Here is a 72,089-nt window from a genome sequence, read left to right as displayed (position 1 = left end):
ATCCATATAATATCTAATGCCATACACTACAACGGACATTAATTAGATGTGCTATAGACTGGCACACAATTACAAATTACAATAATATATTACATACATGGTACGAGACTTGCCATATAGATTTATACATAACAATACAATGCAGTAATGGCGTTCCATAATTAACAAAATGTTTGACATAAGTTTTTGAAACAGTGCTTTACAATTATCACGATACAAATTTCAGTATAAATCTAACATCTTATATAAACGAAACGTTTAGACTCCTCTTTCTAAATAATTCACAAAAGTCTGAAAAATTTAATAAATCATCCTGACATACCGAAACTAGCCAAAATCATGTGCCAAAAAGTAAATGTTACAGAATTCTGTAGAATGCACAAAAATTTACCAAATAAAAATCGTAATGCAAAAATCATACAAAAATCTAACAAGTAAATTTCTTACCTCGATCGAGCATAAATTTCTAGCAAGAAAATAATTCAGACATAGATTCGTCTATAAAGTCGTAAGGTGGTGTGCGCAAGGCATATCTAGTCCAGTCTATTTAAAGGATAATGTCCCGCCAAATACTAAATTTCATGGGATTCACGGCTAAGCCGTGGACTCCGACTATTTGTGTTTCCACGGGATTCACGATATAGCCGGGGAATCTAACTACTTTGGCGCGGATTGAAATTGACAATTTGAGGCCCATTATAGTGGTTTTGGGGATAAAAACATAAATTACTGAAGTTTATAAAATATCAACTTTCTTATTACCGAACAGAATTTAATGAAATTTACATGGAAATTTAAGTTATGAAATACAGAAAAACATGAGAGGTATTTCATGCGTGAAATCTGACATTTACCTCAATAACTCAAAAATTTACAAAAAGATGATGCAATACCTGCATTTACACTACAGATAAAATAAGGCCCGTATGTCAATTTGTGACAACATGACACCTGACTGGTGAACAAATGTCTTGAGAGATTCCTACAGTCATTTCTTATAATGTATACCTATGGAAAAATCAATAGCAGAGTCTAATCTAGATGGTACAATGAGGTAATTAATTAATCCGTTTATATTAATTCTAAAGTGTTTGTCTGGCCGGGTTATTGAAGTAATTCATCCGGCCAATGAAACTGACGTTAAAACTATGGTTATCAATAAAAGTTTCAAGCTTTCTAAAAACAGCATGGGATAGCTTGCGCTTTAGGATGTCGTGGTTCAGAATACAGTAAAAGTACATGGGATTACGAAATATAGGTCAGATTAATCAATTTAGATATACCAAAGACCTAATGCATTAGTGGTACATATAGTTCTGCACGTTTTGATCATTTTTTTTCCACCGTGTAGATTTTGGTAATGATGCGGACCGCTGTGTTTTGTACACATTGAAGTTTTTGTAGTGTGTCTTTGGAAATTCCATGCAGCAGCAAGTAACAGTAGTCTACTTTTGATGTAACCAGAGAGTTCACAAGAGACTTGGTAGCATCATCTGCGATGTACTGCCTGATGTGGCCTATTTGCCGAAGTTGTGCATAACTAGCTCTACAAAGAGAGTTAACATGCTGTGTTATGACCATGTTTGAATATAATCAAGCACCGAGATTTATCACACAAATTGATTGTTTAGTCTGAGAGGGTCCTACGTTCACGTAGATATCTTCGGGCAGTTTTGTGTGATTTGTGTGAAACAAAATGACCTCAGTTTTGTTTGTATTAAGGTATTAAGGTTCAGCATGTTCTAATGCATCCAAGAGACTGTGTTGCTGAGACAAATTTTAATCCGAGATAGGGCTTTATGTTGGCAGGAAATATTTTTTGGCTTAAACGATAAGTATACTTGTGAGTCATTGCTAGACATGAAAGCATAAAAGTGATGATTCAGTCCATGTCTTTTGCAGGTTGAACCAACGGGCTTTGTGTTCATGATGTAGTTTTTCGGTCCAAGGACACATCCTTGAGGTACACTGTATTTCATGTAGGCTGGAGTAGACAGTTGCAATTTACTGAGACTGTTTAGAAGCGGTCATTCAGATTAGAAGTCATCCACTGTAGTGGTTTGCCAATGATCCCGAAGTCCTTTTCCAAGCATTTTAGCAGTTTTCATGGTCGATAGTATCACATTCAGCTGATGAGTCAATCATTACCAAGATTAGTTTATACATAATTTATTTTAGGTCGATTGCGAAGGAAGTTCTACAACTTACATTAATCATTCTCGACACCTCATTCCTGATGGAATCAATCGCCACGATGGTATGAGAGAAGACGCCAGTTTCTGTCCTTTTAATGCTGAGCGCCAAGCAAGGGAGCCACTACTGGTACCATTTTTACGTCTTTGGTATGACGCGGCCGGGGATCGAACCGACGACCTCCCGCACTCGAAGCGGACGCTCTACCACTAGGCTATCGAGGCGGTTGAAATTACCAAGATTGTTATTTCGTTTTAATCCAGGGATTGAAGAATGCCATTTTGAACTTTGAGAAGTGCAGTTTCTGTCGAGTGATGCTTTTTGTATGCAGACCGGTACTGTTCATGTAGGTTGTTCGAAGTCAGATGGCACTCAATGCGTTTATCTACTACTTTTATCCCAGTACTTTTGAGACAAAATGCAGGTTTGAAACAGGCCTGTAGTTCTTTAGTTCATTGGAATCAAGGTCTTCTTTTTCAAAAGAGGTCTAACGTGAGACTTTGTGAATTCTTTTGGAACATACGTGGTTTCCAGGGATGTGTTGATAACTTTTGTCAAAGCTGGAAGGAGCTTTTCTTTGATATTGAGTCTTATTCACAGGACTTACTTACTTCTTCTGGTGTGGCTGGAGTAAATTGTTTTAGCAGTCCTCCATTTGTGGCTGTGTTTCAGTGTCGTCAAAAATGTCAGATACAAAACAGGATGCTATGTCTGTCCGTATTTTATCTATTTTGTTTATGAAAATAAATCACTAAAGTCTTGTGCGAGTTGTTTGGAGGATGCAACTTTTGGTAAAGTGATGTCATTTGTAGCACCTATCAGATGCTTTGTGATTTTGAAAAGAAAGTTGGCAAGCTTCTACCTTATCCGAGTAGAAATGTATTTTTGCCTTTTTAGTAACCTATTTACTGTTGCACACTGTTCTCTCTAAAGCTGGTGGTCTATTGTCAGTCTCGATTTGCGCCATTTCTGTCCCAACTTGCGCCTTAAATGTTTTGCATCCTGAAGTTATTGTGGTCTCTGAATAAAGTTCTTTGTGCGCAGGGGTGCATGCTTATCAGTAATTGATGTAAGTTATTGTGTGTATGTTTTAACCAACTCATTAACATCTGTCTTTTGCATGATTGCATTCAAGGACTCTGAGTTCAGAAGATCCCCATTGAATGAGTCAACATCAGTTGCCCTAAGGTTTCGAAAGGAAACAGTTTTTCGAACTGGTGGAGGTCTGGCGATCTTTGCTTTGAAAGTCACTAAAAACTGATCGAGACCTTACCGCTGTTGTCAGACAGACCTGGATCAATAACTTCAATGTTTGACACGATGTCATCGTTATCTCTTGTAATGACAACATCCAGGATGTGTCCAACGGCGTTAGTGGCTTCATGAACATCCTGTCTCATTCCATGTGCATCCAAAGTACTTACAATGATGGCTGTGTTTCTGTCAGCCGAAATGTCAAAATGAAAGTTTAAATCTCAAACAATGGTAATTTGTTTGTCAGTTGTTGCAAATCTGGATAGAAAATTGGATCATTTATTCTCAAGAAAGTCTCCTATTTTAAGTCCTTTTCTCTGATCTATAAACGACAGCTAGACGCAAAATGAATTTCTTTATACTCAAATTGCAGTTCATGTATTCGAAAGTTGAGAAATTTTTGTCTCGTGTTGATGCCAGAATGCGGACATCTATAGAGGTTCTATGTAGGATTGCTACGTCACCGCCATGGCTGCCGATAAAGCGAGGGACGTGCCTGATTTCTACCAAGCCAAGTTTTTGTAACAGCAACTACATCGAATGCATTTAAATTGATATAGTCACAAAAAGGTGTAGTGACAAAAAGAGAGACCTTTATTTTTAACAGATCTTGTGTTAATACTACATACTTTGATTGAGGTCTGGCTTTAACTAGAAAGGGAGGTTCGCGTTGTATTTGTACAATATTTTCAATTTATATCCTATATTTATTACAATATGCATGCGAAAACGACAATTCTAAATCTTTTCTACTGAACAACATTGCTTATGTCAGTTCGTGACCTAAAAACAATAAGATATTATTGATAATTGTCGTAAAACCATGAATTTAAACTTATAACTAAAAATGTAAGTATCGACTGCAAAGAATTGAACAAACGTATTACCTCCTGTGTTTTCTTAATTGGCATACTAAGACCATGTATAAATCCATTTCGCTATGTTTAGTGTGATAAACTTAATCGTTTGTACCATTTTACGTTTCTCGATTGATAAATTTTGATTTTTCCATCACAAAAGGCCAAACTGTAGAGATAGTACCTAAAATTTTAAATTATGAAAAACAATTAAAATGATATCGTTGATTGTTAACGTATAACATTTAAGACCGAATATAATACTAAAGTCTTGATATGATCATTTTTTAAGCGTGTTTCTTTTTTTTCTAACTTTTCTGAAATCTTTCATTCGATTTCTGTGTAGCCACTCTTGCATAAAAATCTACCTACCAAGTCATTGATCAATATCTAATCCCAGATTTACCTGGATTATTGCGGGAAGAACTGAACTCAAAACAAGCAAAATGTCAAATATATGCATGCATTGATATCAGAAAATGTTTTAAGTCTCATTAAATAAATTCACAAGCATTATTTAAGCTGAAGTTTATTGTTATTTGTACCATATCACACATCATATATGAAAACAAGACAAAACTCTTCAGTATGCATATTTACAATGAAATTTGACATTACAATGAAATGACTCTTCACTAAGTTTACCAATGCAGTTACTTTATTGTACTTATTAACTTGTGTCATTTAGGTGTACAGGTAAATGTAGGGTAGGTTTATCTCTACTATGTCTAGTTTCAAACCGGTATAAATATTGGCAAACTCCTACCAAATGTCAAACAAAAATACAAAAATTAGATACTTTACATGTTGATTATTTTATCTAAGAAATCTTGTAATGGAAAAAAGATACACACAATTTACTCTATATATGAAAAGTAAGTGCAAATCAACTCCAAATATAAGTAGTAAGAACAAATTAACTTTAGATACAAATAACGAGAACAAAATAACTTCAAATATAAACTAGATATATAAATAGCGAGAACGAATTAACTGTACATATAAACAGTAAGAGGAAATAAACTTTAGATATAAGATGTAAGAAAAGTAAAGAAAAATAATTCTAGATTAAATAACATGACAAATTAACTCTACATATTTTCGAAACCAGCCGATATTTCATTGATTCTTACGGGTTTCCCCACTGGCGCCAGACCAGAAATAAAATGCAACTGTACATGTTATACCATACCCCTAGGTATACTATAATTAGACTGTTGCATGATGGAAGATAAATGATCACGTGTTCAGTATGCCATAGTATCCATTTTTCGAACTGCGTTTTTAGGTGAGAAATGTATGACTGAATTTGTTAGAACATTTTGCATGACCATGGCGGTTCGTGTAGTATATGTAGTGTATTTTTTCCTTTCTGGTCTTATGCCAACGGGTTCCCATACACATTTTCCGACCAATCCAACGCAAGTAATCAGTAACAACATTTGCCCTCAAGCTCCATCACAATGCTAATTTCTCATATCTGCGCGGAGTTTTAATCACCAACAGTCGAATTGGGAGATCGGATATCACAAAAGGTGAGACAGTTATCTATATATGTCTACAACAAGTGTCAGACTGTGTGTGCTACTATTTCGCTTAATTGCAATTTATGATTCCAGATAAGATTCATAAATCTTACAACTGAAGACAAAGCATCTGTCTTTGACTGTCTGCTTCAGTCAGTGATTAGGTTTTGTCATTGACAGATATTCTATGCTTGAATTTCGTATTTGAAACGGATATGAACAGCTACACTAGGGTACTAGTATCTCTGTAAACATATGTTAAACATATTCCTGTGGACATTTTACGAGTATGTAATACCACTTAAAAAATTGGAAGTTTTTAACAGATGAATCCTACTATGAGTATTTTCCATAGCACAGCAAAATGTTACATTAAATTTGTGTCAGTAAATCAGTAATGAGGAATATTAGTTGGTTACTTCCCTTGAAAAGTTGTATGATAAAGCACAAGGATAACCAAATGCAAAATTTGTTCCTTTCACTTGGATTCCTCTGACTTTTTCCTTATTACCTTTGTCCAAAATGTTGCTGTTGGTCAAAATAAATATGTTTTCATGTGTATGTTCCTAAACAGAAATAATTCATCAAACCTAAATTTTGCACAGAGCCACTAAAAGAAAACATATGCTTAATTATTTTCTAATCCAACGAAATTTAGCACAGATATTTCTTTTGAAAATGATAAAGAAGTCAACGATAAAAAACAGAGGAAGAACCAAATTACTTCTTTGACATAATCAAGGGAAGTAACTGACTATATTCCTCTAAACATAAAGCTAAACATCATTGCAAATTCAGTGTGAAACAGTACAATAACGCATATCTGACTGTGTATACCTGTGACAGGAAAGGCCGTACCGGCGACAGTAACCATCAGAACAAATCAACACCCTTTACAATATTTACAAATTTATTTACATAAGATGATTATTAACAATGAATAGATGATATGGAAAAAAATCTGATTATAAGAAAAAAAAATAAAAGTTCAGTATCACCAGATACAAAGTTCGTATAGTTCCATTCTAATGTGACGTGGTACAGTTCTTTAATTTAATTGCGAACTTTAAGTAGCACAAACAATATATGACGTATCTTTAAAACAAGTCCCTTTAAACCGTGAATACGTTGATTCCGTATTGGATCCCTATGGTGGTAGGTGATTGCATCCCTGAGCTGACTTCAGAGGATCAAAAAATCAGCGTCTTTGCGGTTTACGGCACAACCATGGGACGAAAGCTCTGCGCTGGGAACATCCAGGCGAGTGAAGACAAGTGAACCTCAGGCATTGTACTTCGGGTTATGACGTCACCAGGAAAATCGTCTGGCGGAAGAAGCTAAAATATATAACATATGGTAAGCACCATAGCAAAACAAATAAGTCAGGACATAAAACTGCTCCTTTGGGCACACCATACCTCCGTAGGCTCCCATAAATAACACGTGCTACTTATACAAAATATATGTGCTACTAAGCTCATACGTCACGTGATAAAAATACGTCACTTATTACTTCCATTATTACAAAACTTACTTACTTAAAAGACTAAAGTTAAAGTATGAAAAAGGTATGAAAAGTTTAAGATGAAAAAATATAGTAATGGAAATGATACACTGCAGCCATTATTTACAACTACAAATTAACAAAATTCAATGTAAATCAAACGTTATATCATAGTTGGCATCCATATAATACCTAATGCCATACAACAAAACGAACATTGTATGTATATGCAACAGACTGGCACACAATTTCATATTACAATAATATATTACATACATGGTACTAGACTTGCCACATAGATTTATACATAAAAATACAATGCAGTAATGGCGTTCCATAACAACGAAATGTTTGACATATGTTTTTGAAACAGAGTACTTTATAAATATCATGTTACGAATTTCAGTACAAATTTTACATCTTATATAAACGAAACATTTTAGATTCCTCTTTCGAAATAATTTTAAAAAGTCTGAAAAATTTAATAAATTATCCTGACATACCGAAACTAGCTAAAATCATATGCCGAAAAGTAAATGTTACAGAATTCTGAAGAATGCACAAAAATTTACCAAATAAAAATCGTAATGCAAAAATCATACAAAAATCTAACAAATAAATTTCTTACCTCGATCGAGCATAAATTTCTAGCAAGAAAAATTAATCAGACATAGATTCGTCTATAATGTCGGAAAGTGGTGTGCGCAAGGCATATCTAGTCCAGTCTATTTAAAGGGTAATGTCCCGCCAAATACTAAATTTCATGGGATTCACGGCTTATGCGTGAACTCTTGACTAATTTTATTTTCACGGGAACTTTACGATATAGCCGGGAAATCTGACTACTTTGGCGCGGATTGAAATTGACAATTTGAGGCCCATTATAGTGGTTTTGGGGATAAAAACATGAATTACTGAAGTTTATAAAATATCAACTTTCTTATTACTGAACCGAATTTAATGAAATTTACATGAAAATATAAGTTATGAAATACAGTAAAACATGAGAGGTATTTCATGCGTGAAATCTGACATTTACCTCAATAACTCAAAAATTTACAAAAAGATGATGCAATACTTGCATTTTCACTACAGATAAAATAAGGTCCGTATGTCAATTTGTGACAATACCTAACAGCACCAAACCTAACGGTCTGTTCACACGAAACTGGTGTTTACTGTCGATGTGGTTTACTCTCGGATCAATCGTCTCATTTTTGAACAAAGTATGCTATTAAAGGCCAAAAATATGATAGATATGCAAATCGTTCGAAAACCCCGGAGGCAAAAACAGCTAAGTGTCGGTTTCGTCCATGTTTCATGTTCGGCGAAGTGTCGTATTGGAAGAAGTGCCGTGAACCAAAAACAGTCGGTTTAAATGTAAATGTAAAAATGGTAAAAAAAAAATGATTTTATAAAATTGTTTTCGAATGGTTTATGAACAAAGCGCTGTTTTGCCTTCCATATTGCTTCTCCTAGTGATTCCGTGTTGCCATAAGTGGCGAAGTTAGCTAAAGTCACACACTATATATGTACGTAGTTTTCTAAAAATGCATTGCAGCTTAAATGAGATTAAATACTTTGACATAAACTACTTCTAGTTTGTATCCATTTTAGCATAGAACTTGTTCAAGTAGTATAGTAATGTTATGTCTAAGCAGCAGCGCCAGCACATAGCTTTCAAGTTAAAGCCCTGCTCTGCGGCTATTCAAATTCTATTGTGTGTATGCAACCCGTGATTACAATAGGTAACAACTTAACGGCCACATGCCACACGTTAGCTCGCAAAACCACAGGTTTAATATAAAATAGACTCTATTTTGACAGGCGTCACTGTTCATAGTCAGGAATTTCATGCTTTTTCAGAGACAATTTAAGGTTAAAAGGTAGGAACTGGAGCAGGTCTTTAAAGGCTCGTAATGCCTTTGTTTAAAATGTGGATGCCACATTTTCCGCTATGAACTTAAAATGCATTGATTTCTTGTTAAATCATATTTTTTTGATAAATACTTTCTTGAACATTTGTCAAAGGTTTGAGTATTGCTGAATATACTAGAATGTATTTATTGAATCTATTGTTTCTATTACTTCCCTTTATGGCTCTAACCATAACTGTTCATATGCAATATCAAAAGTAACGTTTTTCAAACCTTGTAAGAACACATACTATCTATTTGGAAAGCTATTTCACCTGTTTTTATCAAAAAAATATAAAGCAATATGGACTTCTAACATATCTATGGGTGTCCTTCAGCCTGATACATATAATTACGTATAAGTTTATATCCCTCTATTAACGAAGTAATAAAGGTAGTTGCGACTAATCTGTGTGTTTGTGAGCCGTGTTTTCCAACAGTACACCTTTTCAGTTTTCATGGACTCTATACCAGTACTAACCTGTACACCGCAAGTAACTGCCAACGAGAGGCAGATGCTGGACGATTTCAGACACAATATCTTTTATAAATCGTCATGGAGAATATCAATATTGTCCTCCCTCGTGAGCTATGTGTGCGGACAATATATACAGCCAAAATATGCATTAAATATAAACAATCAAATCATTAGACCTCATTTTGACATAAATTAAACTAAAGTTTTTTCTGGCAGCTTGTGACAGCAAAGTATTTTAAAAGTAAATAGTGTACATTGTAATGTCTTTCCAATGAAATGCCAGAAAGAGAAAATTATGAGCCAATTACCAGACATATACATATGCATATACCGCTTGAGTATAATGTTTAGCCGGTATCAACCTTGTCCGTTACACATGTACAAAAAAAAAATCAAACGATGCTTACGCCATACAATACAATAAATATCAAGTTATGTGATATTCACGAGGAATATACATTTTTGGTTATATCAAATTGTCGAGGCAAAATAGCTAAATATCTAAATTTGATATTGGTCCTGACTTAACGTCTGTTTTCTAACTCGTGGGGACACCATCTGAATCACAAGCTGCCGTCATTAACTATACATCAATGACAGCTCCAATAACCTACATACGGACATCAAAGGAAAATGTGTGGAAAAGATATATAATGAAATAATTCATTAATTGTCACAGATTCTTTTCAAGCTGGCTTTTAAAACGAAATGAAATTTCTAGAGGCTAGAGTGTTGAGCCATTATATGTCATCAGATTCTAGCTCTAAAATTATTTCCACGGTTGTCTAAACTATCGTCGCGTTAACCAACAGAAATGACTTATAAGTATTTAAGGCGGAGCTTGGATGTTAACTTATATCGACCCGGCAAAAGCGCCTAACTATAAGGGAGTTGAACATACATCGACTGGCTATAAGTCTGACCACTTCCAAACTGCGTAACCGTGTGGTATCGCATCTTCTATTCCACAAGACACTGAAAAATTATTCAAATGGAGAATAAATTTTTGCTTTTTGTTGCAATTGGCGCATTGATTGTCGCAAGTGCGAGGGGACAAGAAGAAGAAAATGGTAGGTTAATCATTTTAATTCCAATCTCGTTTTCTGTTGTTTTTTTTTTTTTTTTTCCATGATCATATTCACTTATATTCACTTTGAATGCTTTTTTTCTAAATATATTTTACCTTTCTCTTTTCTATGTCTATGCGTTTTATGTACCTTATAGTATAGTCTTTTCTATAACTTAACCCTTTTTTATACATTATCTTATTTATTCTATATATTTCATATATATTTATTTTTATATTGAATAGGACTGTGTTTCTGACATAGCTAAATTTGTTTACATCCTTTGAATACATATTTCAATTTCGTTGATATTAATATTATCATTTATTTACATATTATTTATTTATTTGTTTATCTTTCTTTATTTATCATTATAATATGTCTGAGATCAACTGAAATAAACGGTGTAGTAATATCTATTTCCTATCAAAAACTCTAAAATTCTGATGTAAGATGAGTAAAATGGAACTGTTATGTTTCTTTCCGAAAATCTATTAACTTAATAATCACGATCGGTAATCTCCGTTAGATTACGGGTTTTATTTTCTGTGTGCGATTTCGACGTTCTCGGGTTGTTATGGAAACCACTACCCGTATGAGCTACACTTACGGTCGAAGAAGGCTGAAATAGCAGTTCGGAACACGACGTCGCACGGAAAATATCGATTGTCATTACGGACCCACTGACTAGAAAAAAGATAGACATTCTGCTATTTACACTTTGTAATAGACAAGAAATAGGAGATGAATAACACTATTTGTATTTTTTTTAAGTGTGACTATTTTGTTAATGACGGACAAGCTTATTTCCCGCAAAATACTTATCAGAATCTTTCTATGGTGAATTATCAAATGCTAATGTGTAGCACTGATGTAAACAACTTTAGTGTCTCAAAAGTGCTATAATAATATTGAAACTTGCACTAAACTTCTATATAATTGGATACGTTTCGGATGTAAGTCATTTCTTTAAATCGTTTTGTCATTTTATTAGTAGATTAAAATGCTTCAGAGGAGGTATGTCTTTGTTCCAGTGTACTATCAAACATTTGAGCCGTGCCATGGGAAAACCAACATAGTGGGTTTGCGGCCAGCATGGCTCCAGACCAGCCTGCGCATCCACGCAGTCTGTTCAGGATCCATGCTGTTCGCTAACAGTTTCTCTAATTCCAATAGGCTTTAAAAGCGAACAGCATGGATCCAACTATTTTTTTTAGTGTGAGAATCAATACCGTTAATCTTGCATTCTGATATTTCAATGATTTACCGAAAAAAATGTAATAATGTAAAATTCACCATTTTGACTATATGGCAAAAATTGAACAATGGACCAGATGCCATAATTTTCCGTGAAATACGTTAAATTCTGAATAGTATGTTAGCACAAACATGAGATATACCATGCAAGTATCTCTAAATACGGTCTACTGTTTTTGTCGATCCCGTTTTGTAATTGAGCGATATGCATGTTCTCCACTTGAGTTGTTGTTAACGTCTTTTCTAAGATCATTATTAGCACAAATTGTTCATGTTGTGCTGGCATGATAGAAAACAATCGTGACAAATTTCAACCTGCCAGCAAAATAAATCTTTGCTCTTGATTTAATTTCGACACAATTTGTTAACAAGTACGTTGATTGTCTCACCCGTCCAATCTGGCAGAGTGTTACATAAATCTTTTATATCGATAATTTGTCTATAATGCGTTATCAAGTAGTCTTATTTGCAAACTTTAGTCACGTGGCATGGGTCATTCGTTCTTAGCTGTCTAGATGTTAAAAATGTAAGTAACCAACACAACTTTATTTATCTTTCTTCCTGTTAAATTGAATGGATCCCACGATCCTCACCAGAAGTCAAAGTCAGACTATTATTACACGTATCATTATAAACAAGGAATCCTCTAATGAAAAGTTAACTACCTGATACAGACTACCAGAATAATAACAACACTGGGTACAAGTACGGGTACGACTTTTAGATGGCAACAAACCTGCTGCTGTTTTGATAGCAAAATAAACGTATAATAATAATCGCAACCCACTGGCACCAGACCAGAAAGAAAATGCCTCTGTACAAGTTACACCCTACTAGGTATTCTATTAGAACCATGGTCGTGAACGGGAAAATATACTTACCCATGTCAATCGCGCGTTTCGTACCTAAAACGTGCAGTTCGGTAAATGTTTACTATGGATATTAAACAAGTGGTAATTTATCTTCCGTTACGTACCGGTCACATTTCTTCAATACTTCTTATCTTAGAAAAACAACGCGTAGTTTATAGTTTTTTTCTACGTTACACAAAAAAAAAACTTGCTTGAACTTCCCTTGTGAAGTTCCGGTCTAGATTACAAAACCATCCTGATTGGCTAATGTGAAAATGTATGTCAGTCGTCATTTTAATACACGTGTGTACGATAAAATGTGTATATGAAGCATAAATGTGCAAAATGAATTAAATAAACAGAACAGATGTATACCAATGTATGGTTTCAAATTCAAAATCATATCAAAGATGAATTTCATTCATCATTTCGAAGTTTATTGTAAAACTGTGAATATTTAGCATTCTGTTTTTGTTTGTTTACATCTCGCCTAACATGTACACACTGCTGTGACCTCTAGACCGGAAGTTCATTAGGGAAGTTCACGCAAGTTTTTTTCTGTAACGTTGAAGAAAGCATAAAATATGTTGAGCATCTCTGCAATATGGAACATTGAGGCAATGTGACTAGTGAACGATGAAAGATAAATTATTGCTTGTTCAATATACTAGGTACCCACTCAACGGACTGCGCGTTTTAGGTGAGAAATACACGATTGAATTGGGTTAGTGCACTTTCCCGTTCATGACCATGGTTCTTATAGAATACCTAGGGGTGGGGTATAAAATGTACAGAGGCATTTTCATTCTGGTCTGGTGCCAGTGTCGCAACCAAGCAAAACTGTAGCACACTCGGTTTGACTGAGTCTGTTTTAGAAAGGACGGAAAATATGCAACACGCACATGCCCCTGCCACTGGTTAAGGAGTCATTACTTTGTGCTTCTTTGATGGTAATTATACTCGACTTGGATGGAAATAAATAGAAATATTAGTATCTTCGCTGACCTTTAGGAAACTAAGATGCTAAACGTTTCACTGAATTAACGTAACAGTTTAGACCACACTTTTTACGGTGCTAATGTAGTTTCTAGTATATTTTTTTTCAAAACTATAAGATATACTAAAAAGACTGCCTGAATAATAATTGTTAAGAAATAGACAGTAAGTTTTGAAAATACAATAACTCGTGCATTACCTTTACTCGTCAACCTTACATTGTCAAAATGAATTTAGTTTGTTTATGTGTTAAAATTCCCCCAATTAATTTAAGGAGAGGTGATGCATATCGTTATCCATTTAGTAAAACTGAGTCTGCTACTATTTTGCTGGTCCAAGTTCTGTGTTTTCAGGGAATATTCTGATAGAACTATCAAATATTTCAGATTCTGATCGCAGTGGAAAAGTGTTCTTGTACAAACGTGCAGGTAAATACCTAGTTGTTACGATTAAACCAGGGGCGATTACAAGTAGCGATGTTTTTTGTTGTTTTTTTTTTCACCCAGAACAAGCCCGATAAAGTATGTATGAGAGCGTAGCAAGTGAGAAAAAAATGCATATTTTACACTTTTTTTTCTCCCAGACCAAAAGACAAATTACCTATGATCCGGCGATTCTGGAAGAGGTTGGGGGCCCATGTGCATATTGATGTCATAATTTGATGTCATATTACGACCTCATGGTGTATGAGCAATTTTTAATTTACAGTATTTTTTTGAAAATGATGCAGTAATATAAAAAGTAGTCAATAACACCTTGGGACAACGTGGATAAAAATCCTCGCTAGCTCTTGGTTTTCCTTTTCACGTTGTTCCTCGGGTATGGGAACCCTGCCTTACACAGGCACACAGATCCTTAGATCTATATGCTAAATACTGTGAAATCATTTTTATTCGCGTAGGACGAATTTTCGCGTATTTCGCGCTAGGACCGATGCGCGAATTTAAGACCGCGCTATTATTAATTTTTAATTTTATTTTTCATTTTTAAATTGAAAATGCGCGAATTAAACCCCGCGCGAAACAGTCCTTTTTCACGTTTGCGCGAAATTTCATGCCAGCGAATTTAAATGATTTCACAGTAGTACGCAATCGACAAATGATGCAAACATTTTAGTAAATCTAAATTTACAGCATGTAATTCTTTTCCGATTGCTTTTCTTGATTCTTCAATAGCTGCGGTCGTTGTCAGGGTTTAATGACACAATCCTAAAATGATAAATTTTGTTTCATTTCAGATTTTGATGATTCCAGTAATCAGCAGGATGTGTTTATAAATAAACGTACAGGTATCTTCAGCTTTTTAGAAGTTGTTTGTGATTTTTTTATGTTTAGTTCCGTTTTTCAACACTGTTTTGGCTATGACATAGTGGGCGTTTAACTTAACTGTGTGTTTGGGTTCGTTACCAGTACTAACTACTAACTTCGATGTGGAAGACGAGTGTATTAAGACAACTTGAATGTTTTCTTCAAAACGCCACGGAGCAGATATGCTTCGAAATCAAACTCGGGACTACATTATCTTTAAGTGAGCGCTGTGTCACTATAGATCTTTATTAAGATTTTGTGATAATTAATTCGTTATGGCCAATTACTATTGACTGTGCTAAATAGCTCCTGGACTTTTATATTCTTCAACACTTTAGACGTTATCTGGATTTTTATGTGAAGCTATTTTTAACATGGTTGCAGTTTTCTTTTCTAATTTACGTAAATAAATTACGTTATGGGAATATATATTTTTAATACACGTGTAAACCATCCCAGAAAAAGTACACATGATATAAAGCTTCGAACGGACTTCATGATGAACGTGTGCGTCAAACGCGGCGGGGTTACATGTGCATGACCAGGCAAAAAATCCTTAAAATTTCAACAGAACATTTTCTGTTCCGACATTCCATGCTCTAAACATCAAAAATTTCGAAAACAACTATTTATCAGGTTTTGAATCGATATCTTGATCATCGAAGAGAAATTGGTCTAACTAAGAAAATGAGTACATACATTTACATATTTCGTTTAGAATTAAGAAAGTTATCGCTGTCATTTGAATATTGCTGAACCCGTTTCGCGATTGACGTAACGCTGAAATGCGCACATGAAAACAAAAAGAAAACAACGAAATTTCTCATTACAGATCTGGGGCAGTCGTTCTGCGCATGTCACAAAATCTTAATCATCGGAGGCACGGGAAAAATACACAATTTTTTGCATGTCCACACGCATTTAGTGTATAATATGTATAATATACTGACTAATGGTTAGTGTTAGTACTACCTACCATAGTTGCAGAATATATATATTAAAGGTCTCTTTGTTTCAGTTGCTTCACAGGCGCACCAGATCAGTTTTAAGTCACAGCTCCCCCTCCCCCCACCCACCACCAAAAAAATGGTTCAATGGTGTATGAACGCTTCAGCTAAACCAATCAAATTGTTTTAATTCATGGATATTCATTTTATTGGGCGATTGACATACATGTATATATGGTTTAACCACTAACATTTTGACTTGACTTGTAATTTATTTTTCAGCGGACGAAATCAATAAAGAAGCAGTAAAAGAAAGAGGGCAATAAATACCAGACGAGTTTCATTCTGAACAACATCCTCATTGATGGACTACAGGGTTGTTTTCCGGTTGTTTCAAGGATCTGAAAAATAACATATATAAAAAGCTTACTCTTTAAATAATCAGACTATATTTATCTACAATAAACAGACCCACATTTTACAATCGAGTTCTGGTTTCTTTGTGTTTCACATAAAAGGCAGTTGTATCCTAAAACTGTATAACCAGGTCTGTTTTGAACATATGATGCCTTAATACAAACACATGGTACTTGAATAAAGAGGTACATATCGCGGGTACTTGGTGGAACTGAAACGTTTCTATAGATATATGACATGTGTTGCAAATATTTGCTGGCTTATTCAGGCCTTTCATGATGGGTCGGCATTACAACAGGGTTTCTGTTTAAAAACAAACGAAAATTCTCATCGAGACATATTATTTGCTTTCTTTACGAGCAATTTCAAATGCATTGGCAAGCTGAAAACTAGCTATTGCAATATATTAACCAAAAGGAACTGATCTAAATGAATGTTTATGCGTAAGTGATCAGCTGTTGAACATTTGCAAAATAAAAGGGACTCTGACTAGCTTTGACAAAAAGCTTACCTTAAACACGGACCAAAACTCCAGCGGTTCTTCTTTGATATTATTCTGTCACAACTGTGCATTTTATTTTACTTTTTAATTTTATTTATTTTTGTTTGCATACAGAAAATAAGATATTTTTGAATGCGAATGCTACAGTCTACTCTACAATATTTTTAGCGTGTAATAAATACAGTTCTGATCAATTAAAGATGAAGACAAAATCGTTCCGAAACAAAAGCCATTGAACTCTAGATAATTGATTTTCCCTTATATTCTGATGCTGTTTAAAGACGTACAAGCGTTGTTTTTTTTGTTTGTTTTTTTTTGTGTTTTTTTTTTTTGTTGCTGTTATTGTTTTCTGGATATCCGCCATTTTAAAACAGGTTTCTTCGAATACTGCTTTCTAACAAAAGTTTTGCCACAAATTAATGCTAAATAATTAAAATATGGCTAATAATATACCATTTAACCAAAAAGATTTTACTTTTTACGAAACAAAAATCACCCCGATTTTCGGCTGGCATTTGCCTAAAATTGACGTAAGTTTCACAATGTTGTAGGGGTAGATAATTTAAAACATCACTTAAATATCTATTAAGTAGACAAGGTTTGGTTTTGATATTTTCCTGCCTGACAGATATGTATAATGTAAAGCTATAATTGAAATAAAACTTTTCAAGATATCACTTTATAGTATTGTTGTGCTATGATTTCTACACAACAACTGTTATAATGGGGAATCTACAATATAGAATAAGAAGTTCATAAGATCCTTTTTCCAGTTTATTTTACACTTTAACTTTAAGCTGTCAGCGAATGTTGTGCTGACCCTCTGGAAAAAGTATCTTATAAAGGCTCAAACTCTGTTTCTGGGTTGGTGGTGTTGTCCAATGAAAAGCTCGAACTTTAGAAGGCGGGGCCGTGAAAATATGACTGTAGGGACGGAAGACCGTAATTTCATATATCCTCCCGGGCCAATTTTATATCTTAAAAAGGTAATTAAAAATACTTATCTTATCGCCTTAAAGAATGAGACTTCCTTTATTTAGCGATAAGACTCAAAAATGACAGAGGTGATAAATTATAATACTGCCTTAAGAAAAACATTTATGCGGCAGGAAAAAAAATGACTTTGTAAGCTAAAACTAATAAAAAGGTTATTGATTGGACCGCTGATAATTATGAATTATACTTTCTAAAAATTGAAATATATTTCTAAAAATGATTTTAGAAATATTTACTAAACCTTAATGAAGCAAATATACTGAAAATATAGGGCATAACACCACCTCCCCCCTTTAAAATAACTTTATTCCTATAAAGTGGAGTTCATTTGTATAAACATATATATACATAAGAATGTATCAATGTAGATCGACAAAGCATTTCATATCACAGCATGCATAAGGAATTTGGAATATACCGAAGACTCCATTTGGATGTAAAAGTATATTGTTCACAAAAGCCCGATTTGAAAATGCTGCATCTGAAACTAACAATCATGTGAACGACAACATACATGTAATACAATACAAAAATGTTAATATACAAATAATACAATTCTTTTTGTAGGTGCCTTGTTTCTCTTGCAATGCAATGGGTTCAGTTACTTATTGCAAAGGTGTCAGAAAGTTCTCATGCTGAACGTAAAAGTGAATTGTGTAAGTCGTGCTTAGAATAGCTCGTAAACGTCTTGCTACTAACCAAGAAACCGTAAATTGAGATTTTATTTGCAGACTTTGTTCAGTGAGTAGGTTTACTAGTAGACATTTGTCCCAATCAAATGAAAGAAGAGGCGACCACAGACCCTGTATTGAAATGCAATTTATGTGCTCTGGAAGAATGACTTTCCAGTAGTTTGGACATAATGACAATGTTTTCAAGGGAATTTGCACACATGTATTACCATTAGTGAGTTCCAATATAAGTCTGTTCTTTTGCTTATAACATTTACAAAAGTACACTAGAAATAGAATTAAAGTAATGAAAGTACATATACTCAATAACAGGATATAGTGGTCCATAGTTAGATCTAACTCTGCATAGAAGGATTGATAAGATTCTTCTGGGATTTTGTTACTCTTATAAACAAGAGTAGGAACTGAAGCAGCAGACACTTGTTTTCTATGTGCATTTTGAAGCACAGTTAATACGATAAGAACTTTTCTTAGTTTAAGACAAACTGCTAAAAGTGCAAATAAACAAATAGCTGCTACAGAAGCGGTAACATATAAAATGATGTCATCTGTTTTTGGCCATGTGCTATCTACCAAAATTCTGCCTGCTAATAAAGGTTCAGTCAGAGATTTAAATGCTACGGCATTATTCTGCGCTGCTACAGCCATTTTCTGTAAACTTAGATGTGCGTTATTATCATTTGCTAGAATGTTAGACATAGAATGATTATACAATTGAAATTTTGGTATATCTATGTCCAGTGGGTCTTCAAAAATAGAGTTACTTTCAATAGATTGAAGTGCTGAATCATTGAAAAATTGTTGCAACACTGCTAAATTTACTGGGTGTAGCTTACTTTCAGATTTTTCCTGGCAAGATGACAATCTCTGTGGTAAATACTTATTTGGAGTAGACACCGCGCATTGGCAAGGGACATTAACTATGCAGAACTTACAACCCTGTACATTTCTATTTCTAGCATTACAAGACAACTGTAGGACATCAACCCTATATACAATTATTCTAGTATCTGATAATGTTGAGATTCCAGGACTTATATGGTTTACCAAAAACCGAAAATCGCATAACGCCTTTACAGCTGTTTTATCATTTGAGAACAAAGCAAAAATGCAACTATTTGACGTAACTGGTGTCAATACCTTATTAAATTTGCATACAATCGAGCTAGGCTTTGAACAGCTAGCCATCTCGTCTTTTTCGAACACAGTATAATATTGCAAGTCCCTAGTTATTGCAAAAAGGTCAGGCATATTTAGTAATTGTGTAGCATGATCGGCGGTATCATTTACTGGAACTGGAAATGTGAGTACTTTAAAAAGAGATAGTGGTTTTTGGAATGGGACGATTGGGAACTTAACAGCTATATACATCTTAGAACCTTTTCGAGCGTACAAACTTTCAACATTTTTATAAATATCAGTTGGATTTGTAAATACAAAGTTGAACCCATTGTATTTTCTGAACATAATATCATGAATATCAGACATAGTTTTGATCAATGTTTTTGGAGGTATCAAATGAGGGGAAATTTTGCCTTCAACTAATTCGTAAATGCCTTGCAAAAATTCATCAAGCATATGTTCCAGCTTTCTAGATTTTTCAATTTGTTTAGAAATTGTGACGCTCGTAATTGCAAAGAGTTCCTCTAAGTTGTCAATAGTTGTATGTAGTTCTTTTTCTAACTTATTTAGAGCTAAATGATTTTCCTCTATACCTTTCATTAGGTTTGACATCCTTTCATCAGAAGTTCTCATAAATGAGGCTAAATTTTCTTCATGTTGTTCTACCTGAGAAACTACTTTACTAGTTATTCTATTTAAAGAATTAATATGACGAGCAAGCATTTCTACATCCCCTGTTGTAGCAGTTCCAAACAATGTTTTAGATAGTCCGCCAATGAACGAAAGAATTGCACGACGTGACCGACTCTTTACATTAAGTTCCTGTTCAGGTACTAGACGATATATGGAAGCAAGTGTGTTGCTGATTACAGTATCAGTTTCTTTTCTAATGTTACTAACTTCTAACAGAACACGATTTACAACAGAACAAGTTCTAGGGCGTTTGCTACACTTTGGCAACTCCGTTAAATTCATCCCTTTTGGCAATTCTACTTCAAATGTATGTATCCATGTCTATGTAGCTAGATGAGCTTTACCTCTTGGTTCGAATACAACACCATAGTTAAGTCTCTGCAACTCAGTCGATGGATTACCCGAAACCACGGTAGAACAAAGGATCACAAGGACTATGGCTGGTAATAGGTCACCCAACTTAACTAAAATACAACAAAAGGAATGCCGTTCAGTCGGTGATGTAAACTCAGCGCGCATGAGTTATACATTCTAGCACATAAACAAGGAAACAGGATCGATGATAATTAAGTACATAAAACAAGATAAAATAGAATAGCTCTCAGACAATCTTACACTACAAACACACCACACTCAAGACGACACCTGTTCCTTACAAAATTTGACCTATTGACATAAAATGTCTGAGTACACATAACTCAGGTGTACTGGAAGTAAGATGCCATTACCACCGTAAGAACCCTTATACTTTGGAACCAAGTAACAAATCCCTAGTCTACCAAGTTCAATACTTAGAAAGTCCAATTTACTATGAAAGTATTTATAAGGACGACGTACTAAACACTACAAGTATCGGAGAGAACATAACCGTAACTTAACCAGATATTGATTCTTACTTGACTGCTCTAAATCCCTCGATTTGATTAAGCGTAACAATGCCTAGCCTTATCTGTTTAATTATTTTCACTTTTATCAAAGTATTTGTAAGGACGTTTACGCCTTTTCCCTGTATAGGTATGTTTAACATAGAACTGCCTTTTCAGTTCGTCACTTACATTATCTGCCGTTTCCCAAGACGGCTTACTGTTATCTTTCCATTCAATGAGGTACTCTTTATTTCTGCCCTTATTTCGTTGCCTTATAATTTTGACAGCATCATACCAAGTTTCATCCCTAGGATTATTTTCTGACTGTTCGTCATGGGGTTTAGATCTTATATCAGTGTCTTTTTGAACCTGACTTTTTGTACTGTTCGTTGCCTGTTCTGGCTCGTCTTCAAGATCAGAATCATCAACTGTTGGCTCAGTATACATATGTCTATAGTTTTGGGGATCGTAATACCTTTTCAGATGTTTAGCATTAACCATTGGCTTGTGTAACTTGTTTGTTTTACAATCTGCTATCTTGTATGTATCAAATGGTCCCTTTTGTCTGATGTAATATGGTCCTTTCCATTTATCTTCTAATTTGTGCGATAACCCTTTTGTATGTTTATTGACCTTGAGAAGTACCATTTCGCTTACTAAGAAATCAGATTTTTTAGCTTTCATATCATGCCTTTGCTTACTTTCATTCTGAGTAATTTCTGTATTTTTAGCTGCTTGACCATGAATTTTCCTTAACCTATCCATTAGCTGTTCTACATGGGCTTTAGCTTCTGGACCTAGTGTTTCCCTGGGTACTAAAGTTGTATCAAATGGTAACCTCATTTCGCTTCCAAATAACATTTTAAATCGTGTGTAACCAGAAGTTTCTGTATTTGGTGATGATCTCATGGCCATAAGAGCAGTAGGTAAGATAGAATGCCAATTGTTCTGTTCTTTATTTACGTACATTCTTAAAGTCTGACTGATAATACCATTTTGTTTCTCTACGCAGCCATTTGCTTGCGGGTTATAGCTAGCCGTTTTATGTCTTGTAACTTGATAAATTTCACAAATGGCGTTAACTAATTTTGACAAAAAGTTCCTACCCCTATCGGTAACCAATGACACGCAAGCTCCATAACGACAAAAGATTTCGTCGTGAAGTACTCTAGCTATTTCTACTGCAGACTGCGTGAACAAAGGGAATGCTTCGACCCAGCGTGAAAAACTATCTACACAAACTAGAATGTACTCATGTCCTAATGAAGTTTTGGGCAAAGGACCTAAGATGTCTATGTGTAACCTTTCGAAAACTTTTGCAACGGGGAGTGGATTTAGAGGAGTGGCAAGAGGATTAGAGTCTCTTTTTGCTCTCTGACATCTGTCACAAGACCTAACAAAGTTTGTTATTTCTTGACACATTTTTGGCCAGTAATATTTAGACCTAATAGCTGCATAAGTTTTCTTGAACCCAAAGTGACCATTGAAATCATGGAAAGCTTGCATTGCTTTTAACCTTAGCTTTTTAGGTAATGCAGTTTGAAAAATCAGTTTTTCATCAGTTGATTTTTTCTTACTCCTAGGTTGGTATCTATGTAACAGAATGCCATCAACAATATCATAGTGTTCTTTTTCAGCAACAAGTTTACTAATTCTATCTTTAGATGCCTTATCTGGTAATTTGCCATTCTCCAAACATAAATAGATATCTTTAAAATCTGGACATTCTTTCTGTAATTCTGTTAGGTTTTCATTCTCAAGACTTAGTTTTTCAGATGTTTCAGCTATTACCGACAGTACTGATTCACTATGAACAAATTCAAAAGTGGCTTCTAACATTCCTGGTTTTGTGTGTTCACAATCTGAATTTAAGTTTGACACACCCATATCTTCAGACACCTCAGAATAAATTTGATCATGATCACAGGAATTTTGAATTTCATTGTCAGTGTTTTCGATAGCGGATATAGAATTTATTTGAAGAGCGCCTAAATGTTTATTGCTTTCATCAACTGATTGATTTGTAGCTTCTAATGTAAGACGTGAAAGTGCGTCTGCGTGATTATCTTTGCCTTTTTTATAGACTACTTTATATTTGAAACCCTGTAGAAATAATTGCCAGCGGGCTAATCTACCATTTGGAGAATTTGTCGTAGAATTTAGACAAGTAAGAGCTTTATGATCTGTAACTATTGTGAACGGATGACCCGTTGAAAGATACGACTTAAAAGTTTTTACGCCAGAAACTATTGCCAAACATTCTAATTCGGACACGGAATAATTTTTTTCAGATCCATGAAGTGCTCTCCCGCCAAATTCTATGACCCTTTCTTTATTGTTTTCATCTAACTGTCCTAAAATATAACCAAGACCTGATCTTGAAGCATCGCATGTTAGAATGAATGGTTTGTTCATATCTGGGAAGGCTAAAATAGGTGCAGTTGAAAGGCATTCTTTTAAAGTATGTAAAGCTTTATCACAGTCTTCTGTCCATTCAAATTTTATGTTCTTTTTCAAAAGATTAACAATTGGTGCACATATTTTACTATACCCATCTATGAACTTTTTATAATAATTTGTAAGTCCAAGTAGGCTTTTCACCCCTTTCTGGTCTTTTGGTGGTTTTAAATTAAGAATTTTCTCGACTTTCTTTTCATCAGTTTCTACTCCAGATTTACTTATAACGTGTCCTAAGTAATACAATTTCTTCTGAGCAAAGTAACACTTTTTAGGTGATAATTTTAAGCCTGCTTCTCTGAAGCGATTAAATACTTCTGCCAAATGATCAAGATGATTTTCAAATGTTGACGAGAAAATAACTACATCATCGACATAACAAAGCACATATTTCCAAGAAATCCCCTGAAGTACTTTCATCATAAGATTTTGAAAGGTGGCAGGTGCCCCTGAAAGTCCAAAAGGCATGGAACGGAACTCGTATATCCCGTCATATGTAATAAATGCACACTTAGATTTACTTTCTTCGTCTAAAGGTACCTGCCAAAATGCTTTACCAAGATCTAAAGATGAAAAATACTGAGCATTTGCTTCACCAATTGCGTCAAAAATGTCTGCTAATCTAGGAAGTGGGTATGCCTTCTGTTTACTTATTTTACGCGAACCTGTATTCGTCAGAGTTACCCTTTTTAACCATTACTACAGGAGAATGCCAGTTAGAAAAACTTTCATGTATCATATCCGCTTTCAAAAGTTCGTCTACTTTTTCTTTAGTCTTGCGTCTTATTTCAGGATTTTGCCTATGAAATGGTAAACTAACAGGAGGTGCATCACCCGTATCTACTTTATGAGTGATTAAATGAGTTCTTCCAATATCATGGAGACCTTCAGAGAACAAATCTGAGTTAGCATTTAAGAAATCTAACAGTTTTTCCTTTTGAGAAGAAGTTAAATCAGAATCATCTAAATTGAATTCGAATGTTGGTGGTTTTGATTGTTTATTTTCCTGAGTATTTTGCTCAGATTGTGTTAATGTAAAAACATTTTCATGCTTAATTTCTGAAGCGACCGCCAAAATTTTATTGCCTTTTAATCTGACATCTTTATTTGTGGGATTTATAAGACGAATAAATGCTCTGCCCTTTTTGACGTTAACTAAACATTTTGCTCCCATAACATTTTGGTGTGTTAAACTAGTCAAAGGTTCTAAAAGTACTTGCTTGTTTGTTTTGTGTCTTGCAATTTTAACTTGGATATCCATTTCAGAACTGGCAGGAACCACAACTGATTTCATTGTCCTAGCATAGCCTGAGTTTGTTGTAAGCTGACATACCGCCAAACTGTCCTTAATGATAATTTGTTTTGATTCATAATCAATTTTAACTTTGTGCTTATCCATGAAATCATGCCCTAAAATAACTGAATGGTGAAGGTCATTTACTACATAAAAAGGAATGTTTAACGTTAATCCTCCAAAGTTAACATCTATTTCAACTACTCCAGAAACCTCGTGACGTGTATTTCCTACACCTATTATGGATTTTATGTGACATGGGTTGATTTTTGGTTTAACAACTGGAAAAGCTTTTTCGAAATAAGTATTACCTAAACAAGAAACAGCAGCTCCAGTATCAATCAAAGCACTAGTTTTCTTATTGTTTACTGACACATTGATTGTATTTCTCGTCATGTAAGATGTAAAATTAGCACATATAGATGGCTCTTCAGACTTTTTAGAATCACTTTTAGAGTTATCATTTGAATCCGAAAAAGATACTCTCTTTGTGTGTTTAGCACTATTAGATTTTTCAGTATGAATTGCTGTAGAAGCGTACGGCTTAATAATGCCATTATCATTATGCCCATCTACTGGTTTGATCTGCTCATCCCGGCAGACAGGCGCGAATTCCTATTGTGTACGGTCCCGAGAACGATCTCTTCTACCATTTGATTGGTTACGCCTGCCAGACCTATCTCTCCTACCGCGTGATTGGTCACGTACCCTAAAATTTTCCTTATTTCTATTATTTTGATCTCTATTTTGATTATTTCTCCTAGAAGTTAGACATTTATTTCCAAAATGATTAAGTCTACCACATTTATAACATTTTTGACCCATTGCTTTACAAGAAGAACTATTTAAGCACCTACCTCCACATTCGGATGTCCTCGGGTATTGTTCTTGTTCTGACCTGTCGACGGCTGTAGTGAGTTTTGCTACCGTGGCAACCAAAATGTCTAATGTAGTGTCCAGTTTAGATGGCATAGCGGCGTTCACTTCCGGTTGTCGAAACTGTCCCATTCGGTTAACGAGTTTTCGTACCTCATCTAGTGTAGAAGGTGCGTGTGTACTAATGGCAGCACCGATCGACCTGTCCATTCCGTTTAAAGCGATTTGTACTAAAATTTCTTGAGAAACTGGGCATCTATATGATTCATTTTCAAGCCTAGTTAGAAAACACTCAACTGTCTCATGTGGAGCTTGTTTCATGTTATATATGTGTAGACTGACCTGTTTGTTCTTTTTGTATTTCGCAAGAAGTAACGCACGTAAAGCTGTAAGGTCGGTAGGTGGCGGCGACAGAGACTCAAACCACAGTCTCGCATTACCCTCTAGATGTAAAGCAAGCGTCGGAAATGCTTGTTCGTCCCGAAGACCAATACACGTTGTATACTGATCGAATCGTTTAAGATATGAGTTGATGTCTTCGGTCTCCTCACCTCGGAAATTATCTAATTTAAACAAACCAGCCATGATGTGACGTTGAATCTGTTGCGGTTGTAGTTGTTCTGGCTGTTGTAGTAGTAGTTGTTGTTGTTGTTGTTGTGCCTCTTGCACTTCTTCCGGTTGTTGTTGTAGCTGTTGTACTTCTTCCGGTTGTTGTTGTAACTGTTGTACTTCTTCCGGTTGTTCTTGTAGTACCTGTTGTACTTGTTCCGGTTGTTGTTGTTGTTGTACCTGTTGTACTTCTTCCGGTTGTTCTTGTAGTACCTGTTGTACTTGTTCCGGTTGTTGTTGTTGTACCTGTTGTACTTGTTCCGGTTGTTGTTGTTGCTGCACCAAAGGCACCGATCTCAGATTGTAATTCGATGGTTTTGAATTTAGAACCATGTCACCATACTCTTCTCGCTTGGTCTATGTGAATTCTCGCTTTTTCTATGTGAATTCTCGCTTGGTCAATGTGAATTCTCGCTTGGTCTATGTGAAAGGTTTGGATCGACTTCCTACCCCACCACGTGTTGTGCTATGATTTCTACACAACAACTGTTATAATGGGGAATCTACAATATAGAATAAGAAGTTCATAAGATCCTTTTTCCAGTTTATTTTACACTTTAACTTTAAGCTGTCAGCGAATGTTGTGCTGACCCTCTGGAAAAAGTATCTTATAAAGGCTCAAACTCTGTTTCTGGGTTGGTGGTGTTGTCCAATGAAAAGCTCGAACTTTAGAAGGCGGGGCCGTGAAAATATGACTGTAGGAACGGAAGACCGTAATTTCATATATCCTCCCGGGCCAATTTTATATCTTAAAAAGGTAATTAAAAATACTTATCTTATCGCCTTAAAGAATGAGACTTCCTTTATTTAGCGATAAGACTCAAAAATGACAGAGGTGATAAATTATAATACTGCCTTAAGAAAAACATTTATGCGGCAGGAAAAAAAAATGACTTTGTAAGCTAAAACTAATAAAAAGGTTATTGATTGGACCGCTGATAATTATGAATTATACTTTCTAAAAATTGAAATATATTTCTAAAAATGATTTTAGAAATATTTACTAAACCTTAATGAAGCAAATATACTGAAAATATAGGGCATAACAGTATCTAGAAAATATCATTTAAAACAAAAAGAACAAAAACATATCAAAATTCATAAGTTTTTAACAGTGTCTTAATAAATCGCTTAGATGCACGGTGACCCCAGCGTTTTTTCTTTCCATTTTGAAGCATTGTAGTGTGTCATTTAAGGTGCAAAATATTTTTGAAATCTTAAGGTCGGTGATGCTCGGTATCTATTATGATAATATTTTAAACTTTCCAGCAAAGTTGTGCATTTTTCTGAAAACATTATTGCAGTATTTTTTTCTCGACATGCTTTTCAAGTTATTTCCAGGAAACTTGGGCTATTGCAGTTAACTTTTCAGAAAAGTTCGAAATAACAAGATAATTTCTGAAAGTATGGAGAAAGCTTATCTAGCCTATAAATGGCAGTTGTGGGCACTTACACAAAATGTATTAAGGAAATAATGTAAATATCGCAATAATATTTCCAGGAAACCTTCCAAATCTTTTCAGAAAACTCCGCTTTAACAAGATAATTTTTTGAAGTATCACGATAGTTACCTAGCTATCTCGTTGCAGAAATATGCCACCATTACACGACATTGCGAGGCCCATAAACGTTTCCGTACACCACCACGAGATGCTCGGTAACTATCACGATAATATTTTAAACTTTCCAGCAACGTTGTGCATTTTTCTGAGAACATTATCGCAATAAATTATTTTTTTCTGGATATGATTTTATTTCCAGGAAACTTTAGGCTATTAAGATAACCTTTCCAGAAAAGTTCGCGAAAGCTTATCTAGCTAATAAATGGCAGTTGTGGGCACTAACACAAAAGGTTTCGAGAAAATAATGTAAATTATCGCAATAATATTTCCAGGAAACCTTCCACTATTGAGAAAATCTTTTCAGAAAACTTCGCTTTATCAAAATAATTTGATGAAGTATCGCGATAGCAACCTAGCTATCTCGTGGCAGAAATATGCCACCATAATTATTGACATTAAAATTTATTTATGATATTTAGAATTGGTTTGTCAACTTGCGGCATTAAGAATGAAACAATACCATGGCATCATTTGCTTTTTATTGAAAGTTTAATATGTTATTCACAAGATATTTTATCTAAATGCGTGAAGATGTTCAAAAACTTGCCTTTAGCAATATGAAATACATTGTTAAAACTAAATAAAAAGCGCACTAAGTGGTTTCATTACTATTATCAGATAAACGGTACTGATTTCTTTGATATTGCGTATAAGTGACGCAAGCTGATTATATTCATGAGTGATATACCTAAGGTAAAACAGTTTGTTGTTTAAATTGTAAATAGTCTCGCATTTTTCACAACAAATACACAACACTGGAATAACCGTTAAGCAATGGAGAATACAGTTTCGATCCTTGTATTTTGCGCACTACTTATTGCAAGTCACGCGCAGCCAGACGAACAGGAAGACGACGAAGGCGGTAAGTGATACGTATTAATATTCTTGATCTTTAAGGACGATGCTGTAGTTTTGGGTAAACAAAAATCCCAATAGACCTTTTCACAAAAGCTATCGGTTGCTATGCTCTTTCACAGATGTTTTGATTTTAACGCGCACGCGCTCTTTACGAGTTGCTTAACCTGATCTTTGTCGAGATCAAAATTGCTCAAAAAAATAGTTTATTAATCCAAAATCGTCAATGGTAATGTGCATTAGGTAAAGTATATCAGCTGTGGGTTTGCAAAGATCTACATATATTTTTCTTTGTCTTGCGGTGGATATTTACTATAAAACAAACTAATTATTGATCGAACAGATTGAAATACAATATAATTCTAACGTAATTTATATTGTGTGGTCATGTTTTTGCCCTACGTAGAGTGCGCATGCGCAAAAATTGTCTTCCGTTGCTAAGGAAATAGCTCTCTGTAAAAGAATTTGTTTAAACTTTATAGACCTTTTCACAAAAGCTATCAGTTGCTATGCTTTTTCACAGATGTTTTGGTTTTAACGCGCACGCGCTCTTTACGAGTGGCTTAGCCTAAACTTTGACGAGATCAAAATTGCTGAAAAAAATAGTTTATTAATCCGAAATCATCAATGGTAATGCGCATTAGGTAAAGTATATCAGCTGTGGGTTTGCAAAGATCTACATATATTTATTTTTTTTTGTCTTGCGGTTGATATTTTCTATAAAACAAACTAATTATTGATCGAATAGATTGAAATACAATATAATTCTAACGTAATTTATAGTGTGTGGTCATGTCGTTTTGCCCTATGTAGAGTGCGCATGCGCGAAAATTTTCTCTCGTTGCTAAGGAAAAAACTCTCTGTAAAAAGGTCTATAATAGAATTTGTTCAAACTTTGTATATGAACAAAGTGTCATGTAAGAATTAGAATTATGAAAAAAATCGAAGATCATCATGATTGTTCAGGAGTTATAAGCCTTGAATATGCAAATTTAAAGAAAATTCCAGTTTTAAGGGCAGATAATCCCTTAACAAGCAGGGTGACCTATGATTGTTTTGGCATGTTTGTTTTTTTTTTTATTTGTTTGTTCCTAACATGATACTGTGTTCATATACAAAATTTAAACAAATTCTCAAATCTATCGTTGGGAAAAGTGTTGCCCCATTTCTCATACAAGAAACTGCAGCGCAAGTGTCTTTAAGATAATAATGTACGTTTACAACAAACAGTAGTCTAAAATGTAGAATCTTATCGTAACAACGCATCTTTCTAGTGAAAGGAAATTCGGCCGACAAGAGAGACAGGGTCGTGTGCTTGATTTTTGTAAGATTGATTAAAGATGGTCCTCCGGTCAATTTCAATTTTCACATGTCTCCTATGGGAAAATCGCATTGCACATTTTATGAAGTTTTTGCATATCTAAAAAGTTCCGCAAAGTAGATTCCGAAAAAAATGATGCCTCTTTCGAACCATTATATAGCCAAATAAAATCTGAAGTTCAGTGTGCTAAATTGTTTACAGTTCCACAAATATCGAGTTTTGGCATTGCTGGTAATTCTATGGTATTATTTTGAATTATTGAAAATTATTAAATCCATCTGTTGTCAATATTAACCTTAATATAGACAGAAACGCTGACTGTTTAACACCCATTGCATGTTATACAATAGATTCCTAGAAACATTTTTTGCGAGCCGTATAACGGCTACCAGACATTATCCAGGTTTTCCACTCAAGCGGCGTTGGATAACCGAACGTTATATTCGACTATTAATTGTTCTCATTTATTTTGTAAACTTAATTTATGGTTTTTTAACTGTTTGTTCTACGCATAAATTTCCTTCCCTTTCCAGTACTATTTGTACCTTTAATTTCAATATCTGTTTATTTTACGTAACTATTTTCTTACTGTTTCACTAGTGTGTGTTTCATGTACATATCTACTTATCTTCGTAAGACTGTTGTATTTGTGTATATATCTTTTTCTTTTACATGACTGCTTAAATAAGCATGTAGTCTGTCACTATTTAAATATTTTAATCTAGGAGACGTATTGATCTAGTGATATCCTAAAGTTTTCCCTCGCAACTCCCCCGACAACACCAGTCGGATTTACACCAAAACTTCATAAAAGTACAATGTACTTGCAAAGTCTTGTGATACAAATTTTCGACATATTACAGGTTCGTTGATTTTTCATAGGAATTATGTCGAACTTTAGAAAACGGTACCAGCAAAATGATAACAGACTTAACGACTTTTAATTAAAGTGGAATTATGCGCATTTTTCAAGTTTGTATAAAAAAGTTGGAGGAAATTAAAACTTTTAACCCAATATACCAAAATCTTCCTGTTACCAGTACGAAATAATAAGTTTCCAAATATGAGTTTTCTTATTTTGACTGGGGCAGTCTTTTTAAGAAAAGTCAAATTGCACGCAAAAGTTGCTTCCCTTCCACTTCTGAAATCTATATTTATAGGTATAGGAGATCATTGCATAGAAGATTGCAGAAAAGAACATTTTTTTTCTTTTTTCTAAAGCATCAACTTCAAATACTTATATTGCATTATCGTTAAAGGTGGATAATCAGATTTTGTTTGTTTGTTTGTTTGTTTTGGGTTTAACGCCGTTTTTCAACAGTATTTCAGTCATGTTACGGCGGGCAGTTAACCTAACCAGTGTTCCTGGGTTCTGTACCAGTACAAACCTGTTCTCCGCAAGTAACTGACAACTTCCCCACATGAAGTATCAGAGGTGGAGGACTAATGATTTCAGACACAGTGTCGTTTATCAAATAGTCACGGAGAACATACGCCCCGCCCGAGGATCGAACTCGCGACCCCGCGATCCGTAGACCAACGCTCTTACCTACTGAGCTAAGCGGGCGGGCTAATCAGATTTTGGCCATGTAACGGATTTGTTCGAAACTTTAGCATCTGATCATTTACACTCATTTATGTTCACTTAACACTTAATACAAATTAGATTTTCACTGGAGGTATTTTTAAAATTTCATATTCCTATCCTGGTTGCCCAACCAAGATAGAGTTATTTTATCATAAGTATAAATTTGATAAACATACCTTGCCTAAGGAAATGTATAAATATTAGACATATTGTAATATATTTGTAAAATATTTGCATTAAAAATTATGTATTTAGATGGAATTCATTAGAAACGCAAGTTTGAAAAATTATTATTACCTCCCTTTGCCTATCTTGGTTGCGCAACCAAGATAGATTGGAAATAAATGAATTCAGAAGCTACACACAGCTTTAAAACTTGCATTTTGGTTCAGATTGTTCAATAGTTGATATGTCTATCAAATGCAAATGTAAAACTAGACATTGTATCGAAATAAAAAGAAATACCCAACTTTTTATATACTTTCATATTAAAGGGGAGTAATTACAAAATTTTATAAAAATAATAAAATATACATTTCAAATAGGAATCTAACTCTATGTAATCGGTCTTTTTGTTCCTTAAATAATTCTCTACCAGAATATACAAAAAGTAAAAAATGTCATTAAATGTTGATTAAATGTGATTGGCCATCTTTAATTTGACACATTTAGTTTATACATAATTTATTTTAGGTCGATTGTGAAGGAAGTTCTACAACTTATATTAATCACTCTCGACACCTCATTCCTGATGGAATCCATCGCCACGAGGGTATGAGAGAAGAGGCCAGTTTCTGCCCTTTTAATGCTGAGCGCCAAGCAAGGGAGCCACTGGTACCATTTTTCACGTCTTTGGTATGACGCGGCCGGGAATCGAACCCACGACCTCCCGCACTCGAAGCGGACGCTCTACCACTAGGCTATTTAACACATTTAAATGCACAGCAACTGAAAATTGCTTTTATAAAACATTCACCAAAAACACATTTTGGGCATTAAGATGCGCATAATGCCAATTTAAACTACACAATTTTCAGGAAATTACTTACAGGCCTTTAAACCTTTCTCATTATTGTCACAATTGCAGCTGTTACAACTTTACAAATATATTAACATACAGAATTGAGTACGAAGCTATAAGTTGTTTTAGAAACTCTCTCCCTAGTTGTCCTTTCATCAGCTACTTTCTTGTATACGATATTGATTTCCTTTCATGTACAAATAATTAAAACATGTACAATTTCAGGCTTTGGTGGTTCTAGTATAGACCTGCAGGATGAACTGTCCGTAAACAAACGTGCTGGTGAATATCGATTTCTCGAATATTCTTAAAATACATTAAATAGTTAACGAATGGATGTGAGATTCGTTTGGGATAAGAACTCAATAAAATTGTTGGATTTTTTTTTTTCTAGAATTAGCTTCCATTCTCAAAATACACCTATTTCACAACGATCTGCTAAGTTTCTTTTGCAACTGCAACATATTGGAAAAAATGTAAAGAATTGAGCATTTAATACAGGTCACCCCATTAAAACAAACGCAAAATTTAGCCATGGGCGAGCAATACCTCGCATTATATTACACTGTTACATTATTCATGATTTTTTACACAAGATCCATTTAATCGTTAAGATGTTTGTTAGTTTCAAAACGTAGCATGCTAATTTCAATAACATTGAGATATTCGCAGTGCTCATATACGAGAGAAGCATTTGCTAGGTCCTAAAATCGACAAAAATAGGGCCATCCGGTCGAAAATTGGAAGAAATTTTTAAAAGTTTTAAGCAATTTGTCATTTAAAATAGATTAATACGAAATGTATTTCTTTTTCAGATTTAAGTAGTCCCAGTTTTCAGCAGGGTGAGGAAGATTTTACGAACAGACTTGCTGGTAAGTTCATACAGATTTGTTAATTAACACATATATATGTTTAACACGCTACATAAATCCAGACGAAGAGTCGTGTTATATTCCGATATAATCTTAAAGCTGAGAGAAGTGCTATCACTATTTAAATCCCGTTCAGAACTATATAACTTTAAAGGCAAGCCTGTCTATAAATACCAAACTTGAGAGATCAAAACATGGTCTTTGTTGGCAGTTGGTCTTTATTCACAGGCTTAAATACAGTGTAAATGTTGAAACGGAAAAAGAAAACCAGCGGCTTTACAGCCATGTGGTGTCTGTTTAGAGGTGGTAAATAGCACAGGTTTTACTGTATTTTAGTATGTCCATTCTCACATACCAGAGGTTAACCGTCTCGGAATTTTGAAGAATCTTTGATGAATGAGAATGTGTTTAAGTTAGCAATATTTGCTTAAAGGGACAGGCAATATTGTTCCTATGTTAACTCCATTTGCTAGAAATTCTTAAATCATTAAAAACAAGTGAAAGATTTTTTTATGTCGGCTTGAAAATGAAAAAGTTATGACCATTTAAAATTTTTCATATATATGGCGGCCATTTTGTTTCAATGGCAACAAAAATATTGACACATTAATCAGATTTCTAGATATGTAATTGAATTTTATTTACTTATTCCTGTAAAATGATTTTGCTACTTTTTACCATAATGAAAGAAATTATCATGTTTTACATGTTTCAATCAAGAAGCATATGAAAATCTATTTAAAAGGTTATTTGCTAAAATAGAATTCACAGAGTGTAAATGACGTCATTAACGCACTAATATGGCTGCCTCCATGATCAGACATTTTCTTGAATTTCAAACTGCGATATCATTTTTGCAGGTCCGATTTTAAAAATTCTTTCAGTATAATGAAAGGCTTGTCGGGCATTCATTGCCCATGAAAGAAAAAGAGCATTAAAGATTTTCTTGTATCAAATTCAATGCTGTAACTGTTATATACAGAGTATCTATTGTTATCTATTTTAAAAGGATGAGAGATAAGAAATAAGAAGAGAGCAGAAGAAAGGACACCAATGCGACGTGAAGTAACACCAGACCAGTTTTATTAGTAGACTTTATTAAAGATTTGAACAGTTGACATCTGAAGTGATTTTATTTTGTCTCCAAGATATGAACAAATGACTCTTGCACTTACATATTATATAATAAAACAATAGCTCTCTGTCCATTTAGAATAAACAGAACATTGCTACTGATATTTCTGTATTAAACGGTCTGCCTAAGTTATAAGCAAGTCTTACTCCCTTTAAGTTTTAACAGAAGTAAGTCTTACTCCGCTTTTGTTGTATCATAAGCAAGGCTAACTCCACATCTGTTGTATCTTAGGAAGACTTACTCCGCCTGCCATTCGTAACAGTTGCATGTGTAAACACTGGTTTGGTTTACTTTTATATACAGTTTCCTGTAATCTGGAATTCCTTTTCGAAGTGGAGGGGAATTTCAAAGTTTTCCAAAAATTAGACAGAACACAGCAACCAACATCAAGATGGCTTCAAACAGTTTCATTTGAATAGCGGCTTTGGAAACAGCATGCAAAAATATTTATATCTGGTTTTTGGAATAATTCGGTGATTAAAATTACCAACCAATATCTTTGGAACATTCTGCATTGAGTGTCGCCCAAAAAACATGTAAATGTGTGAAATTATTCTTACAAAGTTTCCGCGATATGCATATATGGTAACTGGCAATAATGATTTTTGACGAATAGGAATGACTTGAATAAACTTGATGTGGGGTCGCCTGTGAAATTATTTCGGCATCGGTTAAGTAGTTTCTAACGAGGTTTTATAATTTCAGACAATATACAAATAGGTAAAACGTACCAAGCCCTCTAGCGATTACGTTTATGCCAAAACGTAATAGTTGGAACACTCAAACTCTTGGAAAATGGTTGACCAAGTACGATCTGTGTGAAATCTACTTTGCCTAAGGTTCAGAATATGTTGTCTGGAGATTTTTTTGCTGAAAGATTCCGCTAATTAATGAAAATATAGATGCCTTCATATTTAGGTGTCTTATGGAACAATTTTCTGAATGAACATGTTAGAATATGTATAGAGCTAATTCCTTTATAGCTCGACTATTCAAAGAATGGTAGAGCTATTGGATTCGCCTGTGCGTCGGCGTCCGCGTCTGCGTTCACGTCCGCGTCCCGATTTGGTTAGGCTTTTGTATGTAAGGTAGTATCTCAGTAACCACTTGTGGGAATAGATTGAAACTTCATATACTTATTCACTGTGATAAACTGACTTACACTGCATAGGTTCCATAACTCTGAGAATGCTTTTTTTAAACATTATGCCCCTTTTTCGACTTAGTTCGACTTAGCAGTTTTTGGTTAAGTTTTTGTATGTAAGCTGGTATCTTAGTATCCACTAACTGGAATGGACTGAAACTTCACACACTTGTTCACTGTCAAAATTTACTTTGCATTTTTTCTAAATTATGCCCCTTTTTCGACTCAGCAGTTTTTGGTTAAGTTTTTGTATTTAAGCTGGTGTCTCAGTACCCACCAATGGGAATGGATTGAAACATCACACACTTGTTCATTGTCATGATCTGACATGCAGTGCACAGGTTACATCACTCTACTTTGCATGTTTACAAAGTTATGCCCCTTTTTCGACTTAGCAGTTTTTGTATGTAAGCTGGTATCTCATTACCCACTAATGGGAATGGATTGAAACATCACACATTTGTTCACTGTCATGATCTGACATTTTATGCTCAGATTACATAACTCTGCTTTGTATTATACAAATTATGTCCCTTTTTGACTTAGCAGTTTTTGGTTCAGTTTTTGTATGTAAGCTGGTATCTCAGTACCCACTGATGGGAATGGACAGAAACTTAACACAATTGTCCATTGTCATGAACTGATATACATTTTACAGTTTCCATAACCCTGTTTTGCAATTTTACAATTTTTCCCCCTTTTTCAACTTTTATTTTAATTCAACTGACAAGGCTGTTGAATACAATGAATAGTCGAGCGTTCCTGTCCTCCGACAGCTCTTGTTAAATATTTACACTGTATATCTAGATTTTCAATGTTGTGTAGTCTCTATTGGGACTGAAACAGGTTGTTTTATTCTAATAAATTCAACACCAAAAGGTAAACGCAAAAAATGCTCTATTTGCCTTGGCTCCCACTCTGGTTCTAAGCGCCTCCTCTGTGTCGCTGTCTCCTCCTCTCGGCCAAAAAATACACATAGACGGTAGTAATCCGCAAACAAATCATGGTAGCTTATATTGTACATTCACTGTTGTATTATATTATTCCTGAAGAAGGATTATCCCTGAAGGAATATTACTTATGAAACACGTGTCTTTGATTTTAACGACAGGTCACATTGCAACCAATATTAAATAAATCATAACTAATTGTTGTTTTGTATTGTTATCTCTCGCATTGCTATGCATGTTTTAGTTTATTTTTGATCTGAGTGTATTTGCTTAGAACCATATTTTGGGTCCCATGCGATTAGAAAAATGATAAATGGCGACACATACTAATTTGTTGAGTAATATCTGAAGTTTATTTTTAGTCATGTCACCAGTCTGAATTCCACGATGACGTCATCAAAATGGCCGCCATTTCTTAAAAACAGATCTATCATCATCTTCAATGATTGACCAGAGTTTTTTTTTATTTTGATGCTTAATGCGAGTTCTTTTGTTGTTTACATCGTACACGCATATAACTGCCTCATATTTTGTTATTCTGAATGAAAATAACGTCATTTATACAATGTTAAATGTATATTATGTCCAAAATTTCATATCTTAATATAATTATGAAAACAAAAATACCACATACTATCTATGTGTAAGTACAGTAACTACAATAAATATGTTTGTGAGTAAAGTTAAAATACTACATACTAACAGATGTGTAACAAAATCAATAAGAAATCCTTAGAAGCATAGAAGCAACCATGCAAGGTAATAGCAGACTCGGTTTGATTGGGTCTGTTCATGAGAGGTTATGGGAAGCGCAACCCCCGTTACTCTCCCCAGCACCGGCCTAAGCGAAACTCTGTTACATAGGTATTGAATGAACTCGATGATCCAAAAAGACCACAAAGTATAATAACCTTTAACCCGAGTACCAGGAGACTTTTTACAGCACACACAATATGAATATGTTACGCCACCAAAAATCTGGAAGTTTTTTTTTTGGAACAAATGGTTGTTACTACACAGGCATGTGACAGTCAGTATATATTTAGCCAAGTTGAAAGATGCTTGATGAGTATTTTCTAGATTTTAATGATAAATAAATAAATTAATGAAATATTTGCGTGAGCATAGTACATATTTAAAGAAACACGGAATAAAACAAATGCGTCGATGAAGTCATTTCTGTGCTGTTTCGTAATAAAATGTAAATCGAATATAGAATCCCGTTTAATAAAAAATAAACTTACATAACTGACATTTGTACGTGCGCATGTCCAACGTGACGCTTTACGACGACGTTTACGACAAACTAAATGTGTCTGTATATCTGTGCATTATCATTACTTGAACTATTTTTAACAGCCATTATTTGCTGAAACATTTTATGAGTCTTTCGCTCTGAATAATGATCCATATTTTGCTTCTTTTTGTAGTAATGTGGAAATGTTATGCGGAATGTAAGAAAATGTATGGTGGTAACTGATGTTATTGGAAATATAGCTGGGTAAAAGGTTACTTATTACGGCTATTTTGAAATAAAAAGTGGGCAGCTGGATTTGAAACACCTATTGTTCAAATATCAGTAGAAAATTGTGGTTTCTTGAATTTAATTGATGTTACCATGGAAACGAAGTCCATGACCTATAAATATTTCTAAATTTAAAATTCCAAAGCGTTGACACTGGGCTATTTAAGGAACACAGCTTCGGCTTTTTATTTGCATTTCAACAATATCCATGAGAAAAAAAGCAGCATACAAAACGATTTTTTCCATAAAAATGTCAGACGAGAGGTACTGCTGTTCGTATTTTAAGCGTTAAATTTATTTAGATAAATGCAAATACCACGAAATGTTACTTAATTTAAAACTAAGATGCTTTAAAGCCACATTAACAAACAAGAGAGATAATTTCATTTAATATTTTTAGATTACGATAAAAAGCAAGATATAAGCTATTGCAAACATCTCTGTTGCCATGGTTACTTTAAATGTTAAGAAAAATAGGATACCATTTAAAGTGCTTGGTATTTTGCTAATGATATTACCCAGATAATCCATGTTGGTCATTAGCAGAATAACACTGAAGCCGTCGAAATTAACCCGTTTAATACACAGTTTTTTAAAAATGAGAGAAAATGCGTTACCTTGGAAACGCAAGCCCCGCGATATATACATTTTATGCTTATATTAGAAAGCTTACGCACGCGCATACTAGAAAAACCATCATTTATGCAGACTTCTACGGATGACAATGAAATCAAATTACACTGAAAAATATCAAATGTCCGTATTTTCCTTCTTCTTTCAATAGAAAATACGTTCTTCAAACCCAGATAAAAACTGTATTTGAAGAGACAGAGATAAACAAAATTGAGATTGTAGCAGTTAAACATTAAATTACAGGAAATACTAAAAGTTGCCGCGTTTCAACTAATTTGAATTTACCCTTTGTAACAACGTAACCTACTTCCTTAATAGCAACACAAACTTAATACCAAAAGCACCATTACTGGCTCGGGCTTGAACTCACGACCCTTCAAAAATTGTATATTAATATACTTTAAAATAATTCTACATGTGGGCTATTTCACGAATCTTTCTGAGTGAGTGAACGCTTTTCTTTCGAGTGAAGTCTTGTTTTTCTACTTAATTCAAATGGACAAAAATGGACACCACTATAGAATGAAACAAAATAGTAAGTATAACTACACTGATATAACTGTATAATTACTTTCTACATTCGTTACTGTTGTTGTGACGTTCATATATCGGCGCTATGCACCCATTTATTTTGATGTCTCACGAAACCATGAAATATCGATGTTCCGTAAAATAGACATAACATCCAGTGAAAACTGACATGATGTCTATCGGTTAAGAAATGATCTAATCTCCGACCTCTGAAAAACATTGATAGACTTCTTTGCATCTTGGTAATGAGATTGTGATAGAGCCCCGGCAAGTAAGGACATAATGGGTCGCGCTAAAATCAGGTAAAGACCAATTGTTTTTGGTGCAAAAACGGTCGAGTTAAGGGGACGCATACTGCTACATTCACAGTTCATACAGAAATGCGGAAGGGGTGCATATTCAAGAAATCGATGGTGGGAAAATAAAAAAACATATTCCTGAACTGATATAATACTGATGGACACCTGTAATATTCAGTACTTTGTGGATAAGGATGCAGTACTATGAATGTAACAGGAAAACAGAGGTCTTTTTGAAAGTACATTCAACACAAAATATTAAGCTTTTGTATAAGGAAAAAACAGGTTTTTTTACAATAACAGTGTTCCAAATAATGTTGAAGGGATGAAATTTTCTTTCTAACACACCGGGTTTGGTTAAACATGTAAAAATTTAACGTCACGTCATTTCAGCTCGGGATGGACGCCATATTTCTCATTGATAAAAAATGTCCAAAAATGTAAACAAAAAAATCAGAGTGGGATTAGCATAGCAAGGGCATAACATGACATTCTACACAATGAATACCTTAGAACAGATATCTAAGATGCTACACAGGTCAGGCGGGTTAAATGCATAATGTCGATCACTTAAAATTCATCTTGAAAAGGTGGCTAATTTTAGTTTATTTACATGGTTTTTAATTTTCCAACGACTTCTCGGCGATTCACTGCAAATGTATTACTGCGCCGGACGAAAGGTAACTCTAATAAACAACGGGAGACAACTTAGGTGTCAGCACGTGTACCATTTAAAAAAACAAAAACATGTCGCTGATTATAATTTCTTATCAAATAATGAATCCTATTCAGATATTCGTCTTTAATATTAGAAAATTATTAATTTGTGTGGACATTTATAAAAAAATATTACTTACAGTGGACTACTTTGCGCATCAAACTGGTTTCCGCTTTAGTTGTGAGGCACTTCCGTTATACTTTTTGACAACAATAACAAAACACAAAATGAATCAATAAAGTCACTTATAAACCGATTTCTACTTAAATCAGTGTAAGTATAGTTGCTGTTACAACATTATACATGTTCGTTACGTTATGAGATAAAGTTTATCTTGAACTGCATAATCCATTAAATACGTTTAGATGATATTGCATTTACAACTTATTTGACCCCGTTTTTTACGTGAATGACAGCATTCTCGTGCAACTCGTGCAAACAGAGTTATGAAAAGTATGGTGGAGAATTCAAGGACAAATTATAAATGACATTAAAGTGAGGATAACTGTATATTCGTCAAGTTTTGATCATTGACATTCCTGCTGTGTATTAGTAAGTTTTGTGAACAAGATTGTTACTTTTGCACATATACACATTGACTGGACCTCTCAACCAAATTCCATACCTTATTTTAGGGACTTTTAAGACAATACATTTTCAAAAGTTTGTTGAATGTGTTTTGATATTTAAGTGCACTGTAGTTCATGAATACCAAGTTAAAAATTAATAATGGCAACATTTCTAGGCCCTTATTGTAAGCCACTAGACTTCTGTGACGATAAATGTTTAATGTATTAAGGGGAATATACTCTTTAAGTTTTGGAATGTGGCATTCCTTGACCACCGTATCTTTTCTTATGCACTACTTTGTAAACAAACTAAATAATGTGTCTTAGCTTACATATGCGAAATGAAAAGCAAGACAGTGAACTTATTTCACATTCTTTCTTTAAATTAGAATCTGTAGGAGATTGATAAATGTTTGGACAAGGTGAAGCACTATTATTTTCGCACAAAAAAGTATTAATTGTTGACTTTGAATGTACACAATAAGTCTTATGTAATTCAACAATAACTTTCTTGTTTCAGTTTTTCTCATTTTTATTTTAGTGAGCAATCCCTTGTGTACTTATAACAGTTGAAACTGTATCCATTTCATGTACCAAAATCTTGTACTTTTTTGCAGGTAAATTTTATCATACCCCGCCCACTTTTTTCTAATTTCAAAGTATGCGTCCCCTTAAATGTGATTGAAAATACAAAAAAAAACTTCCCCTAGTACTAACTTGAAGTAATGTTGACCCTTTTAGGGAATCAGCCTGTTTGTTTTCTGTGAAGAAAGGCAATCGCAAATATTAGTTGTTCAAAGAAACCGGTGCTTTGTGGATAAAACGTTACAACTTACAATCTTAACACTTCAGTTCGTCTAAATTCGGCAATAATCACAAAATATGCTAAAGCCAATAATATCACTATTGTGAAAACTATTTAGGAAAACATGTTTCTAACTACATAACTTGACACTGACTTACTATTAATATTAGGTGGAGTCTGACCGAATGTAAACATCTCAATTATCAGTTGTTACTGAAATTAATGCATATCGTACACAAATCTAATCAAATTAAAATTACAAGATTCGGAAAATTGAACATGTTTAAGACTGTCATCGCGGATCATTTTTTTTTATCTCGAAATGCGTTCAACGGGCTATATCTTAACGAGTAAAATCTATTTTTTTTTTCTCGGAGGAGGCCCAATCGAGACGAGGGGCGATGCCTTCGTAAAGAACATCGATCCGTGCAATGCTAAGATCACTCAAGCTACGCGCCTGGTATGTGTATAAGCAACATAAAACTCGATGCACAGTAAAGCTAATATAGATCTATCATATCCATTATTGTATGAATATTCTACACGCGGAATATCAGACTTTACCTGATGGCTTAACCATTATACTAAATAAGATGAAATGTCACTTAAATCAATGTGTCTTTATATACATAGTACGTATTTTACTAAAAATAGAATAAATATACATTTTACACAAAAGTTGACCTAGTTTACCTGTGATATATTATCATAGCCTAGCTTGTAAACAAAGAATTGTAAACATGGACGAAAATTCAGTTATGAATGGATTGAAACTGGACCAGATACAAGAGGTAAAGTATTTTTAAATAGAAAATATGCTGTCTAATTTTATTTTAATGTATTTACAAAGTGTAGCTGTCTTTTTATATCTATGCACGTGTGGCTCAATTCTTCAATCCCGTTACACCATTCGGACATTTGATTTGGGGATTGGAAAAATCTAGCTCAACTGTTTATTCTATAACGTTCGTGGCCGAGTGTTTAAGGTCGCTGACTTGATATCTTTATCTTTGTGTTTTGATTAAAATAATTTCTAAATCTTATTTTATCTTTTCTGCTTAGGCGTTCGAGAAGGCAAGAGAAGATATTAACATACCAGGTTTCAAGTTGGTTCTAGTTACACCTGAATATTATGACAAGGCAATGGACTTCATACGGGATCATTTTATTACAAAGGAAGCAGTTCATTTGTCGGCAGGCCTTGAATGGACAGATGAAGTTAAAACAATCTGCCTGCAGACATTCAAACTAAACCTGTCACTAATGATAATAGACGAACAGACCGAAGAAGCAGCGGCAATTCTCCGAACATCAGTACAAAGCAAGGACTCCAGTGAAAGTCTAGACAACATACAAACAAAGTCACTTAAGGAAGCTATGCGGTTCAACAATATATGTGACGAATATGCGGATTTCTTTGGACACTTTGGTACTGATGAAGCATTTCATGTCGAAGCACTTGCAGTCGCTGAGAAACACCAAAGGAAAGGACTTGCAACAAATATTTTCAAAGCAACAGTTGATATGATATCGAAGTTGGGGATAGATCCCGTATACATAAAAGTTGAAGGCTCCTCAATTTATTCTAAGAAGGTTTTCGAGGCAGCAGGTTTCGAGACATTGTCCGAGAAATCATTTGATTCGTGGCAATTTCCGATTCAAATTAAGAGGTCAGGTGTAAATACGTCTCAGAAAAACTATGGGTTAAGGATTGCAAATAAAATGTAACAAAATACAACATGGTTTTACCTGCAAGAACGGTGTACTTTCAAAAGTTTTTATCTGGCGAGTTTTAGTCTAGATTTTGTTATTATTCTTTGAAAAATGTGAATGAAAAAACAGTTGTGTAAGCTAAAACACTAAGAACTATTTGAATATCAGGTTCATTTGGGAAATATATGTTCGTACCATTTGACTATCATGTGCATTTATAAGACCGACATGTTGAGATTCCAGGAAAACAAACATGGACTATGCTAGAACTTTGATTACTATATTTGTAGCACTTTCTATGAATGAACAATTTTGCAGAATCTGTTGAAGGATCCGTCTAAAGCATAGAAAGCAGCCAAGCAAAAAATAGCAAACTCGGTTTGACTGAGCCTGTTCGAGAGAAGTAGTGTTGTATTGCGCACCCACGCACAGGTTAAAGCTGGACTAAGTTATACAGTAGGCATAAAGTCGGGCACCGTAACACCACAGTTCTAAGCAGAGAATATAACAAAAAAGTGTTTGTATGAATGCGTAAAATTACATTCCCAGATCCTTAGAATTCTTGACCGCACTTATGCACAAAGCGTATCGAAATACGGGCATAACGAGGAAGGTCAACTACAGTTTTACGGTGTATGATTGTTGCAAAATTATGCAGTTTTCGTTGTCAAAGAAATAAGAAGTTAAAATATGTTTGCAACTTTAGTAATTTCGAAAAAGGTTTCTTTCGTTTTTGTTCATTCAAACTTTTTTGTTCACCGATTCGAATACGTGTATTTCTTTTTTTAATTCATAAACGATGCATGAACGCAAAGATCAATCGTAGTATAGCAGCAACAATATTGCATTTTCATGTTTGAATGACAAGCACGCGTCTTTGATTTTAGATGTTATATTATTGTTTATACGCTTAGCCTTACATTTTAAGAAAGACAATTCAAACAACGCCAACTCATAGAAAGAAAGATTTGTTTCACATGGAAACTGAACATGTATATACATGGAGTTACAAAAAAAAAAAAGACTGCATAAAGGCGCCACACTTCCGGGCAGTACTACACCTTTAAGAACTCGACATTTTCAAAGGACTGGTAACAGTTACAAATTTTCGTTTTGACGCATTTGCAATAATGTCCCAGTGTTGAAATTTCACACAAAACTAGACTGAACATAGATTTCAGCAATTGTTTTGTTTTATTTCTTTACAAATGGCATTCATTTTTAAAGGGGGATAACTTTTTTCAGAATATTTTAAGTATCCGTTATCATGGTTATGGTAGTTTGTTTGTAAAGAGTTGTTCGTTTTTGGAATTTAGTTCTGTAGGGGAAGGTCATACAAAAATGACAATTAAGCACTTGAGGTACAGCTAAACTTGCCTAAGCGGCACCTGTAATAAGCAACCAACTAGGAATTTTAGTGGTAAAGTGCCTGCTTTTAGATCAGGATGCTGTTGGTGCTCTCTGGTTGCGTCATACTAAAGACGTGAAAAACGTAACTAAAAGCTTCATAGCATTGCGCTCCTGATGAATATGAAGTAGCATTTGTCCGCCTGGTGTTAGTATATTGTGTGACTTGATAAATTATCAGCTAATATGACTATGGTGTGTTATGTCAACATGTGGTATTCCAGTAAGACAGCACTGAAAAATTGGGCATTGTGCTCACAGTTACAAGCTCACAAGTTACTGTTGATTTCAAAAAAGTTTCGGCCAAATTAAGACTATGGCTGAAAATGTTTTGAAATTGGCTCTAAACCCGTACACTTACAAATAACTGTATGCAGAAGCCACCTGCCTTAGCAGTCTTACTGTGTCACTGGCTGGGCTGGCTGAATCATACAGTTTGAGTTATATACATAGACTGTGCATAGCTACATAAAACTTTCACTTTATTTTTACTGAGAGGTAATTTTTTTAATGATAGATAATTCAGCTAATATTTCATAGCCAGTCACTTCTTTGACGGTAACTATACATAAGGAATAAGTGTGTGAACTACATGTAATCTAAGTTGCATAATGGCCGAGACGTTATGGAACACAGGATTTTCCCTTTGTACGGCTATACAGGTATTTGTTAGAGGCAGTAATTGTCTTAATGTCATTGTTGATGACTTTGACATTTTAGTAGGAGATTCGAGAGAGAAGGTTGAATATGTGAATTTGTTGAAATAGTAGAACTTAATGCCAGCATGAGTAGGAATATTTCAAGTTCACAGCAATGTACCTCTGACATACATGTATTTCTATACAAAACAAATGTATTTTCTGTGTACATTTCAGAGCTTAGATCAGAGATAGAAAGATTACGAGCGTCAGGTCTGTCAGGGAATGAAGATGTTACCGCAGCATGTATGGTGGAGATCAGTACGCTAAAAGACAAGTTGAAACAGAAAGAGCAAGAAATGGAGGAAATCACAAAATCATGGCAGGAACGACTGCGACTCTCCGAGGAACGGAAACAGGAAGAGGCTAAACAATTAGAGGTTTGTTGATATCTAGGGCCCTGAAGCGTCAACATTTTAAGTCTGCTATGACTTGTGAAACTTTCTTTCTTGTCTTGCATTAGTGCCTATATTCATGAAACTTTGTTGAACAAACCTTCTTTAGCTTAAGACAAAACAAAAAAGCTTCAACATAGAAAATGTGCTATTTACAATTTTATGGAAAATGGAGTGCTGTGAAATCATCAATATTTTGGACAAACTTTCATCCTTGCATAAATCCAACAAATTTAAATCCCAGTTTGTTTTCTCTTCAGAAGTTCAAAATTGCAAATTTTCAAATCCTCATGAAATTGCTGTTTGGGACCAAGCCGGGCAGTTTTATGCCCACATAGTTAAATGACTCACAGGATATCTGTGTTCCTTTACCTAAGTCTAAATTTCTATTACTATTAATGTGATAGCGCTGAACTTTCCAAATGGTTCAACATTGTCACGCTTCTATGTGAAAAAAAAGAAAAACAGTCACTGAAAATGGGTATTTCTTGTTTTTCAGAAAGCTGGGGTAACTTTAAAAGTGGACAATCGACTTCCAAACCTTGTGAACCTGAACGAAGATCCCCAGTTGTCCGAGATGCTGTTGTATAATATAAAGGAGGGAATGACGAAGGTTGGCAGAATGGGACATAACTCTAAACATGACATACAACTCAGTGGAGCACTCATAGCCGACAATCACTGGTATGTAATTCATTGATCTTTGAAAATTTGAAATATTTCTCAAGTGCACATAGCAGACAAGTGCTCAAGAACTTCATTTCCTGCCAGAAACCTAAGAGGCAATGCATTGAATCAAAATCAGTTGAAAATGATGAACTACATGATTATGTAATATTTTCAGTGCATCATTTTGAAAATGTGGCAACAATATACTAAAATGGGAACTTTGGTAAACTGCAGACTTCATATCAATACACACTCGTTTATATGAATAAAATTATGAAAGTCATATACTCATTTAATAAATGTAGTTGATATCAAAGAATAAGTATTTTACACTGCATTGTCATCAGTAACAGGGACTGCTGATATAGATTGTTCAAATTGCTTTAGATTTCATTTATATACATACAGTTGTACTAAATTGCTTTAGATTTCATTTATATACATACAGTTGTACTAAATTGCTTTAGATTTCATTTATATACATACAGTTGTACTTATCTTTGGGACCACCTGTGTAAAACAGCCATTTGCATTAAGCAAGCACTCAGCTAACTTCACAAAGTGAAATTTAGTTCTGATTTCAACTTGCTTTAAGCAGTCAGATTGTATCAGTTTTCTGGCTGACTTTTTAAACACAGGTGTAACTGTAGGTAATTATAAAAAACTTTAATGAATACATTTCAATGTAATTATCAACAACAGCTACATCTGTAAGTCTTACCTCAGCAAACCTGAACATATATCTCGTATCTTGTAAATATTTGAAGACAGAGCTGTGAACATATTGATGTATGTTTGTATAAGATGTAGAAAACTAATGAATGCTGGTGTTACATTTCAGTGTAATCAGCAACATGGAGACAGTGGTTACAATAACACCTATAGGTGATGCTCCGACATACGTGAACGGAAACCTGATTTCCGAACCCACCACACTGCATCATGTAAGTTTTTCAATGGATCTTCTCCACCTTTTATCCTTGATGTCTAAGATCTATGCTTTAGATCTATATCTTTGAAAGAACTTTTTATTTAGTATCTTCATGTAGTATTTAATTCAGGTTAGCTTGAATTGGTAATACTTACCTCAAAATGGATGTTGTTGTTTTTTATCAAATTGTAAAGTTTAAGAACCCATAAATGCCATTAGTATAATTACTAAATAAATGTGTATTATTATATTGTATTTCTATGCTGACTAGCGTAATTTAGAACTTGTGTTGAGTGTTAAACAGACTATACTTCAAATATTGGTTAAAATAATCTGTCTTTAAAGTTGATATTTGGTCATATTATGAAAATTAGAACATAATTTTGTTTATAAACCCTTGAAAATGCTAAAATAAGATAAAAATCTAGGCCCGAGTTGGGAATTTAATCGAGATAGTCCAGCAATTAAAACTTGGCCTCTATCTTGACCAATACCCTGCATAGCAATTCGTTCTTAACGACAAGACACTTTACCCTATGGCAAACCCTTCCCATCTTGATGGGAAAAATTAGTAAAAACAGCAAACTCTAATGTGCTTCCATAACATATTACCTGTCGGTAGCCATATTTCAAAGATTTTTTAAGAAACATAGAAATAATTTCCCCGATATTAAATTTTTTTCTTCTTTCTTGTTGTGTTGTCTCGAGGTCCGTCCATTTAAGTTAGCCTGTGCATATTTTTCACACTTATCCTTGTCCTTATTGTGGACAATGTTAATGTGACCTTTGATAATAATTTTACCCATATTTTAGGGTGACAGAGTTATCCTAGGTGGAGACCATTACTTTAGGTTTAATCATCCGATGGAAGTCCAACAGAACAAAAAGAATAAATCCTCATCTCAAACCCAGGAGATAAAAGACTTTGAATTCGCACAAGCCGAGTTAATGAGGGTCCAGGAAGCTAGGTATATAAAATATTTATAGAACATTGGATTTGATGGAGAAAATACACAGCCGAAATATGTCACAACTTAAGAAGTGCATTACTGGTCCGTGGAAGAATAGGTGAACTTTCCTTCGTTCAGCGCTAAGAATGAGACTTTCTCAAAAAAACGTAGTAAGAAAACAACATGTCAAAACCAGGGCAATGTCAAGTCACTTTTATTTATCTACCAGTTTTGGTCAGTTAGACCTTCAACAAAGCCAAGAATGGTTTAATTGCATAGTAATAAATTTACTTTTTCAAAATTGAGCATGTCTAGTCTATTTCATATGATATTGATCAGGTGGCTTTTTAAGTAAATTACACAAATATTTTCATCAAAATCAAGTGTTTGGTACTGTTACTAAGGTCCAAGTGCTTTTCTAATTGTCTCATTAGGAACAAAACTTTTAATCCTTCACCAATTGATGAATCAAAGTTAATACTGATTTAGGTTACAAGAAGCTCGACAAATGGCGCAGGAAGAAATGTTGGAGGAAGTTGAGAAGGCCAAGAAAGATGCTGTGAAAGATGCAGAGTCAAAATTAGCCGATCTGGAAAAACTTCTGGTAAACTAATAATTATGTACATGTTTTGTTTAATTAAGTTATTAAATAAAATGACACCTACACAAACAGTGTCTGTTAAAATTGTTATCTGTAGGATAGTATTATTTGCTTCTAATGAAATAATAACTTTGTCAGAACTGAAAAATATACTTTTTTAAAGGAACCAACATTTATATAAGTATTTGATTTTATTATTAGGCTCATAATGTCTTAGTTAAAAATGTGGCTGCCAGTTTTTTGTTACGAACATATAATATATAAATTTGTTAAATCGATCTTCAGTGAATTATTTTCTCTAATAATTGTCAGAAGTTTAAATATTGATTAATACAGTTGATTACCTCCCGTTATGGTGCAAGTTTGAATATTGATTAATACAGTTGATTACCTCCCTTTATGGTTCAAGTTTGAATATTGATTAATACAGTTGATAACCTCCCTTTATGGTTCGTACTGTGAAAGTTCTTGTGCAGTAATAAAAGTAGTGCTTTTCTAATCATGTATTTTGTATAACATCTGTATGGACAGCTGTTACATCTGTTTTTATCATAAAAATTTAAAGTCTTATGGAACTTTATGAACTATATGAGCCGTGCCATGAGAAAACCAACATAGTGGCTTTGCGACCAGCATGGATCCAGACCAGCCTGCGCATCCGCGCAGTCTGGTCAGGATCCATGCTGTTCGCTTTTAAAGCCTATTGGGATTGGAGAAACCATTAGCGAACAGCATGGATCCTGACCAGACTGCGCGGATGCGCAGGCTGGTCTGGATTTATGCTGGTCGCAAACCCACTATGTTGGTTTTCCCATGGCGCAGCTCATATTATGAGCTATATGAATCACAAGGAATGTGGTGTTTAAAGTTGAATAATAAATCACTTTATTTTTTTGATGTACAGAGAGAGGAGAGTGCAGAGAAAGTAAAGGAACATGAGGATGTGATACATAAACTGAAGAAACAAAAAATGGTTAGTAATGTTTGTAAATAGAAAAATAAAGACTTAAAATTTTTGTAATAAAAAAACCAAGAACAAAAATTAAGTTGCATCCATCCCAAGTTACACAAGTGAGGCATAAACATGATTAGATTTGTAAAAATGTCGAAGGAAGGAAAACATGATTAGATTTGTAAAAAATGTCGAAGGAAGGAAGGAGTTATTTTCCACAATGACAGCAATTCTTTCCATGTTGCAGATGTCTTGGAACGACTATGTTTATATATGTTTGAATAGTGTTATTATTTCAAAACAATAGTTAAATTGTTTTTATCTCGAAAAAATGTGACATGTAAAATGATGTTTTGGTGAACAAGGATCCCTATGAATATTATATATGATATACTGGCCCAGTGTTCACAAAACATTTTCAGTCTCAGCTGAGTTTGATAATGAAACTTTATTTGTCATTTATATCTAAATAGCATGTTTAAAACTAAATTGTATGTAAGTAGATATTTTCAAGTGGCTATTCAGTACTGATAGTCAGTCTCAGTTTGAATTTAACCTTGAAATTTTAGTACAATTGATATTAAGATTTCAAACTCGAACTCAGCTGAGAACGAAAAATGTTTTGTGAACACGGGGCCTGATGTCTGAAGATATTACGTTTTGTAGATGTTAGAGCAAGAGGTTCTAGCTGGGAGAAAAAGGCAGCAACTTGAGGCAGAAGCAGCAATGAAGGTACGTTCATGTCGATTGTAGATTCTTAATGGTTATAAAAAATGGAAGGTCCTTGTGGGTTCGATCCCCGGCCGCGTCATAACTGATAAAAAATGGTACTATTGGCTTCCTTGCTTGCTTGGCATTCAGCATTAAGAGGATAGTGCTAGGACAGGTCAGCCCGGTGTCAGTATAATGTGACCGGGTGGTGTATCATGTCACATGTCTACGGAGTGATATTCTAGTGAGGCAGCACTATAAAGTTGGGCGTATTGCTCACTGTTGAAAGTTGACACCGTCGTTTATATGAGTCTGAAAAATTGTAGAAAAACATGTTAAACCTGAATACAAAATACTGGAATGTTGAGAATATGCAGGAGTTATGCAGTGGAAATACTGCACGCTTTTGGAGCACAGTAGTATTCTGCGCAAGAACAAGACGTGCATATTTCTTGATGTGAAGCTAATAAAATTTTAATTCATATACTTCTGTACTTAAAACTTACATAAAGTATATCAGTTTGTTCTTTAGCCTGAATAAAATTGAAAATATTTCCATTGATGCTTCAAGCATGATGAAACTGATGTCACTAAATAATGTTTTGCACCAGAAACAAAATCTGAATTTGACCAACTTTGAGGTTCATTTGTGACAAAACAGAGTTAAAAATGAGTATATAAAAATTTGAAATTATCCTCTGACACTGAGAGATACGTATTTTGTTGATTTAATAGTTGCATCAATAGGCAAAACTAATTCTTAACTAATCCATAAAGATACCATTTATTTAAATTTGAAATCTGAAAATCCATGTTGCTATGAAGTAGAAAATTATCTTAAAACCATGAAAGTTTCTGCTATTAAAGAAATTAAAGCGCTGCTATTATTTTTATAAGATAATTAGGTTTTCAGGGGTAATTTTATGTTGAAATAATAGAGATTTAGTTTGGAAAAGTTTGTTTTTTTTTGTTTTCAAAATAGAAGGCCATGTTTTGTTAATGAAATATGGAGACATTTTGGGACAAAGTTTGTATATGGGTTTCTGGTTAAAGTGATTTCAAAGTGGAGTGGATTCCATCTTTGAGAGGTTTTGGTTTAGAGGTGTTTCCAGCTTTAAGGGTTTCAGAATAAAGGGATAAGACTATTTCTATACTTGACAGGCATCAAATCAGCTTGTCTCAGAGCGGTCAAGGATTGTAGAACTTCTTCAAGCCCAGAAAGAGAAGGAGGCACAGAAGTTAGAAGATCTGAAACAAAGATGGAAGGAATACTCAAGAGGAAAAGATTATACACAAATTAAAAGTCCTACAGCAAGCGTTGTCGAAGTTTCAACAGGTATATATTTCCAGTCCTCATATTGGGTAAATGGGTAAATATTGTAACATTACATTTGTAAAGGACAAGCTTCCAGGGTTGATAAGTTGTTCAAAATTTCATCCAGTGGATAACTTTGTTCTTCATCTCAAAAATTCTGAGCATCGTAATTACGTTGATGAAAATACATACAGAGTGCAGGTTAAAACAGTTAAATTTTTAGGTGTTAGATCTGTAAAAATCAGTACAGTGATTTGAGAAATGCAACAATTTTTCAAGTACAAATACTGTAAAATCATTTAATTTCGTGGGCATCAAATTTCGTGGTTTTGGTCAAAATGGCAATTTCGTTGGGATATGAATTCGTGGATTTCAAATTTTGAATATAAAAGGAATGGAAATTTTACTTTTTCGTTGGGATTAAATTTTGTGGATTGACTCAACCACGAAATCCACGAAAAATTAGTCCCCCACGAATATTAATGATTTCACGGTACCTTTTTCCAGGAAAGACAGATTTATACAAGATAGCATTGCAAGTGAGAGAAGCCAACAAAATTTGCCAATACTTGAAGAAAAATACAGTAAGTCAGTTTGTACCACATTTTAATATAATGCATGTAAACTTGGAAGTTTCGTCATTGAGCCCTTAGGTAAGGTAGACATCATTTAACATCAACAAGACATCTTATATTTTAACAAGCTTGGTGAGCTCTTGAACTGTCAGTTCAGTTAAAAAATAATAAGTTCCCAAACGTGGTTTTTCGTAGAATAACCCAAGTTTTGAGATCTTATGTGTAATACGGCCTTCGTGATATATTGTTTCGCATAAGAACGAAAAACTCGGGTTATTCTAAGATAAATCACACTTGGGAACTTATTATTTCGATTCTAACACGACATACTAGTATCAAAAGTGTTAGAAAAAATGGTAAATACTTTTTACGACCGTGCTATGCACCTGGATCGGATGATGTCATTGCACGTGAGTAGTTTATTGCAGAATAACCTGAGATATATTTTGCTCTACATGTATGAAGGTTATTTGCTGGTCGTGTTAGAATTAGAGTTATTATAATGCCCAAGAAGGATGGCATACAGTAACTGCACTGTCTGGTAGTTCTGTTTTTAAAAAGGTTGAAAAGGTGTCGGGGCTTTAACTTCTAAACAGTGAAAGGATTCCAGTCGATTTTGCTTGCAGGAGGGTAAATGGATCAGTCAAGATGCTCACATATGCCTGAAACAAAGACAGAAATGGTTCATGGGAACCATTTTGTCATTTGGCAATTTTGTCAGTAAAAAGAAATAAACAAAATTGAATTAGGAGATAGTTGACAGACTTGATGAAAATATTTAGCTAAACTTAACAAAAAATTCAAGAAGGATGACATTCTTTTCTAATTAGATTAAAACTTGAAGAGTGGATATAAAGAACTTTCCAAACAATTTCTGCCTACTGTAAGTTGGGTAATATTTGAAATGCTTTTATTTTTGCAAATACAGTTGAAAGTTCGTTCACATTAATCAGATAATTCGAATGCCACACTCTGCTTGAACTCATCGTTGGGTCATGGCAAAATCCCTGTATAATGTATAATTTCCGTTGTCTTGAACTACCGATAACTCAAACTATTTTGACGGTCTTGTCAAGTTTGAGCAAACAAAGTTTGACTATATTCCAAAGTCATGCCAGTCGTGAATTCAAAATATTCATGAATATCAATCTGAATCATGTACTGAAACACAAACACTCACATTCTGCAAATTCATTACATCACGAATGTGACTGCTTACCACGAAATCTTAAAATAAATCTTACGGGAAAATAACCCAGTCTGCAGTGTCATATGTACACGGTTATTTACAGGTGTTTACTAGGGAAGATTTTCTTGACGGGGAGGAAGTGAAGACAGTCATAAAAGTGAACAATACCAAACTGAATGTGTGTACACACTGGTCACTGAGCAAGTTTGAAGAGAAACTCATGCAAATGAGAGATATATACCAGGTATGTTTTATGTGTGTTTTATGTTTAAACCTTGGCCAGCTCAGCTGAATTTATTATTATTATGGTACATTTTATAAGAATAAAAAGATAAAAGTTAGAACACATTGGTCAGGGAGCAAGTTTGAAGAGAAAATCATGTAAAGGGGAGATGCAGATGTATAAAACAGAGATCTTTAGATGTTGTGTTTTATGTTTAGACAGGGATGTTTAATTACAGGCTTGTTCTGTGTTAAAACATTGGCTGTGTTAACTGAATACATGACAATTTCGGTACATTTACATCAATATTCAGCTTTGATCATCAACATTCAGTTGTTTGACATCCATTTTCGGCCTTCATTATTTTTACTTCATTGGCATCCTGGCTGAAACTTGCCACAGTTTAGTCAGACTTGTACAGTATTATCGTTCAATGCATTAAAGGTTATTGTATTGTTTCAGAATGACTCGGAGAGTACTGATGAAGATGAGGTGTTCAACGACCCGGAAGATCAGTGGGGTAAAGACTCCATCAGTATGTCCCCTGTCTCTCCAAAGTAAGTATAATCTATTATAGCACCAAAATCAGTGGATTAAGTGATTGTTTGGTTCAAAACATAGTCTTAAAAGTAAAATTCTATCATGCGAGGATAGTTTCTAGCCAATTTACATGTAGATGGTAGGTTGTTATACCAGTGTGCTGGCCTGTGCCTAAAATAATGTATGGAGGGGCACCTGTGATCTTCCTCAACCATTATCACAAGAATGTTGCCATATGACTAAGTTTGTTGATATGACAACAAAACAAACCTTTTAGTTATCACAGTAGAAATAAATGATGCCATCATTTTGTGTAAGTCGCAGATGTAATGATTGATGAAGTACAACTCTCCAGAACAAACACCCTAGGAAAGACAGAAATATGTCTGTTGTACAGAAGTTATTGCTCTTGAGAGGTTTATTTACGAAGTATTTTACCTGATGGGAGCAGTCGTCTAGTAGTTAAGGTGTTGGCCACTCAACCCGGAGGTTGTGGTTTCAAGCCCCCATTAAGTGTTTTTGTCATGCTTTCTCATACGACACAGGTACTGGTTTTTCCAGGAAGCAGAATCAAGAATGAGTAAAATAAGCTCCAAGCTTTCATTACAATGAAGCGAAAACAAATTAGTATAAACTAAGGGGAAAGTAAATATTTTCCTTTGTAGAGAGGTGTCTGCTTTCTGGAGGTGGTGTTAATAGAGGTTATACTGCTCTTGTAATCATAAACCAGGTGTAATCAATTTAATTTTTCCAAGTTATCAAGTGTAATCATTTATCGAGCAGCCCGCCCACTTAGCTCAGTAGGGAGATCGTTGGTCTATGGATCGAGGGGTCGCGAGTTTGATCCCCGGGCGGGGTGTATGTTCTCCATGATGATTTGATAAAAGACATCGTGTCTGAAATCATTTGTCCTCCACCTCTGATAATTCATGTGGGGAAGTTGGCTGTTACTTGTGGAGAACAGGTTTGTACTGGTACAGAATCCAGGAACACTGGTTAGGTTAACTGCCTGCCGTTACATGACTGAAATACTGTTGTAAAACGGCGTTAAACCCGAAACAAACATAATCATTTATCGAGCAAAATTTTGTTTACATGTATTAACTACCTACATTGTACTACAGGAATGGTCACCGTCGTTCTGTACCGTCACCAAGTTTGAGGCAAGCCTTACTGTCGAGTGTATCCAGTATCAACAGTAGTATGTTCAGAAAAGGTAAAAGCCCTTAATGTTGTGAGGTGGAAGTTATTGTAAATTTGGTGTGTCTTTGAACAGTTTTACTTTATGATATTATACCAGCCTTGTTTATGTTGCTAATAATTACTTGCAACAAGTAACTGGTCTTCGACATCTATGATTTTATTCAGTTTTTGGGGGAATGTTGCAAGGGCCCCATCACAAGTAGAAAATCACTACATTAGGGGAAAATTGCGACACAATAAAAACAAGAAAATAACTTAATAGCACATTATCTTGTGCTTTTAAGTTTGCATAATTATGAAGATAGAGTTTTAGATGGAATATTTAAAAAAGAAAAATTATATTCTTTTGTTTTGGAGGGGATTTTTTGTCCCAAGTGGGGGAAAAATACTTTTTTGGGCGGAGATGGGACTGAAATTTGGCGACAAAAAGGAGAAAAATGAAAACAGGACATAGTGCTGTTTAATAGTTATGCTTGTTATGTCTGAGCTGCATTATCAGAGAAAAACAACTGTTTTAAAAAAATTACCTGTAGCTAACTAATCTTTAATAAGAATCATTCTAGCATAAAACTGCTGTTCTTGTCACTTTTCGGGGGTGTTTTAACAGAGAGATTCTTGTTCGCGTGCTGTTATAACACCTTTTTATATTATGCGACGTTCGGTGCAAGCGTACAAGTCATTGGCCCCAAAACGGATAATTCAAAACGAAATGATGTCAACGTAAAAAAAAAAAATAGACTTTTCCTGGCGCATTTCGTGGAAATATTTAATTACGTTGTAGTGGAATTGTTTCTTTATTAGTTTTTACGCGTTTTATGCTAGAATAGCGTTAGCGCATGTTTATTTTGTGATATAACATCTGCAGAATCCCTACATCTGGGTTATCCCTACATTTAAATATATGTGGTTGACATTGTAATTTTGATTACCACACCTGTTATCGTTTCATGTCCAGCGTGCTAGTAGTCATACCTTTGTTTACAGTAGAGGTTAGTCAGTAAGACCGTAGAGGTTTATCGGTTCAAACCATAGCTGGGTCACGTGTACCAAATCAGACAACTACTGTTTCATTTCAAGTTGTGTAAAATGTTGTAGAAAATGTCTTAAACAAAAAAACTTGGCCTGTATGAGTAAGTTAACTTCAGTCATTGTCATGCATGCACTTTTCTGTATTGCAGATTCTTTAAGTAAGGGGGATAACTGTGCCAGATGTTCTGCACCAGGAGTTGCTTCTCTTTGTAAAGATATTATGAATGTAACATTGAGTACCATTAAATGTAAGTATATTCTAGATACCAATAGAGTGTGAGCTATTTTAAGAAATTTAAGTTTTCCATACTAAAAAGAACTAAATAACTGCCTCTATAGTCTAGTGGCAGAGGGACCGCTTTGAGTGTGTGAGGTCATTGGTTTGACTCCCTGCATACCAAAGAAAGGAAAAATGGTACTAGTAGCTGCCTTACTTAGCATTTAACATTAAAAGGGAAATTGGCATCTCCTTGTGGTGATGGATTACATCAGGAATGAGGTGCTGAGAGTGATTAATATAAGTTGTAGAACTTGCTTCACAATCGTCCATTAACTAAAAAATGCCATAAAACTTGCAGAAAAGTTTTTGTTGTATAGGCCAATATCTAAATAATGTTTTTTTAGTCAACATTATTGTGTTTCAGATCTTTTTTTCAAAATGATTTAGTTTCACTTAAAGCTTATTTAAAGTAATTGTGGACGCTGACTGTTGGGGAAAGTACAGTATTTGTGTTAAAAAAAAATACAGACTTTTGCATGAGTTTTAGGGTTTTCCCATCTTTGGCATAGCAATTTTATGTAGGCAAATTCACTTGAGAAATTTTGTTAAAGTAATATGATGCACAAAATTCATGTACATGTATTTGTGTAAATACAAAATAAATATGTTTTGTTTATAAACAGTATTCTCTGCTTGGTTAGAAATAGAACAGACCAAATATGTGTATAGCTAAGCACAATGAGAATTTGTACTTTGTGCATTAAAGAATTTTACAGTTAATAATTAACTACAATACAGCGGAATGGCCGCTCATGATACATGGTAAATAAAGTTAGCCCAGATGAAAACAATCAGTCAGTATTTGCTGCTTCGTTGGATTTTAATATGTAATGGTAAATTATTTTAGTGAAAGGATGAACATAGTATATCTTTTATGTATGATTGTGTGAAATTGTAGTACAAAAAATAGTATGAAAAAGTACTAATGAAATTGTGGCACCAATAATACAGTAATATGAAAAAATGCTAATTGTGGTACCAATGATAATATGAAAAAATGCTAATGCTAATATCTGATAAATGAAAAGTTCTTAATTTTCTATAATATTCAGCATCTACAATGGAAGAGAGTGTCGCAGATAAGATACTTCACAGTTGTCACAGTCTCAGTGCCAGTCTCCGCCAAGTGGCCAACCTTCCTGTTGCCATAGAAACGAACAACAATCAGGCGAGTCGTACAGACCTGCTACAGTTAACGTGTGTACAAATAACCAACAGTTTCCACATGTTGTTGAACAATACAACTCTGTGGGCGTCAATGTATCAGACCCTGCAATCAGCTCTCATACAGGATCTGCTACAGAGAATAGTGGACCAGGTCAAAAATATGGGTAGCCATATTGTCAGGTTTTTGCAGGTACATATTTTAATATACTACATATCAGCAAATAAACTTACCTTGCTAATGTAAATAAGTGCCATCTTCCCTTTATGTTGATTTTTTGGGGAATTTTTTAAACATTTCTTTTTCTCAACCCAGGGGCATTGGTTAAAGCCCCACTGTGGTCACGACCACACCTTGTCATATGACATCAGTACTGGTTTTTCCGGGAAGCTGACTCAATAGTGGTTCAAATAAGCTTGAAGCTTTCATTACAATTGAACTAAAATAAATTAGTATAAACTAAACTAATGATTTCTAGGGATGTGAAGGAGATATTGACAGTTTGATGGAGGAGTCCACGTCACGATTGGCAGATGGCGTACACCAAGTTTGTAAACTATCAGGAGAGCTTGCCCTTGCTACTGACACCCAGATGCTGTATTTTGACGACACCTCAAGTCAGACTGATGAAGATAACGCAGTAAGTTTTAAGGCGTCGTTTAAAGTATTAGAACTAGCAGTGAATAGCTTAAGTGAAAATCACAGTAACTTACAGTTAAGCTGTCTAATCCCTAGACTGGATTTTTCCTTTCTTGGGTTGGACCTTTTCATGAGGAAGGCATAAAATACACTTTGGAAAGGTCATTGATTTCACAGCTATCTGTGACTGAAATAATTTTTTGGGAAGAACCTTGGGTCTTTCTCCACAGTTAATGCTGGAAAATTGGCATGCATTGTTAGCCTACATGACGGTTATGACTTTACACAAAAAAGAATTTGTTTTAGGTTAAGATTTACCTACAAATGTTTGTGTTTTACTAGGTGACTACAGAAGTTAGCCAATCGTTCTTCAGTGGATGTGAAACATTTATCGACAAGACGTTGCAAGGTGCTCTAAGAACTGTGGATGACTTTGAAACAAAAGCTCAGATATTAACAGATGCTGGGTTATCCAATATGGTAAGACTTATTGTTAAATTGTTTCTTGTTATAAACGATATTCAGACCTGAGATTTTTCAGGACTAGTCCTGATTTCAGGGTTTTGACAGCAGAATTTTCCTATAGATATATTGTGAAAATGTGATTTCAAGCTTGAGAATGTAGAGTTTCAGGCTTTAGGTGTTTAGTTGAATCCCAGACCTGATATTACATGAGTGTCTGTTCATATCGAATTTATTAAACAAGCTGATTAAAATTATTTAATGCAAGGCTCTGCCAAACATTTTATCAACTTTTAGCTCGACTAAGCTATTTGGTATTATTAAAACAAAACAAGGTAGTGAATCGTTGATTTGTTGATTTGATGAAGGTATATTGTTTAGCTTGCAAAATTTAAAACACTACCACCTCTAAATACAGTTGATTTGGACCCTGTAATGGATGTACTTCATTTATTTGAGGAAGCCATCCAGCCGTGTTGTAGAAGCTTGGTGGTTCTACCCAAACTTTGCCCAATGAGTTTACTTGTTCTTATACAAAACCTGAAATACTCAGATAAATATTTTAGTCCCAGTACATTTTGTTTCATAACTATCAAATATTTGATTCAGGCATTGGGAGACGTTCCACAGAATGTTGAGATATGTGTGACCTCGTGCAAAGATCTATTACTGAAATGCCAAAAACTACAGGTACTTCCTTACAGTGCTAAATTTCTATAATGAACTTGTCCATCTTTCAGTTTGGTCAGTGCCATTAAATGGTAAAAGGGGTGATTACCAAAAATGTACTGGCTGAATGGCATACAGAGCAGATCATGATCAGACTGCATGGATGTGCAGGCTGATCATGATCTACACTGGTCTCAAAGACATAATTAATCGTGACCAGCATGATAAGGGCTATTCTGTTTTTATAAACCCCGAGGCTTTAAAGAGCATTAGAAAGACAGAACAATGCTGTTTGAATTTTCAAAGAGCAGATTACTTTGCAAAACTTACTGTTGCAGTGAGAAACAAAATTTATCAACATAAAACAAGATGCATCGTAAATTTTCTCGACAAATGCTTGTTTTGAAGAATAGAATCTGATGTTTTCTGCAATGGACTATCAAACCTGTCTTAAGCAGCCAGTCATGGCTGATTAATACAGGTGACTGATTAAGACAGTTGCCTGCTAAGACAGGTGGATATTGAACGAAAATTCCCAGTTTTGAAGTTCGCTGAGTGGCTATATAAAGCAGTTGACAAAGGGCTTTCCTTGTCGTGCCCGAAGGCTAGCTCAACCCTTCTGTCAAATATTTATAGTTTACTGGTAAATGTGAGTTCTTTGGGTGCTGCACACCTGGGGTCACTTATTTGTCTCACAGGACAAATACTGAAACAAATTAATAATTATCTTAGATAATATATTTGTTATACCCCCACCAAACATGTTTGAGGGGGGTATATAGGAGTCAGTTTTGTCACGTCGCGTCGCGTCCCGAAATCTATTATCTCAGTTATTACCAAATGGATTTGATTCAAACTTAAAATACATGTTCCACCTTATCACCCACATCATGTGACACAAGGTGCATAACTCTGACACCAATTTTTTTATGAATTATGCCCCTTTTTACTTAGAATTTAAGGTTGATTTTGATGTATTTTCACTGTACCTCAGTTACCACTAAATGGATTTGATTCAAACTTAAAAAAGATGTTCCACCTCATCACCCACATCATGTGCCCACATCATGTGACACAAGGTGCATAACTCTGACACCAAGTTTTCATGAATTATGTCCCCTTTTACTTAGAATTTAAGGTTAATTTTGTTGTATTTTCACTATATCTCCGTTATTACTAAATGGATTTGATTCAAACTTAAAATAGTTGTTCCACCTCATCACCCAGATCATGTGACATAAGGTGCTTAACTCTGACATAAATTTTTAGCTCATCTGATTTTTTGAAAAAAAATGATGAGTTATTGTCATCACTTGAGCGGTTGTCGGCGTCGGCGTCGGCGTTGCCTGGTTAAGTTTTATGTTTAGGTCAGCTTTTCTCCTAAACTATCAAAGCTATTGCTTTGAAACTTGGAATACTTGTTCACCATCATAAGCTGACCCTGTATAGCAAGAAACATAACTCCATCTTGCTTTTTGCAAGATTTATGGCCCCTTTTGTACTTAGAAAATATCAGATTTCTTGGTTAAGTTTTATGTTTAGGTCAACTTTTCTCCTAAACTATCAAAGCTATTGCTTTGAAACTTGGAATACTTGTTCACCATTATAAGCAGACCCTGTACATCAAGAAACATAACTCCATCTTGCTTTTTGCAAGATTTATTGCCCCTTTTGGACTTAGAAAATCAGTTTTCTTGGTTAAGTTTTATGTTTAGGTCAGCTTTTATCCTAAACTATCGAAGCTATTGCTTTAAAACTTGCAACACTTGTTCACCATCATAAGTTGACCCTGTATAGCAAGAAACATAACTCCGTCCTGCTTTTTGCAAGATTTATGGCCCCTTTTGGACTTAGAAAATATCAGATTTCTTGGTTAAGTTTTATGTTTAGGTCAACTTTTCTCTTAAACTATCAAAGCTATTGCTTTGAAACTTGCAACACTTGTTCACCATCATAAGCTGACCCTGTACAGCAAGCAACATAACTCCATCCTGCTTTTTGCAATAATTATTGCCCCTTTTGGACTTAGAAAATCATTTTCTTGGTTGAGTATTATGTTTAAGTCAACTTTTCTCATAAACTATCAAAGCTATTGCTTTAAAACTTGCAACAGTTTTTCACCATTATAAGTGGACACTGTACATCAAGAAACATAACTCTATCCTGCTTTTTGCAAGAATGATGGCCCTTTTTAGACTTAGAAAATCATGGGTAGGACAATATTTCTATTACACAAAAAAAATCAGATGAGCGTCAGCACCCGGAAGGCGGTGCTCTTGTTTATGAATTATGTCCCCTTTTACTTTAAATTTAAGGTTGATTTTGGTGTATTTTCACTATATCTCAGTTATTACAAAATGGATTTGATTCAAACTTAAAATAGTTGTTCCACCTCATCACCCACATCATGTGACACAAGGTGCATAACTCTGACACCAATTTTTCATGAATTATGTCCCCTTTTTACTTAGAATTTAATGTTAATTTTGATGTATTTTCACTATATCTCAGTTACTACTGAATGGATTTGATTCAGACTTAAAATAGATGTTCCACCTCATCACCCACATCATGTGACACAAGGTGCATAACTCTGACACCAATTTTTCTTGAATTGTGTCCCCTTTTACCTAGAATTTAAGGTTAATTTTGATGTATTTTCACTATATCTCATTCTGATTGGCTTAGAGCCAAAGGGAAGTAACCTTTTTTTAACTTTTGTACTGAGTTTCTTCCCCTTAAATTCCAGGAATTAGTCTATTTTTAGAAATCCTATTTTTAGATTTTCAGTATTTTAGGTATTTTTCTAACTTTTTAGCTCACCTGTCACAAAGTGACAAGGTGAGCTTTTGTGATCGCGCGGTGACCGTCGTCCGTGCGTGCGTGCATCCATCCGTAAACTTTTGCTTGTGACCACTCTAGTCTCTAGAGGTCACATTTTTCATGGGATCTTTATGAAAGTTGGTCAGAATGTTTATCTTGATGATATCTAGGTCAAGTTCGAAACTGGGTCACGTGCCTTCAAAAACTAGGTCAGTAGGTCTAAAAATAGAAAAACCTTGTGACCTCTCTAGAGGCCATATATTTCACAAGATCTTCATGAAAATTGGTCAGAATGTTCACCTTGATGATATCTAGGTCAAGTTCGAAACTGGGTCACGTGCCCTCAAAAACTAGGTCAGTAGGTCAAATAATAGAAAAACCTTGTGACCTCTCTAAAGGCCACATTTTTCATGGGATCTGTATGAAAGTTGGTCAGAATGTTCATCTTGATGATATCTAGGTCAAGTTCGAAACTGGGTCATGTGCGGTCAAAAACTAGGTCAGTAGGTCTAAAAATAGAAAAACCTTGTGACCTCTCTAGAGGCCATATATTTCATGAGATCTTCATGAAAATTGGTCAGAATGTTCACCTTGATGATATCTAGGTCAAGTTCGAAAGTGGGTCACGTGCCGTCAAAAACTAGGTCAGTAGGTCAAATAATAGAAAAACCTTGTGACCTCTCTAGAGGCCATATTTTTCATGGGATCTGTATGAAAGTTGGTCTGAATGTTCATCTTGATGATATCTAGATCAATTTCGAAAGTGGGTCACGTGCCATCAAAAACTAGGTCAGTAGGTCAAATAATAGAAAAACCTTGTGACCTCTCTAAAGGCCATATTTTTCATGGGATCTGTATGAAAGTTGGTCTGAATGTTCATCTTGATGATATCTAGGTCAAGTTCGAAACTGGGTCACGTGCAGTCAAAAACTAGGTCAGTAGGTCTAAAAATAGAAAAACCCTGTGACCTCACTAGAGGCCATATATTTCATGAGATCTTCATGAAAATTGGTCAGAATGTTCACCTTGATGATATCTAGGTCAAGTTCGAAAGTGGGTCACATGCCGACAAAAACTAGGTCAGTAGGTCAAATAATAGAAAAACCTTGTGACCTCTCTAGAGGCCATATTTTTCATGGGATCTGTATGAAAGTTGGTCTGAATGTTCATCTTGATGATATCTAGGTCAAGTTCAAAAGTGGGTCACATCCCTTCAAAAACTAGGTCAGTAGGTCAGATAATAGAAAAACCTTGTGACCTCTCTAAAGACAATATTTTTCATGGGATCTGTATGAAAATTGGTCTGAATGTTCATCTTGATGATATCTAGGTCAAGTTTGAAACAGTGCCATGTGCGTTCAAAAACTAGGTCAGTAGGTCTAAAAATAGAAAAACCCTGTGACCTCTCTAGAGGCCATACTTGTGAATGGATCTCCATAAAAATTGGTCAGAATGTTCACCTTGGTGATATCTAGGTCAAGTTTGAAACTGGGTCATGTGCCGTCAAAAACTAGGTCAGTAGGTCAAATAATAAAAAAACCTTGTGACCTCTCTAGAGGCCATACTTTTAATGGGATCTGTATGAAAGTTGGTCTGAATGTTCATCTTGATGATATCTAGGTTAAATTTGAAACTGGGTCAACTGCGGTCAAAAACTAGGTCAGTAGGTCTAAAATTATTAAAATCTTTTGACCTCTCTAGAGGCCATATTTTTCAATGGCTCTTCATGAAAATTGATCGGAATGTTCACCTTGATGATATCTAGGTCAGTTTCGAAACTGGGTCACGTGCGGTCAAAAACTAGGCCAGAAGGTATAAAAATAGAAAAACCTTGTGACCTCTCTAGAGGCCATATTTTTCATGAGATCTTCATGAAAATTAATGAGAATGTTCACCTTGATGATATCTAGATAAAGTTCAAAAGAGGGTCACGTACCTTCAAAAATTAGATCAATAAGTCAAATAATAGAAAAACCTTGTGACCTCTCCAGAGACCATATTTTTCAATGGATCTTCATGAAAATTGGTCAGAATTTTTATCTTGATAATATCTAGGTCAAGTTCAAAACTGGGTCACATGAGCTCAAAAACTAGGTCACTATGTCAAATAATAGAAAAAAACGACGTCATACTCAGAACTGGGTCATGTGGGAAGAGGTGAGCCATTCAGGACCATCATGGTCCTCTTGTTTATTATAAGTCCTATATAAAAAGTAGATACATTTTTCTGTGGTAACATGTGTCGGTAAGACACTTTTTTATATTCACTTTTAGTGTATCTCTAATATTAGAGATTACTTGTATTACTATACTAGTATTACTTATATTTGGAAGCCCAGGATGAAGTACTCCAAAGACTAAGTATTTTTAAGATTTCTTATGGTTGCCATTCTTCTGTGACAAGACCGTATAGTGGGGGTATGAGTCACTCCTGTGGCAGTTCTAGTTATACATATAGGTAAACTCTCTATATATGCATTTACATCAAGAAGGCAAGTGCAATCAAGCATTTACACTTGCTCTCAATTATTGCAATACAAAGACATAGATTAAAGGTTAGTACAATTCAGGTCGGGGTAGACAAGGATAATGGTAATTTATTATGTCAAGTATAGGGTTATAGGATGGAAAAGATGTACGGATTTATAGTAAAGAATATTTGGGTGAAATTGTTTCACTGAATCTTAAAGGGGTGTACTCGATTTAATTAAACCAAACGATTTTAGTATGGTTTATACTTTATTTAAGAAGATGTAAAACAATAAATTCAGAACAACACCGTCATGCCCTGTGACACAGTGAGTTCTTAATACAGGTGATTACTAAGGTTTCTACAGTGAACGGTCAGCCTCTTTACTTACTTACATTTGTAACTTTCACTTTTGTTAAAGGTTGAAGTGGACACCAGTAATTTAGAGAAATCTTTCCATGGTTCAGTACAGTACTGTACGGGTAACTATCGTCGATGTGAGGCCTTGATATCACACGTGAGTTCTCTCGTAGAAGGCATTGGTTTGCTGGTACAAAATGCTGAACCGATTGTTGAAGGTAAGTCAGATAGTTTTACTTCGGAGCAGTCTAAGGATTACTGGTTAGAGAGGGGGCCAGACATTCGTAAGAAAACATAGCATTTTAAAATACCTGAAGCTATGAAAATATTTCAGATGCTTGATTGTGAGTTGCTACAAAGTTTTAGAAATGATTTGTTTAGTGTAGAATACCACATTTAAATGACAGTGTCTGGTATGCCTATATTCAACTTTTGTGATGGGTTAGTGACACACTACATTAGTAAAACTTTGTGCGCTGTGGTGCAAAATCGAATGTAAAAGTTGTCTTAAGTCATAAACATATCAGATTTTCCATTTATGTATCAGTATAAAGTGGGAAATAGCTTAAATAAGTCATTATTTCAGAGAACTTAAGGAAAGGACTTGCAGCCTTTAAACTTGAAAAATATCTTAGAAAGTTGTATTTCGAAAGGTTTTAAGTATGTTCTTAAGTTTAACTTCTTTAAACTTTCTTTTTTTTATAACAGGTAGAGACTCTGACATCAGAAAGATAGTTAAATGTGCAGAAATGGTTCGGAAATATTCAGAAAATGTAACGGAAGTAACTACACGTGATTTGACGAAAACTCCTGCTACAAAGGGAGACAACTCCAATGAGGAACAGTCACCATCGTTGTCGGATACTGTTATAGAGCAGTTACATTTTGCATCGGAGGATATACAGCAATCAATTAACACGCTAGTTGATAGCGTGCAGAAAGTGATTGAACTTGAACGAGCCTCAGGATTGTCGACGCCCCGCAGTAAACGACTGTTGCCATCCCCTGGAAGTGTTCCCGTTAGAAATATATCAAAGACGAAGGTCGATGAAGGATGACTGGAAGCAGTTTACTGATAAGCCATATTATTTACTTTAAGGTGCTATTTATTAACATTGCTTCATATATGCATGGATGTGTAGAGCGCGTTTCTTAACTTACAGTATGATGCTCAGACTTGCTTGTCACTAAACATGGTACGCATAGAACTTGAATTTCATATGAGTCCTTGAAAAGTCCCTGAATTTAAGAATAACATGAAGACTCTGAAAATACCTTGATTTTCAGAAATAAATGGACATAGTAGTCTATTATGGGGTTTAACACAACCTTGAAATTCATATTCGATCCTTGAATGAAAAAAAAGTCCCTGAAAAGTTGTTGAAAATTCCTTGAATTTTAGAGGTCAGGGAACAGGCTTGTCACAAAAGAAAATGATATATACATTGAACAGATATAAAATGATTACCTCAAGCTTTGCCAGTTTAGTCTATTTTCACTCATTGAAGTACAAATGTATAGTCTGTTTTGGATTCTGTGTATAAGATGTACATAGTTTGTATTATAGAAAAATATAATTTATAATCTTGAGCTTCCCACTGCCCTTCACTTTGTTATAGGTCAGAAGGTTTTTGATTGGTTGGTTTAAGATAAGCAGGCACTTGATTGGTTTATTTTAGATAAGCAGACATTTGATTGGCTTGTTTAAGGTAGTTCTGCATGTTTGGATCAGATTTTTTTAAACTCTGATTTTTCAAACTTCTGATTATACCTAGAAAAATTCAGCAAATAAAAAGGATAGGGTCGTGTGCTTGATTTTTTGCTACACTGATTTCAAAATTTGGGCCTCACACAGTTTTCATTATGGGAGTCTGTGGAAAATCATTACTTCCAAAACATTTTCGTGAATAGATTTTTTTGTACAATGTAGATTTTGATGAAACTGCTCACATAAATAAACATATGGCAAATAATGTGGTAGAATAAAATGTACAGGTCTGTGTGCTGATTTTTGAGATATTTGACCATGATTAAAGTGAACCGAATATTTCGAGCTAATATTAGGACATTATTTTGAATTATTTAACGTGACATGTGTTTAAATATCATATTTCAATTTTAGAAATATATTAACGGTGCCCAGGTTTTTATTAATTCATAAAATGATTTTCATTTCCATACTCCGAATTCAAGCTTTATTCTATGTTTTCTGGATAAATTACGTTATGCCATCATTTCCGGTTTATCAAATGAGCAGAACTACCTTAAGAATACCATGTTTTTGATTGGTTTGTTTAAGCATTTTAAGCATGCTTTTGATTAGTTTTACCAAAGAATACAGGTTTTTGATTTGTTGATTTACTTATTAGTTTTGATTGGTCAGTAAAATTAAAAGTATGGTTTTTGATAGCTCTATTAAGATTAAAGAAAAATTGCTAAAATTAGTTTGAATTGAGCATGCTTCAAAGGGATGGTAGTTTCACTAAAGACTTCAGCAGTTACTTCATATGAAAAGTTGAAATAATGATCTGCTTTCCTCTGATATTGAATTTCATGTTTATATTTACAGTTGTGAATCAGGTTTTCATGCAGAAAGATAATCACCACATCAAACTTTAATTATTATTTTACCCAGGCAAATTCTCTTGATGAATAATCGTTTATTCTTAAAGTGGCATTATGCGCATTTAGTGTGTTTTTGATGAATGTTTTATAAAAGCATTTTCAGTTGCTGTGCATTTAAATTAAAGATAATGCCGCATAAGTATTTGAAGTTGATGCTTTAGAAATAAAGAAACCGGACTAATGAAATAATAGTTCTTTTCTTCAATCTTCTACGCAGTGATCTCCCTTACCTGTAGGTAGAGATTTCTGAAGTTGAAGGGAAGCAACTCCTGCATGCAGTTTGACTTTTCTTAAAAAGACTGCCCCAGTCAAAATAAGAAAAGTCATATTTGGAAAGTTAGTATTTTGACTAGTAACAAGAAGAGTTTGGTATATTGGGTTAAAAGTTATAATAATTTCCTCCTTTTTACACACATATCTATTTCAGCTGGATTTTTACTTGAAAAAATGCGCATAATTCCACTTTAATGAAAATTGATTAAAAGACTTCTGCATATCATGATTATTTACATGTATGATAAATTATTTGCAAAAAAAACACTGCTGCCGGCGGCTTGTAAATGTGCTAGCGTCAATTTAAAAAAAGTGCAATTGTACTTATAGTTTAATGTAGATAGCTATGTACACATGTAGTTTTGAATATTCAAGATTCAAGACAAGTGAGTTGTTGTCTTAAGATATAAATTTCAAACACTACGTACAATCAGATTCTATTCACTCAAACTAAGATATTTGGAACAACACTTTTTGCTCGAACTCATCGTAGGGTCCTAACAGAATCTCTGAATGAGTCGCGCCACGAGAAAACCAACATAGTGGATTTGCGACCAGCATGGATCCAGACCAGCCTGCACATTTGTGCAGTCTGGTCAGGATCTGTTCGCTAACCGTTTCTCTAATTGCAATAGTTTTTGAAAGCGAACAGCATGGACTTGAAAAGACTGCACTGATGTGCAGGCTGGTCTGGATCCATGCCGGTCGCAAAGCCATTATGTTGGTTTTCTCATGGTGCGGCTCAAATAATTAAGAAATAATTAATAGCAAAACCTTGTTTTAACACTATGTATACACTCCGGTGGTAATTATATCATATTAAATATGTCATACAAATAATTTCACCTTGGCTGCACCCAAGTGAGATTAGCATGTCCAATATATTACCGTCAGAGTGTATACATAGTGTAAAACCACGGTTTTGCTATTAATTATTTCGATTCTAATATTCCCTAAATCTAAAACAGTACCGGTAGATAGAATCTAGATGCACTCTTTCTTTGCTGCAACAAAAACTTTGTAGTCACCGCATGTTAAGATGACATCATTCTAGTTTAAGAGTGTTTTAACAGAGACAAGCATATTAGAATGTACAATTTTCAATGAACTATAGATAACACAAACAAAAGTGGCGGTTTCTGTTGAGTTGAAGTGAACAAAATTTGACTTATATCTGCGTGTATATCTGAAATTCATTAGATTTCTGATTCCATTATGCAAAACCTTAAATGAGCCATGCCATGGGAAAACCAACATAGTGGCTTTGTGACCAGCATGGATCCAGACCATCCTGCGCATCCGCGCAGTCTGGTCAGGATCCATGCTGTTCACTTTCGTTGTCTATTGGAATTAGAGAAGTCGTTAGCGAACAGCATGGATCCTGACCAGACTGCGCGGATGCGCAGGCTGGTCTGGATCTATGCTGGTCGCAAAGCCACTATGTTGGTTTTCCCATGGCACGGCTCAAATGCTTTTTGAAATATATCAGTAAAAAAAATCCTACAGCTGCAGTACTTAAGTGTTCAAACAACTAAGCACTGTATAATCAGTCAAAGACTTTTGACAGATAAGATCAGATAAGTTTTATTGAATTCAGAAAGGCATATAGCAAGATGCGCCACAAAATAACTGTATTCTTTGTATTTCCATGATGGCAATTATACATGATTTGCATCACCTCTGAATGAGCATTTTATTAAGGTAGGACAATAGTTATTTTAAGTTGGCAAGACAAGTAGCAGTACAAGATTAGCTCTGAATGAAAATTTAAAGCAACTATAATTTGTTTGATAGTTTGATGTAACCCTAAGATGTTTGTGTATTTAAAACTCTAAAAAGAATCCTTGCATGTTTTGTATATTCCTTGTTTAAAATATGTAATATGTGTTATGTTAATGTAATGGTAGTGTTCAAAAAATCAGAAAAAAAGTATGAAAGGAAGGTGTTTACTCTAGCTGTGATGTTAGGAATAAACAGGATTCCCTTGAGACGAATTATCAAGAAGGCAGTGAAGTATGTGCCAATGAACTTGATCTAAATGATAAAGTAAGTTAAAAAATACCCTGACTGTCCTAGTCTCTTCCACTGATGTGTACATACATATACATATCAGAAATATGCTGATTGGCAAAACGGAAAACTTATCTATTCAGAGGTTGATAAAAGAAAGATTAATTAGAATGCCTTTAAGTTTTTACTTATTTTAAATTATGTATTCTGATCTGATACAGTCACATAAAGTAAGATAACTTGACCATTAACAGGATCTTCAGTGAAACAAGTTTTGAGTTATCTGATCTTTTTGGGATGAAACAGCTTGGAAATTGCCAAATGAGTCACGCCATGAGAAAACCAACATAGTGGCTTTGCGACCAGCATGGATCCAGCCCAGCCTGCGCATTTGCGCAGTCTGGTCAGGATTCATGCTGTTCGCTAAAGGTTTCTCTAATTGCAGTAGGCTTTGAAAGCGAACAGCATGACCAGGCTGGTCTGGATCCCTGCTGGTCACAAAGCCACTATGTTGGTTTTCTCATGGCGCGGCTCATATATAATTATGGGTCCACTACCTTAAAGGAAAACTATTTCTAGCTTTGACTACTATCATATCTTAAGATTTGTTGTTTTTGTTATGTACAGACGTAGTGCAATAAGTTCTCTTGTATGCCTTTTGTATTTATGAATCCATTTATGCTATTAAAATGAAATGAAACTTAACCTCCTTTTTGTTTTTGTTGTTGTTGCTGCTGCAAAATCAAGATGAAATTGTCAGGTAAAGAAATTCCCTTTTAAGTGAGAATAGGTATGCCTTTAAAAGTGCTAAATGTATATCACTGACAGCTGTTATAAGTTACATACAGACATCAAAGGAAAATTACATTGAAATATTCATTAAATGTCATACATTCTGTTCAACCTTCCATAGTCTTGGTAAGACAAACATTGCATAGATATTTTAC

At 34.6% G+C, this 72,089-nt stretch overlaps 2 protein-coding genes and 1 long non-coding RNA gene across 3 annotated transcripts; all 3 read left to right on the top strand.

Annotated features, from left to right (window-relative positions):
- The first annotated feature begins 10,509 nt into the window (after positions 1–10,509).
- Positions 10,510–16,622, top strand: LOC123563031 (uncharacterized). Its single transcript, XR_008367265.1, has 4 exons — positions 10,510–10,798; positions 14,286–14,327; positions 15,137–15,187; positions 16,436–16,622. It is a non-coding gene; the product is annotated as an uncharacterized LOC123563031 (long non-coding RNA).
- A 26,149-nt stretch (positions 16,623–42,771) lies between these two features.
- LOC123563019 (uncharacterized) lies at positions 42,772–45,290 on the top strand. The gene is made up of 2 exons (XM_045355582.2): positions 42,772–43,056; positions 43,328–45,290. Exons 1-2 carry the CDS (start codon positions 43,006–43,008, stop codon positions 43,991–43,993), a joined length of 717 nt encoding a protein of 238 aa, XP_045211517.2. The 5' UTR covers positions 42,772–43,005; the 3' UTR covers positions 43,994–45,290.
- A 281-nt stretch (positions 45,291–45,571) lies between these two features.
- LOC123558230 (kinesin-like protein KIF14) lies at positions 45,572–71,847 on the top strand. Its single transcript, XM_053524323.1, has 20 exons — positions 45,572–45,608; positions 46,261–46,463; positions 46,978–47,162; positions 47,989–48,091; positions 48,892–49,046; positions 49,518–49,632; positions 50,534–50,602; positions 51,248–51,313; positions 52,454–52,628; positions 53,115–53,191; positions 54,475–54,615; positions 55,057–55,151; positions 56,259–56,350; positions 57,516–57,614; positions 58,699–59,003; positions 59,290–59,451; positions 59,793–59,930; positions 60,522–60,602; positions 66,296–66,452; positions 66,943–71,847. The coding sequence occupies exons 1-20, from the start codon at positions 45,572–45,574 to the stop codon at positions 67,290–67,292; spliced, it is 2,805 nt and encodes a 934-aa protein (XP_053380298.1). The 3' UTR covers positions 67,293–71,847.
- Positions 71,848–72,089: the final 242 nt, after the last annotated feature.

The sequence above is a fragment of the Mercenaria mercenaria genome, chromosome 15 (assembly GCF_021730395.1).
Source record: "Mercenaria mercenaria strain notata chromosome 15, MADL_Memer_1, whole genome shotgun sequence".
Taxonomy (NCBI): domain Eukaryota; kingdom Metazoa; phylum Mollusca; class Bivalvia; order Venerida; family Veneridae; genus Mercenaria; species Mercenaria mercenaria.
The sequence above is the reverse complement of the archived record's forward strand: the minus strand, read 5'-3'. Positions and strand labels throughout refer to the sequence as shown.

Excerpts from the sequence above, each read along its gene's own strand:
- LOC123563019 (XM_045355582.2), top strand. The coding sequence starts at position 43,006 with ATGGACGAAAATTCAGTTATGAATGGATTGAAACTGGACCAGATACAA. Across the intron at positions 43,057-43,327 it reads AACTGGACCAGATACAAGAG|GCGTTCGAGAAGGCAAGAGA; the intron begins GTAAAGTATTTT and ends TTTTCTGCTTAG.
- LOC123558230 (XM_053524323.1), top strand. The coding sequence starts at position 45,572 with ATGACTATGGTGTGTTATGTCAACATGTGGTATTCCA. Across the intron at positions 56,351-57,515 it reads CAGTAGTATGTTCAGAAAAG|ATTCTTTAAGTAAGGGGGAT; the intron begins GTAAAAGCCCTT and ends TCTGTATTGCAG. Across the intron at positions 60,603-66,295 it reads TGAAATGCCAAAAACTACAG|GTTGAAGTGGACACCAGTAA; the intron begins GTACTTCCTTAC and ends CTTTTGTTAAAG.